A 70,357-nucleotide genomic window follows, 5' to 3' on the forward strand; every position below is an offset into this window, starting at 1 on the left:
TTCCAGGTGTGAGATGGAAGCCGGGGCACTGGCGGTCCAGAATTGCAGGCATGTAGGTGTGTGGGAAGCATATTTAGAAATTACAAACCACAGAGCTTAATTGGAGATTGCCTATGGAGCTGAAAAGGGAGAAATGTCAAGGATGGCTCCTGGCTTTCTAATTTGAGCATCTGGGTGATGACGCATGATTTTTGCAGAAGGATTGGGTCTGAGGTCAAGTGGGAGGTGGTGGGAAGAGATCCGCGTGCGTTCAAATAAATAAATGTTATTCTTCAATATTTTAAGTTAATGAATGCCAGCAAATTGTGAGCCAAAGAGTGAGCCCTGTAAAAGACTTGGGTTTTACTCAACTCTACACTGATAGTGATTCCATAGCCCTGAATAGGTCCCAGCAGGCCACTTGAGTCTCAGTTTCCTCATCTAGAAGATGGAGATGATCATCCCTAGTCTAAACATTACACACCATGGTCATTTTGGTCAAAGAAAAAAAAATAGGAATGAAAAACATCCTGAATTGTAGCAACCCAAGTGCGGGAGAAGTCTCATGAGGATCACTGTCAGTCATGAAAGGACAGCCCACTCAGAACTCCTCGAGGGATGGAGTCAGAGCAAGACGCAAGGTCAACAGACCCAGAGACATCAACCTGGGAAGTAGCTGTGCTGTAAAACTGATTGTTGTCCCATGAAGTCACTTGTAACAAGCACAGGAATATTGGGGGAGGGGCAGGATGACTTATTTTTTGTGTCTGTCACTAATGTCTCTCCATCTTCTCACCCTTAACCAATCAGAGGTTTCAACCAGAGCTACCCTCACCATCAGAATCTGCTCTAAGGAAATTGTTGACTGATTGGCATCAAAAAGAAAAGGGGAAGTGCTTCCCCCACCCCAGGGTAGGTGCCTCTCTGCTTACTCAAAGAAGGTTGGACAGTGAGCAAGCCAGTTACACCAGGGCAAATGCTACCTAGTTCTGCTTAGTCAGAGTCCCTGAGCCAAATGGCAGAATGGTGGTGTCAGGGCTGAGAAAGAAGGGCTGGAGATAGGAGAAACCCTAGGTCTCCTTGGCACAGGCTGAAATTTTCTTCATAGAGACCTAGAAACACAACAAATCAAAGAAAGGTTGGACAAATGGGATTGCATGAAGTTCCAGAGCTTCTGCATGGCAAAGGACATAGCTAGCAAGATCAATAGAAAACCCACGGACTGGGACAAGATCTTCACTAGCCATACAATAAATAGATAAGGATGTCATATCTAAAATATGCTTGGAACTCAAAAAATTAAATCCCCCAACAACAAATCCTCAAAGAAACAACTGCCCAATAAATAAGTGAGCTAAAGACTTAAAGAGAAACTTCTCTGAAGAAGAAATAAGAATGACCAATAGACATATGAAGAAATGCTCAACCACTCTAGCCATAAAAGAAATGCAAATCAAAACAACATTGAGATTCCACCTCACCCCAGTTAGAATGGCTAAAATCAAGAACTCTAATAACAACAGATCCTGGAGGGGATGTGGCCAGAAGGGAACCCTACTGCATTGTTGGTGGGAGTGTAAACTTGTTCAACCACTTTAGAAAGCAGTATGGAGGTTCCTCAAAAGACTCCACATAGAGCTCCCCTATGACCCAGCAATCCCACTTTTGAGCATTTACCCAAATCATTACAAACAAGACCATACTAAAGCTACTAGCTTTAGTATGTTAGTATATCAATAAACATGGAATACCAACTATGTTTATTGCAGCATTATTTACCATAGCTAAGATATGGAACCAACCCAGATGCCCCTCAGTAGATGAATGGATCAAGAAAATGTGGTATATATACTCAATGGAATTCTTTGCCTCCATCAGAAAGAATGACATTGCCCCATTTGTTAGGAAATGGAAAGACTTAGAAAAAATTATATTAAGTGAAGTAAACCAGGCCCAAAGAAACATAGGTCCCATGGTTTCCCTTATTTGCAATAACTAGTATATGTCTAAGACAAGTAGAAAAGGTCAAAAGCTATGTACATATGACCAAATAAGATGAAGTGAAGTGAAGTGAACCCTAAGATAGGGAGACAAGTGGTTTTTTCTTGCTATTGTTTCTAACATATTTAAAATGTACCATGTGATTTTTTTTTTGTTGCTTTGTATGTTCCTCCCCTACGGTATAACCCTGTTTTCACTGTATTTGATGTTGGTATAATTTGGGGAGGGGAAGGGAAAAAACAAGATGTTTAAATAGGGATACAGGTTGACCCATTTTAACAATGAGATATACAAGGCACTATATTCAAAAATGAACTTTATAATTTAGGTGGGTGGGGATGGAGAGGGTGGGGGAGGGGAAGTGTAATTGTGGAGGTGGGAGGGAAGGGATGGTAGGGGAAAAACAAAGGAGGGGGCAACAATGCTTGATAAGAAATGTACTCATTACCTTGCTCACGCAACTGCAACCCCTCTGTACAGTATTTTCACAATAAAAAACTTATTTAAAAAAAAGAAGGGCTGGGGAGTTAGAGGTTAGTGGGTTCAGTTGCAGTTTTGCAAGATGAAGAAAGTTCTGGAAGCGGGTGGCAGTGGTGGTTGTGCAATGACATAAATGTGCTAACTAGTGAACTGTGCCCTTAAAGTGATAATGATAGCCAATTTGATATATACGTCATCAGATTTTTAATAATAATTTTTATGATCAGTATGGAGGAGATGCAGATTCTGGCTGCTTGTCCCGATGCCTGGGAATCACTCCATAGAAACGCCTGTTATACACTCACACACATGCGCACACACAAAAACATACACCAACAAGCTCTGCTACCCAGGCAAGGAGAGCTGAACTCATTCATTTCCAACTGAAGGTTCACCCTGGATCTTTTATGATTCAAAGAAATCTTTGTTCTCCCTCACTCTGAAGCCTTTGTCATTCATTGAGCTCAAACACATAAGCCATCTTTTGGGTCTGATACATGAGAGGAAAAAAAAGTTATCCATTTTATTCATTTTGATTAAACTAAAAATAACTATCCTTTCCATTTCCTGCGGTCAGTAAAGACTGGAAAGGACAGAGGAAAGAAAGCTGTGGAACATGGAACAAAGAGCCCTGATACGGGCATACGGAGCCTGGGTTCAAACACAGCTATGCCCTTCATCTGTTCTGTGGCCTTGGGCAAGTTCCTGTCCCTCTCTGAGCCCCAGACACCTCCTCCACTGAATGAGACAGTTGTGTTGGAATCATCTGTCCTTTGAGGTCCTTGAACTCTGACACCCTATGTTTTTTGGTAAGAAGTAAGACAAGGAGTTGAGACATCTTGTTTTGCTAGCCACCTAGTATATGAATCATTTTTATTATTCAGAAATTTTAAATCATTTCTATTATTCAGAAATTTTACTTAATTATAATGTGGTCTTGCTTGGTCAGAACCAAGTAATGTCACATCCCCTCCTCCCCCATTCCTTGTCTGATGTCTAGAAATAGTCATTAGACTCACAGTTCCCACTTCCTGGACTCCTGCTCACTCCCCTTCCTGCTCAGCTAAGGTCATGGTAACCTCTCATGGCTAGGTCCAATACTCATCTCAGTCCTTCTCTCCCTTGGCCTCTCAGAAATGCTTCAACTTCATGATATCCCCTCCCCAAGGCTATGGGGAAGTCTTACTCTGTCTGAGCTGGGAGTGTTCACCCCTGACACTTGTCATGGCAAGCACCTTCCTTACTCCCAGGATGTTGGTTTCAAAGTCTGTAAGCCCCACACACACCTTGTGAGGATTCATCTTCCTAAGGTGATTGGTTTGCCACCAAAGTCCCTACAGTCAAAAATTTCGTGCCAGGAGCCCATCATTTCCCAGGCACTGCACCAGCCAATGGGAATATAGGAAGGTCGGCATGACCTCTGCCCTCTTTGCATTTACAATTCACTGCAGGGGCACCTATGAAATGGGGGAACAGGGAATCACATGTAATTAGAAATGTGAAGGGCTCTCTGTAGAGGAGCCGGATACTGTGAGAGATGAGATGAGCATGGGACCAGCCCATCCGCTGCAGGGATGCTCAGAGATGCTGAGACTGGAAAGGGGGAAGAGCCAGTACAGGGCTGGAGAGAGAAAAGAAGAATACCTGACAGTGAAGGGAGGGACAGGGGAGAGCATCTTCACACAGGGCCCTGGTCACTTTGCACTACTTTGTGCCTACAGCACTGGTCTACCCAATGCAAAATTCTGGAGGCCCTCACCCCCAGCCCAACCCTCACTGAATCTAGGATGAATGGGGGGAGGGGGTGGCAAAGGGCCAGTCAGGATGCCATGAGCTGGACAGCAAGCAGCTCATTATGGAGGTTCCTTTGCACTGACCCTAATTAGTTTCCACAGCCATACACGTGAACCTATTTTGGCACGTAGGAGGAACTGATTTTCTCAGCATCCTTGTGGAGCATGGGTGTCCCTGTCACTATCATGAAGTCCACGGTGCCTGAAGTGACTTGGTCCCTTATCCTCATGTCCTCAGGAAAGGATATGGTGGCCTACAGGGTCAAGGACCTGCCCAGGAACCCAGAGCCAGAAGTGGCACAAGAAGGGTACCTTGGTCCATGCACCTCCTGAAAGCATGTTCGCTGGCATGCTATTTTACAGATGAGGAAAATAAGGTCTGGAACTGGAGGTGACAGAAGAGAACTTGTCCCCTAAATAAATGATAGGATGGTGCAGCTATGAACAAAACAATGTCGCTACAGCTGCAAAGCCAATGTTCCCAGGCCATGTGAGGAGACTGGCCTTTCCCAGGGGCAGTTGTGGAAATCCTTGGAGCACTTTCCAGGCCGCCCCCTCTCCCAGGAACTTGAACCTCAGAACACAGGAGGATTAGGCAGGAGCCCGTGGGAACTGGCCTGCTCTCTCCTCCAGGGGCTGCCTCAGCTGCTGAGTCTGCACCCAGTGAAAGTCTTGCTGAACATCTGTCTGGTGCAGGAAGCTGGCACTAGGACCCTCCTGCCATCCAGGGCTCCACGCAAGCCCAAGAGTCCTAAGGCTGTCCAACACCTTTGACCTCACAGAGATCCCACCTCTCCAAGGACACCCTTGACCTGGGAAATCTGGATCAAGTTAGGGGGATTTAGACGGATGTTACTCTGTCCAGTTTCCTGAGGAAGTTAAGTGAAACCAGGAGGCATCTCATTCAGGGAAGAAGAAGAGAGAGAGAGACAAGGAAAACAAAGGAAACAAATACTTGACGTGCTTGTCTGCAAAGCCCTGGTTTCTCCTCAGAAGGAAGGCAAGCTGCGGCAGGGCCCTTACAACAAAGCATGTCCTTGACCAGTCCATCCTCCACCCACTCTGCCTCCCCATCCTAGCCCCCACCAGGTGCCCACCGCCCTGAGCCCACACCCCATGTTCTTGTATACCTCTTGGCTTTGGCACAAGCTCTTCCCTCCACTTCAAACATCCTTCCCTGTGTCTTTCTGGAAAAATCTCAACCCATCCCTCATCGACCAACTTAAACAGCAGCCTTCAGACTTCTTTCTCCCCAAACCACATGGTGGATGTTCATTTGGGCTCTCCATCACCCAGTCAATACTTGTAACATGGATTTGGATGTCTATCTGTCTGTCTGTCTGACACAGCAGATACTGTGCCTGAATTATCTCAGTAGCCACACCACCACACAAGAGGACCTGGTATAGATGACAAAGCCAATATTTAAAGAATGGATGGAAGGAGAGGGAATACATGGAAGAAGGGAAATAAGAAGAAAAGCAGGGGTGGGGTGGAATGTTAGTTTCTTCAGGTATACTTGCGAATCTTGATACTCTTTCTTATCGATTTAAGCTCAAGTCTGTCTTTATGAATGACACTCATCAAGGAAATTAATGGATTAGACTGCCAGGAGGCTGAGCTGAGTGATATAGAAATGTGATTTAAATACCTAGAAGTCATACTAACCATGGGGGGAGGTGGGAGGACTACTCTTTGAAGTCATCAGAGGCCTGGGACCCTACTGGCTTGTTGCTGTGATACCTAAGGATGCTCCACTGATCCAGGTGAAAGGGGGGCCTCTACATTACAGCCATTGAAAGATACAGGGAAAGGGGACACCTTGCTCCCTGCAAAGGCAGAGCAGGAACTGGGGTACAGATGGTCCTGACTTACAATGAAGGGTTCAGCTTTACAATGGTGTGAAAGCATGCCCACATGATCACTCTGTTGCATACGTTCAGTATTCAACAAAGGACACAGAGAGCCAGCACTTGGATACACAATACACTTGTATAACATGATTTTGTCTAACTGTAGGCTAACAGATAGGTTCCAGTGAATTGAAGACAGTTAGCCAAGGGCATGATATTTGGTATATTACTGTGTTAGATGCATTCTGCTTTGGTTTGCTTTTTATTTTTGAGACAAGGTCTTGTTATATAGCCCAGGCTGCTTCCAACTCTCAACACTTCTGTCTCATCTCTCCTAGTTCTGGGATTACAGACATGCACCACCACACCCAAAACGTATTTTGAACTAATGGTTTGCTCAGCTAGCAACCAGTTTATGGAGAAGCCGCCCCACTTCAAATCAAGGGGCATGCATGCATTGCTTCTCCTCACATCCCAAGACCATGTCTGGAGCAAGGCAGGCTGGGAACTAAGATCTTACCTGAGTACCTGTTACCAAAGCGAACATGCTATATCCACCTAGAAGGTGGAAAATGGATTTTAGAAACATCCAGAAATCAACTCCACAATGACAGTATACCTGACTATCCAATAAATCTGTAGGGAAACTGAGGCTCAAGGTGGTAACACCTTCACATAGGCACCATAAGCATCCAAGGAGCATGACAGAAATCCAAATGTTGGGTCTAACCAGGGATTTTAGTGTGAAACCCCATGAACACTAGAAAAGAGGAAAGGATAACCAGGCAGCTGTTTTATCAGAAGAAGAGGTAGGAGTCTGAGGAAAATTCAGCGCAGTGAATGTGCTATGTTACACAACCATCTCCAGTGGTACACTGGAGGAGGCTGGCATTTGGAATAAATGGGGTGAGTGATCTTCTTTCCCCAGACTGGCCAGAGTACACCCGGAATGCTGTGTTCTGGGTTTCCCCTGTTAGGAACAGGAAGAACAGAGCACATGTTGGAGTAAGATAGCAAGTGCCCTGCATGTTGTTTGTGCTGTTTTCACCTTACACAGTTAGAGGCCCTCCTGCTCTTCTGATGGCAGGTAGAGGGACTCGTACACTGGCCCAAGGGGGCAATACAGGGGCGAAGAGGGAGGCCAAACATGGAAAACAGACGTTGGAGTCCAGGTTACAGCCACCACTGGGAAACAATTGGTTAATTGCTAACTGGAAATGACAGCATGTAGGCCCTGATTCTCCAGGATGCCTGCTTCCTCTATCACAGACCATTGGTCTGTCACCTCTTAACACAGGTGGGAAGACTGAGGCCAAGTCTTGCTGCATGATTTTAGAAGTGTAGGATAGAGTGAAAATCAGAGGACCTTCATTTGAAAGTATTAAGATGGTCAGGGTAGAGCATTAAGGTCATCCCAGGGCCCTTGTCAGAGCCCTGTACACAGGTTCCATAGCCCTGAAGCTACTCCAGTTGGAAATGACCCAGGAGAGGGAAGGGATGGTAGGGGAAAAACAAAGGAGGGGATAACAATGCTTGATAGGAAATGTACTCATTACCTTACTCATGTAATTGTAACCCTTCTGTACAGTATCTTTACAATAAAATATATATATATGTATATGTATATATATATATATATATATAAACTTTAAAAAGAAAAAGAAATGGCCCAGCAGTGGGTTACAATCTGTTTAGCCTAAGTCTTTAGGTGGCCTGTTAGAAATGGCAAGCGATGTTGGGATGTCAAGTAGGAATGAGACTGCAACTCAAAAGGACAGTAAGACAAAGCTTACTTCTGCAGGAGGGTGCACCATCAGCTAAAAATCAGGCAGGCAAGCAAGCACAGAGAGCAGGCAGGCTGCTCCCTTTTTAACCCTAACACAGCAGACCCTGCCCCTCTACACAGATTGGCTGAGCTCAGATTCACTCAGGATTTGCTAGTTTGAAGAGGGGAGGAGATTCACAGGACACAAGTAATCTCAAAACATACCCACACCCTCTGCAGTACTTCTTAATTCCTCTTCCAGTTTGGAACAACCAAGGTTGAGATATAATCTTACATTTTGAAAATTCTTCCTTATCCCAAAGCATTTCTTCCTACCCTTTCTTTTTTTTTGGGGGGGGGGATCCGGTCGTGGGGCCTGAACTCTGGGCCTGCACGCTGTCCCTCAGCTCTTCAGCTCAAGGCTAGCGCTCTACCACTTGAGCTACAGCGCCACTTTGGCTTTTTTTCTTTTTGCTTATGTGGCGCTGAGGAATCGAACCCAGGGCCTCAGGCATGCAAAGCAAGCGCTCTACCACTGAGCCACCTTCCCAGCCCCCTCTTCCTTCCCTTTCTTTACTTGCTGATAATTGTCTTCGCAGAACAATCAAGAACCAAGCCACCAGAGTCAAAGCAGGAACTTTTAAACAACCCAGTTTGATAGAAAAGACTGCATTTTGCACAGCCTCCCTGGGACTCTTATTTCATCTACCACCTGGATCTTGCCCCAGACCTTCCCGCCTGAGATATTTAGCTGTGATCAAATAGATGTTAGGGTAGGGAGTGAATTTGGGACCTCACGGGTTCCTTCCACCCACGGTCTCTGAGTCTGACCTCTCAGCTGCTCTCCCAGCCCTGCACCCATCTGTGGTCTGGCCCATCTCAGCAGATGGCACTTTCTGGAGATGGCACCACATAGGAAGCACTACCAAAGGAGGAGGAAAGGGCTCCAAAGACAAGCTCTGGGAATCTGCTCTGCCGGAACCACTGGGGACTGCTAAGAGTTCATGCTGCCTCTTTCCTGCACTATTGAGCTACTCTACTGCAGCTGGGCCAGGCAGCGCTAACCCCACCCCAGCTCCAGGAATGGATGTGTCCTTCAGATCCCCACAAGGGAGGCCCTGGACACAAGAGGATCTAGTAACACTCGATCTCCAGACTTTTGCTGAAAATGCTGAGATTGCTAGCTGCAGGGAGGAGCTTCCTGGAGTTGCTTGATGGAGGAAGGGGACTGCATCAGTATGAAGCCAGGAAGGGGAAGAAAAAGAGACCAATAATTCCTTTTACTGGCATCCTGGATCCAGCTGGGCCTGAAGCCCTTTGACTTCTATTTTCTATAGGCCAATCACTTCCATTTTTACCTAGTCTAGTTTCAGTAGAGTTTTTAAGTCAGAAGGCCTCAGCTTGGAATGTGTGCTCAGAGGTGCCAATCTCATCTTCTCATACAAGTACTACTCCACAGGGTCTGTGGATTTCCACAGACTCTGGATCTAGGAAATCCATTCCACAGCATGCTTTATGAACATCGGAAGGTCTGGGGACATGAGTCACTGACAGATATTCAGACTTCCCTCCCCAGTGTACATCTAAGCGGAAAGGTCTTGTCATATGCTCACCATCTTCCCACTGATTCATATAACAACCCTCAGCGCACATAGCTCAGGCTTTAGTCCCAAGTGGCAGACTGAAAAACCAAGACTCTGAGAAGAAAACAGCACGCTCAAAGTCACCAGTCAGTAAATGGCAGAGCTGGAATTAATACAAGTGACTCTCAGCCCAGAGCCCTACCCCCATGTCTCCCCCATTCCCCCTCCCCCCCCAGCCTCCCAAAGTAGCCCATATCCTACGGCTATAAAGAAATATCCTTGTGACAGGAATGGTGGTTATGCCTATAATCCTAGCACGCAGAAGGCTGAAGCAATAGGATCACAAATTCAAGACAAACCTAGACAATGTAGTTCTAAAGCAGCCTTATATAGGGAGACTCGATTCAGAAGAGACAAGGGAGAGGAGGGGAGGGGAGAGGTGAGAATGGAAAAGGAAAGAGGAAAGAGTCCTCCATGGCTTTTGCCTTGATTGGGAATTCAAACATACTTTTTGGTGGCTCTTTCCCCTTCCCCATTCACTTCTCTCCAAGCCACTAGTCCCTTTTACCTCTATCTGCTCCCACCAGCAACAACACTTCCTCTTCTAATATATGTCAACCAACCAGTCTGTCAGTGAGTCAATCAACTGTCCACAAAGGTGAGATGGTTACTTCTAGGCCAGACCTTTTGACGGATGTGAGGGTGTAGCAGTGATCAGACACAGGACACCCACTTTCCAGAGCCTGTATCTGCCACGCCAGAGCCAATGCTGAGGCAACGATGAGAATCAGGCATGAGGCTGAGGAGAGAAGGAAGGTACACTCAGGAGACCAGAGCAGCACACTGGAGTGGTGTGTTCAGGAAGAGAGGTGGGCAGACCACATTTCTCTATGGAGATGCCAGGCAGTCCTGTGTCTCTGGAAGATGTGGAGGAGCTGAAGTGCAGGCACCACGGGGCAGGAGCTTGAGGAGTGTTGGAGTACTGGCAATGGTCAGATCTGCTACAGACCACACTGCAGGGTGGGAGAAGGCTTGGGGTAGCACATCTGAAGGGGCCAGTTAGGGACTTCGGGTTTGGGGCCAGGAAAGAAGTCAGAACCTTGGCAATGGAACTAAGGAGGACAGGGAGGGGGCACCTGGGAGGAGTGAGGAGTGGTCAGAAGTGAGTCCAGGTTTCTGGTTTAATGGCTGAATAAATGGTACTGCCATTCAAGGAGACACACATTGCTGAACATTTACTGAGACTGAAAACCTAACCAAAGTGACCTTTTAAAAAGGAAAAGGGCTGGGCACCTGTGGCTTATGACTATAATCCTAGCTACTCCAGAAGGTTGAGATCTGAAGCTAGCCTGGGCAGGAAAGTCCCTGAGACTCTTACCTTCAATAAGAGCTGGAAATTAAAAAAGCTTCAGGGACAGTGTCCAGGGCCTGAGCTCTAGACCAGGAGGGGCACATGTGCACACAAGCACACATGCACACACACAAGAAAAAGGGAAGTGGGCTCATTTATATAAACTGAATAGAGTGAGGGCAGACTTGCTTCAGGCCCAGCTGGATCCAGAGGTTCAAACCACATCATTAATATGTTTTTTCTCCTCCATCTCTTGGTTCAATTCTTCCAACCAGTCTTTCCACTTGGTCTCACAATGGTTGTACAATGGCTGCCAGAACCAATTTGAATTTTGTCCTGTCAGATTTAAATTCATCAAAACCAAATTTAAGTGTTCCTTGAGATTCACTCCCATTGGGCCAGATTAGGTCACACACTCACCCTTGAGGCAGTCACTATGGTTATGCTAATTGACTTAGGCCTGAGGATGCCTGAGCCCCATCCATTGAGCTTTAGTAGAATCTTGGAGCCCTCAGAGCAAATTAAGAGGGGTGAGTCCCATAGAAACAGCAGGAGCTCTTGCCACCAGAGTCAGACCACATCTCTCATTTGTAGGGAATGATAAATAGCAGTTTTGTGAGGAGGAACAGAAGGCTCAGGAAAGACAGGACGAGGAGTTCAAGTAAGAAAGGGTCCATGTTGACAGGATCTATGGAGAAGTGGAGGGTGCAGGCAGCCAAGCAGGGAGATATCAGCTGGAGAAGAATCTGGAACAATGCATAGGTGATAAGGGACAGGTGTAAGAAGGCTAGGGACAGTATTTACTTGGGGACCTATTCTGGATGCTCTGTCTCAGGAACGACTTGGTCGGGCCAAGCTCCTTTCTCCTACCTCTTGTTCTTTGGAACAATATGGTGGACAAGATGTTCCTGTGAGCTCAAATGAGCAGCACCCCAGCTTCCTTCTTACAAGAGCTTTATCTCTGACCCGAGATTGTTTCCTTAGTTGGCAGCAGAACCTGAATTCTATATAGTGATTTGATCATTGAGCCACTGAAAGAGATCCAAGTCAGGACCTGGAATGAGGACATGTACCAGAGTCTTGGTCCTTCTAGTGTATGCTAAAGATCACACCAGCCAACACCTCTGCAGGAGACAGAAAAGACAGACAACTCTGAAAGGGATTGCCCCTCCCTCTCCCCTGGTGACCTTTTCCATGTCCATCTTCCACATTGGAAGATATGTGAGATGTTTTCATGGGAGGAGGGGTCTCAGCAGCCCAAGTAAGTTTTGACTATGTCTGTAAGATGGCATCACCTGCCTCAGCATCCTGGTGACTTCACAAGGATGGAAAAACATGTCCAATGTCACTGTAAGACAGGGTAACAGGGTATGTGTATGTGCATGTGTGTGTGCGTGTGTGCAGGTGCACATGAATGCCCTACTGGCGCTTGAACTCAAGCCTTGGTGCTGTCTCTTAGCTTTTTGGCTCAAGGCTGGTGCTCTACCACATGAGCCACAGCTCCACTTCTGGTATTTTGATGGTTAACTAGAGCTAAGAGTCTCACAGTCTTTCCTGCTCTGTCTAGCTTTGAACTCAGCTCTTCAGAACTCAGCCTCCTGAGCAGCTAGGATTACGGGTGTGAGGTACCTTCAATATCTTTTACCTGAAAACTCTTGGTTTGTAACTATTGAAAAAACTGCCAGTGTACGACTCAAGGTCTACAGTCTTCTTCCCACCAGCACTTTGAGTTTGTTTGAGTGGAGAAGTACCAGTTAGAAACACCATGCTTCTCAGCCTTCTTGGCAGCAAAGGGGCCACATGACACTGGGCTGAGATCATGCTAATGTGGGTTACTACCCTACAAATCAGCATTCTTGCCTCTCCCACTATGAATGGATCATCAACTTTCCCATTGATGGTGGACATGAACTTTTTACCTACGAGAAAGCAAACCTCCCATCTGATCAGTTCACTCCTTCCCAGATTTGTGATACTTGCTGCTGAAGACATTCCTACCTGATGGACACAGGGAAGTTCTGGTCCCAAAACCACACCCACCTCATGGCCACCCAGCAAGAATGGGAAGGTCCCATGGGGCTCCCACAGGATCCTGAGAAATGGGGCTCAGGGGAAACCCACAGAAGGGAGGGGGGTAGAATGGCTTGGGGATGGGGCTTGGGGATTTACACATGTGGTAGCCATGAGAGGAGCTATTTCCACAGGAACAGAGATAGACCCAGCCAAATACAATAGGGAGGGAGGTATGGGAACATGAGGAAGAAACTTTTCAAGGGATTTAGCAAATAAGAGATCCTTAACCCTGGCAGGGAGATTCAAACAAGGATTAGGGAAAAAAGCCCAACGACACAGTGCAATAGAATTCCAGCTTTCTGCAGCTGGCCCATGGGGCGTAAATGCTTGAGGAAGAGTGGTGTGAGGGAGGCAGTAACCCATGGCCTACTGCAGCCTTGTTGTGTCTACAAGACCATTTGTCCTCCTGGCCTCCAGATGAAATCTCAGCTCCTCCAACCAACGTGGGAGCCTAGCCAGGATGCACTCACCTCTCTAGCCCCTCCCTATGCATAGTTTAGGGCACACTGCCTGCTAGGCCTGGCCCTGTTGCCCACCCTTGAATAGCTTCCCCACCCTCCACGGATCCATCAAGGTAGTACATGTCATCCCTCTTACAACAATCACTTCCTTTCCTAGGCTTCTCATTATGTCCACCTGGAATCAAGAAAGTCTTTTTCCCCAGGTAGAGACAGGGTCTATGTTTTCTATGTTTTCTGGTTCCATAGGGCATAGTGCATTGCTCTGGCACACTGAAGGAGCCCAGAGCCTTTGGTGAGTTGTCATAGGCTGGTGACATTCTGCCCATGCCAGGGAGATGATAGGGGAATCTGAGGGCCATGCCTGTCCCCTGGCAAGCTCAGAGCTGGCTTCAGATTGCTCAGGAAGGAAGCAGAAGCCAGCTGAGCGGCATGAGGGCTTCTTTCTTCCCCATTGCTTGCCAGAAGCTTCTGGGAGGGCAGTTGCTTCCTCTCTCTCTCTCTCTCTCTTTTTAGAATCAGAAGACATGATGATGACCAAATTTAGAAAACAACCAAAGATGAAAATACAACCCATATTTTAAAATCCATTTTGACAGCCCCACCCCTCTGAAGGGAAGGTCTGCTCTGGGCCATGTGTGGGTGAGGAATGGACCATGGGGGAAGCCATGCCACAAATTTGGGGACAGGGGACCAGGAGGCAGAGTCTACTCCTCAAAGTCAGACAAACCTACCCCATCAGCAAAACGGTGGGACCATGAAGATCTGGGGCAGAACAGAGCCAGGATGAGGACAACTGGGCCCAAATTCAAAGATGCATCTTCTAGGCTTCTTGCTTCTGCCAGAACTGGAGGCTTCTGGAAAGCTCCCAGAGACCAACACAGTGGACACACCCTCAGCATGTGATGCTATTTTTAGCACATTGTTCTACTGTATTTGGTGAGGAATACTGGAAAAAAATGGAGAGGCGAAGAGTATCGCCAGCCTTATATAACAATCACCACCAGCTACTGGGTGTGTTATATGGTTATACAAGGAGGCTTTTAAAATATTATTTCTAGCTGAGTGCTGGTGACTCACACCTGTAATCCCAGATACTCAGGAGGCTGAGATCTGAGGATTATATTTTGAACACAACCCAGGTAGAAAAGTTTGTGAGACTCTTATCTCCAATCGGAAAATCTGAGCCCTGAGCAATATAAAGCTAAGGCATAGCATGTAGGCCCTGAGTTCAAAGCTCAGTACACACACACACACACACACACACACACACACACACACAACTATTGTTTCCAGGAATTCTATACAAGTCACGATAAGTTATATTTTCCTGAGGGGGGAAATAGGCCCTTGCAAGCCATAATAAGCAAGATGATATATCTGTCGGTACAAGCGTAATGGCAGGTGTGGTATCTGAGAAGCCACTATGTCTCTGACTGCTTTAATGAAAATCAAGGGCCCAAAGCAAGAGAAGCCACATCTCCCCAAACTCAGTTCCCATCACTCAGAGGGGACCCACTCTGTCTGTTTCTCCCCTAAAATTTGGAGCTGGAGAATTACTTCCTTGGGATGGTCAAAGTAGACTATTCATATCTTTGAAAACAGAACCCAATGAAATTGGGGAAGAGTGAGTAAAGGGGTGAAGGAAGGGAGAGAAGGAGAAGGGACAGTGATAGAAAAGGTGAGACTGACTGGAATGGATGGATCTGGAACCCATCATATTAAGCAAATTAAGCCAGTCTCAGAAAGACAAAGGTTACGTGTATAAACAGATATGTAAACACATATTGGATCCTACGTAGATATGTACATGCATATATGTATGCATGTATAATATATATAATATCCATACAATCAATCCGAATAAAGTACAAGTTTGTGTGTGTGAAGCCCTTTGAACTACTATTACCATGCACTTTAACAAAAGAGAACATTAGGAAGTTGGATTGTGCCCTGTCTGGGGTAGAGGTATTGGAGAAGAAGGGGGATGAATATAAGGAGTAAGTGGAAGAAAATGAGGGAGGGAGTAATAGTGTTTAAAAAGAAATGAACTCATCTCCTTACTTATATAACTGTAACCCTCTTGTTCATTACCTTCACAATAACTTTTTTAACTTGCAAAAAAATACGTTATGTATATAGGTGAAAACAGAACAAGGAAACTTGGTAAGATTGTTTGGGAAGGGGGATGGGAGAGGAGGGACAATGATGGAGGGGTAACTCTGTTGAGGATGTATCGTACACACAAATAACATGTTAAAAGGAACCTCCCTAGTACAACCAATTGATGGTTGTCTTCTTTTTTATTTGTTCATTTATTTTAAAGGTGGCCTATCTGGGCACTAGTGGCTCATGCCTATAGTCCTAGCTACTCAGGAGGCTGACATCTGAAGATTGTGATTTGAAGCTGGCTGGGGAAGGAAAGTCCACGAGACTCTTATTTCCAATTAACTACCAGAAAACCGGAAGTGGCACTGTGACTCAAAGTGGTAGAATGTTAGCCTTGAGCAAAAGAACTCAGGGACAGCTCACAACTGACAAAAATGGAAAGGAAAAAAAGGTGACCAATATTCAATATTCAATAAAAAGCCTGGATCTAAGTTCTAAAGGGCATCCCCTTGGCGTCAAAGGCTGGGCAGGATGATTGCAGACATGCACCTAACCACAGAAGGTGAGACTCCCTGGTTATGTGTAAGGATGGAGCCTGCCTTCTCTAGTACTCTGGATTCCCCATTGGAGGTCCCTGGAATTGGACAGAGTGAGTTCTAAGCAGCTTTTGAGCTGAGAGTATCAGCCTGATGCTATAGGCCCTGATTGTCCTTCCTCCCTGGTCTGCAAGTCTCCAGGGCCCCATCGACCTAGGAAGCCTTTGGACCCCATTGTTCCACTCCTGCTTTTAATGAGGCCACATCTGGAGTGTATCTCCTCTGATCCCAGTTTTGTGCAGTTCCTCACAGCTGGGTCTCCATAAATCAATTTGTTCTGCAGACAAGTTCCCAGAATTGTCCAGAATCTGACCCAGAAAAGTCACTCTTGTTTCCCTTCGGTTTCTGCTTCCAAAAGCTGTACGCTGAGCACAATCCACTTTGGAGCTCATTTGTGCTCCAGTGTTCAGTCACAAAGGAGGAGCTGCCCCTTCCAATCCCTTCTGGGGAAGAATGGGGGAAGGACAGTGTTCCCAACTGTTCAGGGAGAAGGGTGGACTAAAATGACCCCCATGCTCTCTTGGATTCACATTTTTCCCAGGGAGAGGCACTGCAGTAGAGAAGGAAGGAGGCTTGGCCAGCATCAAGGACTATTACTCCTTCATTCTGCCCATGGCTGGCAGCACACACTTCATGAAGAGCAGCAGTCTCCATGTCCCCTCTGCCACATCTCTGGCTCCAGAGTTCTCATTCTCTCAAATGATCTACTTGTAGCTTTTTCTACTCATCCTCCATTTCTGTCCTTCTGTGAGGTTCCTGATCCTCCAATCTTTGGGGTGCTATATGCTCCCACTGTTATACCTTGGGTCATGCTCACAACCCCTCAGGGCCCAGCCTGTCCTCTCTTTGACAGAGGAAGAAATCTTTTGACAGAGGGTTAAGTGACTTGCCCCAAAATCTAAACAGCCAAACCAAATCCCCATGCAAGTCTGACCTGCTATGAATCCTGACTCTTTTCAATCTATCACACTATCCAAACCTAAACATTAGTTCTTGTTTCCCAGCCCGGCACTGCTGGCTCATGCCTGTAATCCTAACTACAAAAGAGGCTGAGATCTGAGTATTGCAGTTCAAAGCCAGCCTGAGCAGGAAAGTCCATAAGACTCTTATCTCCAATTAACCACCAGAAAATGACGTGGTACTGTGGCTCAAAGTGACAGAGTGTTAGCCTTGAGCAAAAAGAGCTCAGGGACAGGATCCAGGCCCGGAGTTCAAGCCCCATGACTGACACACATACAAACATACAACATACATACATACATACATACATACATACATAACCAGCCAGGCTCTACTTGGAGGAATTTTTAGCTTTACTTTTCATAAAAGGAATATAAGAAGTTAGGTTAAAAGCCTGAATAACTGTCAAAGTCTATACTAAAAGCAGCACTTCCCTCCGGTGTTACCTCCCTCCTCATCCTCAGATTGGACTCACCACAAGCCACCCCTTCCCCTAAATCTTTTAGCAATTTCTCCCTGGACCTGTTGACACATGTCAGATCTCATATGGTCTAGCATTCTCATGAATTCTCAACCTAAAGCCATTACTGACTTCAGATTATGAGAAAGCTTCCATCTCTTAAGCCCAGCAACTCTTTGGATCTCATAGCTTATAGCTAAACACATCATGCCCTTCCCCTCCCACCGCCTCCCAGTGTCATTTCACACTATCCAGGGGCAGCCGGAGAGTGCCTAGACCTCATGGGTGCTGGAGTCCTGCCTGCTGATTCATGCAAGTATCTCCCTCCCAGAACCACCACAGCCCAGAAGAATAGTGGAAGGAAGCTAGGACTGGCCAGCCCAGAGCAGAGGAGACTTAGGGACACATCCTCTCTGAGGAACCATCTTAGGGCAGAGAGCAAACAAGCTGGGTGGTCTCTGAGGGGACCCAAGCAATAAGGGAAACCACAACAAGAGCCATCACAGCGTCATCAGGAAGCCACCCCAGAGCAGATGGGGGAGGGTGTCAAGTGAGGGTTTCCTCTCGCTGGCCGTGGACAAGCTCGGGTCAGCTGACACGTGCTGCAGACAGGGAGGAAGGATAGATTCCTGCACCCGAAGGGAGATGAGCTTGCGACTTCTTGAAGTCCCTGCATGGTCAATGACCCAGTTTTTGCTTTCCCTTCTAATAGTCAGCTGTGTGAAGCCAGTGGGGTTTTGCCATCCTGCTTGAGTGAATAACCAGAGCTGTCTGGTGGGCACACCCATCTGGCCACTTCTCTACAGGATGCTGAAATAATGCTAAACATTTGTAAGTGCAATCTGTCTCACTGACCCCTGCCTTGCAAAAGAAAGTTCCAGATGACTCACAGAGTATTCATGACACAGCAGTTGGGACAGAACCCTCTGTCCCACGGGTACTGAACACTCGAAGCTGGCTAAGGGCTGGATGGAGCAATCACATTCATTTGGATCCAGATGTTGGGCCTCTGGCAGTGGTGCAGCAAGAATCTCAAAAGAATCTCCAAACTGAAGGATTCTCTCCTCACCCTCTGCCAATGTTTAAAGAGAAGGTGAGAGAGTAGGTGTGGCTCTACCTGGATAGTGGCCTGCCTTCACATTCAGAAGAGCAGGCCTGTCTCCAAGCAAGAATAGGCATGGTGCCTGGTCCTTGGTTCTCCTCCCTGACTTGACACTTTCCAAAGGAGTATGCTCAGCCAGAGACATAAATCAGCCCTCAACCCCTACACTCTCCAAGCCAGACTCATGAATTGTCACAATGTTGTGCAATTAGAGCCAAAGTGAGAGAGATGGCCCTCAGGAAAGAAGAGCCACAGGAAGTGAATCACCTCTCCTCCCTGAGAGGCAAGCTAGAGCAGTGACCTCAGGTGCTGTATGACCCTGTATCAGTTTCTGCCTGCTCTGAGCTCTAGCATCGTCCTCCCTCTAGGACTGGGGACTGGGGTTTGTGGGGATCAGTACCTATTACATGAGGTTTAAGTGGGTTCATCTGCAGGAAGTGCTTAGAATGGTGCCCAGTTTATAGCTATTATTATCATTATTAGTAACCACAGACAAAAGACAATAATCCTCACCTATATGGTCTCCCAAGATCAGACAAAACAAATGTACAACAAAACCTGTACAAAGAAAGTCTCAGAAGTCGTGTATAAAAGAAGAGACATTTGGGGGTGTAGCACATGAAATCTCACCAACACTAGGATACAGTCAGAGGCCAATATTTCAAACCATACTTAACAAGTACAGGAACTCCCGATATGCCAAACTATATGGCAAAGTTTTCAGAACTTCTGATCAAGGTTGGTAACTGATTGGATTTTCATCACAATACAGCAAAGCCAATTTGTAGTTAATTATTTGTTTTGGGTGGTACTGTGGTTTGAAGTCAAGGTCTTTTTTTTTTTATTATTTTTGCCTGTCCTAGGGCTTGAACTCAGGACATAGGCACTGTCCTCTCTGTGCACAGGCTCTACCACTTGAGCTACAGCACCGCTTCCAGCTTTTTCTGTTTATGTGGTACTGAAGAATCCAACCCAGGGCTTCATGCATGCTAGGTAAGCACTCTACCACTAAGCCATATTCCCAGCCCCTGAAGTCAAGGTCTTAAACCAAGTACTTTGCCACTTGAGCCATACTTTCCAGACCAAATTTTTTCTATTAGGATATTTTTTGAGATAGGGGCTCATATTTTTTTGCCCTGACCAACCTGGACTGCAATTTCCCTTTCTAAGCCTTCCTTACAGCTGGAACCACCGGTGCTTGCCATCAGCCTCTAGCTTTTATGTTGAGATGGCTCTTGTTTTTTTGTCTAGTCTAGCCTCAAATTGCAATTCTCCTTATTTCTGCTTCCTGTGTTTCTGGGGTTACAGGTATGAGCCACCACACCTGATAAACAAAGCCAATTTTTGAAGGAACAGTTTAAAAAGAGAATCCTATTTTAACATTTTAAGAAAAAAATAATAAACAAAAGCAATAAAACAAAAAAGAATAAACCAAGTTCAGGATGCTGATTACTAAAGAGAATGGTGTTAGGTATTAAACCCTAACTTGTGTGAGCTCCAGCAAAATTCCTCTTTCACCAGCCTTAATTTCCCCATTAGCTACATTTGTACCATGTGGCCTTCCAGATCTCCATCTCTGGTTTGGTGGGTGTTCTGTATTTAATTTATTCTGTGTGTGTGTGTGTGTGTGTGTGTGTGTATGCACACGCACGCGTGTGCAGTTCTTGGGGCTTGAACTCAGGGCCTGGGTGCAGTTCCTGAGCTTTTTTGCTTAAGGCTAGTATTCTACCACTTGAGCCACAGCACCATTTCCTGGTTTTTGGTGGTTAATTGGAGATAAGAGTCTCTTGGAGAGGAGGTGAGGCGGGGTGAAAGGCTGGATGCTCATGGTTCACACCTGTGATCTTAGCTACTCTGAGATCTGAAGATCATGGTTCAAGCCAGTCTGGGCAAGAAAGTCCATGAGACTCTTATCTCCAATTGAGCACCAAAAAAGTGAGAAGAGGATCTCTGTCTCAAGTGGTAGAGCATTAGCCTTGAGCAGGACAATGCCCAGGCCTTGAGTTCAAGCCCCAGGACCGACACAAAAAATAAAACAGTAACAAAAAAATAGTCTCATAGACTTTTATCTAAACTGGCTTTGAACCTTCATTCTCAGATCTCAGCTTCTTGAGTAGCTAGGATTATAGGCATGAGCAAATGGTGCCTGGTATGGCTTGGGGGACTTTTTAGATGAACAAATTTGGATAGCACATTTGCATTGTTACATTTTCTGAGTTCATACCACCCTCTACTGTGATGCACAGGAAGTTCCCCATGTGTCGGGCCAGCCAGACAGAGCCTTCTCTTTCTCATTGTCACTTGAAGATCCTACTACTCAAAATAGGGTCCACAACCCAGAAACACAGCATCCCTAAGAGCTAGTGCGACAATTATAATAAAAGGTCCCACTTAGATCTGCTGGACCCAATCTTGCCTTTTAACAAGGTGCCCAGACACCCCCCCAGAGTCCTCACACTCAAAGCTGTTTAAGAAAGACAGGATGAGAAGCTGGTAGAACACATATATTAACTAAAAAGGCACTCAGTCCATACAGAAACCCAGAACTAACCCAAAGAAATCAAAATAATCCTTTCTAAAATGACACAAAAGAAGCTTGTTGTGTGCTCAAGATTTGGGTTTTGTTTTTGAGAATTTTTATGTATTCAAGATAGAATCTTCAGGGGTGGTGTTGGGGGGATGGGAGTTTTGATTCAGGCTTCATGCTTGCTAGGCACGAGCTCTACCACTTGAATCACACTCCAAGCCTTTTTCCTTGATATAGTCAATTTTTTCAGACAGGGTCTCAAGTTTATACCAAGGGCTGGCCTTGGACTGTGATCCTCCTACCTACAGCACCCAAGGAGCTGGGTGACAGATGTGCACCCCCACATCTGGTTTACTGACTGAGAACTGAAGCATAGAGTAGGTAAGAAATGAGTTGTTTGTGAGTAACTGACTCAGAGGAGAATGTGTGAAAAAGCCAGAGACAAGAGATGACTTTTAATCAATCACATTAGCCTTCTTCCTTTCCCCTCTAACTGGTACAGAAATGCAGCTCTGCAGTCTATACTGTCACAGTGACTACATCAAGCTGGATCTCAGAGCTGGCCTGGGACAATCAGACACCCATGACTAAGAGCTGCCACCTCAGCTGCTGCATCAACAAAATCTAACATCGTGTGAATGACAAAATATGATCAATGATTATTCATTGATCTGAAAAAGGACTTCATAGAGAACATCAAACTTTTCCCTGACTCTACCGCATGACAGTAATTTTAAAATGATATAAACAGCAGGGCTCACACCTGTAATCCTAGCTACTAAGGATGCTGAGATCTGAGGATAGCGGTTCAAAGTCAGCCCGGGCAAGAAAGTCCGTGAGACTCTTATCTCCAATAAACTGGAAGTGGCACTGTGGCTCAAGCGGTAGAGTGCTCACCTGAAGCTGAAGAGCGCAGGGACATTGCCCAAGCCCAGAGTTCAAGCCCCATGACCGACAAAAAAAAAGTATATACACATTGTGTGTATGTGTGTGTGTGAGTGTGTGCATGCAGGTGTGCCAGAACTGGGTTTACATTCAGGGCCTGGGCACTGTCCCTTAGCTTTTCCACTAAACAATGACACTCTACCACTTGAGGCATAGCTCCACTTTTGGCTTTTCGCTGGCTAAGTGGAGGTAAGAGTCTCATGGACTTTCTTGCCTAGGCTAGCTTCAATCTCAATCCTCAGATCTCAGCCTTCTCAGTACTAGTGCCTCGCAAAACATTCTTTAAATAATTACTAAAAGCAACCAACAACCCTCCACTAGGCATTGCTACTAGTCTACTCTCCAGTTCATGTTATCTGGGTAAATCATATTGTTTCCTTGATATTTCAACTTCGGATAGTTTCCTTCAGCCAACAAGAACATTATAGCATTCTAACTGTAATAGCAATGCACAAGAAAAAAATCCTTTAATAATAAACATGATCTATCTCGATGGCCTACAAAAATGATCACAATGTTGCTAGTGTCCATCTCTCCACATTGAGAAAATGCCAGCCTATCCCAAACCAAGGGTTGATCAAGTTGTGTAATCACAAATATCTTTATACCTGGGAATCCACCAATGTAAAATACTTAGCGCTTTTTTTTGCTAGTGATAATAAAAGGCACATCAGTAGAATCTGTCTTCTGATAGAAAAATAATATAAGGCTTTAATTTTCCCAGTACCAAGAGTTAACATCTAATGGTTACTCCTGGAAAATGGGGTTTGAGCCAAACATTTTAAAAAGTTTTCAAAATCAGTACAAAGCTTATTCACATTTTACTAAATCCAACAACATCCTCACAAATGGAAAAATGATTTCCTTGGAAAAGGACAGCAGTCTGTGTGTGGTAGGCTCTGGCCCCAGCATGGCTAAGTATTGGCTGGTCACAGGGTCCGGGCCTTCGATGGGCATCTTCCTTGGCACAGGGCTGCTCTATGACATGTTTTCCTTGAAGAACCACTTCTGATGATCAGAGTTGGTGCATTCTCGTAAGAGTGGCACAAAACTGTTGCTGGAATCCTTATTCACAGCCTGGACACATTTCTTGGACTGTTCATGAACTAAGGAACCATCCTACAAATGATAACAGACAATGGATGTTCAAGACAATTACACATGGCTCCTCAGGAAAAAATCTCTTTTCAAATAGGTTCTGAAGAGCTTACGTTGTGGTTTTTATCATTTAAAAAAATCTGTTGCTAGCTAAGTATTTTCCATGCAAAATGTCAACTCAAGACAGTCACTGTGCGTGCGTGCGTGTGTGTGTGTGTGTGTGTGTGTGTGTGTGTTTGCGCGCACGCACACACACACGCACATGCACCAGGAGAACCAGGCATGTACAGCCCACTAGTGTGGGGCTAAGGGTGCCACCTGCTGGCTCCTCTGGGCACCTGTCAGAACTTCTAGCTCATTCCTACAGTATTACTGAAGAAATCAGAGCAAAGAACCTTTCTTTAACTTCTCTGAGGTCAACCAATCTCTTATGTATTTAAAGAAAGCCACGAAACTTGGCCAAAGTCCCAATTCAGCCACAAGCTGGTTGGGTGAGAGAGGGCAAGTCTGGCCACTGGCCTGACCTGGATACTGGGATGGGTAAGGAGCAGAGGGCTGGCTCTATGATGGCCAGTTCCCACACAGAGGATGATGGCCTTCTGTAACGGCTTCCTCTGCTGTTGTAGCTCCTCACTCTGGCGAAGCTAGCTTGATAAGCTTCTCCCCAGCCCTGGTATTTCCCTTGTCTCTCCATGACTAACTTAATCAAGAATCTGCAGCAAAAAAAGCAGAAGGAATAGGCTTGCCTGTTCCAAGGGAAGAGAAGCCTCCAAAACCAAAGTAGATACAAAACAATTTAATATCAGGAATCTGAAAAAAAGCCTTCCCAGCACTCCTAAAAGGCCATCAGAGAACTTAAAAATAGATAAAGTAACCATTTGCCCATCCTTCTAAACAAATACACTTCTCCTTAAAAGGTCACTGAAATTCATGGAAAAAGTATTAATCTGGTTTGATCAAACCAACTTTATTGCTTCTAGCTTATATTACTTCTCCTCGAGAGCACACCACAGGGAGAAAGAGCTGAAGAAAGAGAACCACAAATTTGTAAGGTATATGTAGTCTTTTTCCTTCTAATTTTCTTATACCAAATAGCCCTACGGTGGTGGGCTCTTCTGGGCAGGCAGCAAATTCCATTGCTAATTAGAAAATTTTCTTACAAGAAACATATTCCAACTCCGATGTACTTAGGACTCACCCATTTAACAGAAGATTTTAATGTTTTGTCAAATTATGTTCTTTGGATTTATTTCTTCAAGTACTTTTTAAAGTTCTGTCACAGGCTTGCTAGAAACCTAGTAACAACAGTGGCCTTCCAGGTCTACTCCAAATCCAGGTACTTGGAAAGCCAGCTCTGCCCCAGAGATATATTCCTGGCTATAACACCATATATAAGTAACAGCAAGTCTCTGAGGAGGCTGGCAACTTCCAAAGACAAATATGCTTCTGATCAAGTTTCAAAGATCACTTCATATCACATTCTCACTAGAGTGAGAAAAGCTGCTATAATCATGTCTATTTTAGATCTAGGTGGAATGAAGCTCAGAGAAGCGCAGTGACTTCATAACCTGCTTTTGAACTTGTATCCTGACCCCTTGGCTGTTTGTGTCACTTCATTCCAACCCCATTTCATCTGCACCCATGTGTAAGGGTTCTGCAGCTCATGGTCAAAAGCATTAATGTCACCTGGTGTAGAATACCTTGACACTATGCACCCCATGCCTGCAATCCACTGGAACACACTTCACACTCCTCAACAGCCCAGGCTAATGGCTGTTAGGTTGGCACTTACTGACCTCAAGGATAAACTTCTGGTTCTCGGGGACAGTCTCTTTACAGAGCTGCATGATGAGGACATCGGTTCCTACTTCCACAGCGATGCACCCCTCTGGCTGGCGAGTGTTATAGCGTATCTCTTTCTGGGAAGTATACTCGAAAAACTAAAATCAGGGTGGAAAATACATGTCAGTTATTCCCTGATGTGGTATACCTAGAACTTACCTACAGCACTTGGGCAAATTCTGGTTTCTGCCCCTAACCACTTCCACAGAGGGTGTCAGGGTTTCTTCTATCTGAGATGATGAAGCCTAGGAAGCTGGAATTTGGGGATTTGTTGAGGGAAGGGCTGGTACTGGGGACTTGAACTTTGGGCCTAGGAGCTATCTCTTAGCTCTTTTGTACAAACCTGGCACTTTTATGAGTTAAGCTATGTCGCTCAACTTCTGGCTTCTTGATAGTAAATTGGAGATAAGAGCTTCACAAACTTTCCTGCCAGGACTGGAGTCTGATCTTGATCCTCAGCTCTCAACCTCCTCAGTAAGCTAGGATACAGGCATGAGCCACTGGCACCTGGCAATTTTTTGTATGTTTTGACAAGGCACCTGTCCGCCCTCCTCCAACACAGGTCCCTATAGAGTACTATCAGGGTAGGTAAGGCTAAGAAGACCAGCTTGAAGGAACACTGCTGTAAAAAGGGCCAACAAGCCTGACTGACTTAAGGTGTTTGCAGAGGTCTAAATTATGGAAGCTTATTGAAGACCATGAGATGGCTATGGTGAACTTGGGCTGGGCACTGAGTAGAAGAAAACTCTCCAGCCCTGTCTGCAGGTGTCTTGACACTCCTCAGCAGAAAAGCTTTTACACTTCCACAACCACCTTTTCCCTTCCCTGACTCTTCCAAGAGCCTCACCCTGGTAGGTCTACCTGCTTTCCTGGCCCAGGCTGCTGTCCTGGTTCCCAAACAACCCTAGCTGAGCCTGCCCTACCCTACTCTGCCCAGCTTGACTTGTACCACTCCATCTAGAAAGTTCCACCTGGAGCCCACCTCAGGCAACTTCCATCAACACTGTTCTGCAGTGTGGTGCTAGGTATCAAAGCCTGGAATTTCATTTCAGAACCGATTCCAAGGGAATCATGGAAAAATGCAGAGCTGCTGTTGCTTTTCTTCCTTCTTTCTGACCAAAGATGTTAGTGTCAGAGTTATTTTCAATGGCAAAAATAGGGAGGCAAACAACCAGTTAATTCAACAGAAATATAGACACACAAAATAGCAATAGTATGTACGTGTTATGTGCAGGCTCTGGGTGGATCCCCAGCACTTAAGAAAAAATAAGAAACTATCAGGAGTGATATTCTCAAAAGTCATGGACCAATATAAGTATGATCAAGTTAATGGCATTATAAAGCATACAGATATCAAAAGTTTAACCTAAAACCTGGGTAGAAATACATCTTCATTTTAATAGTGGTCTCTCTGGCTTCTTTATTTTATATTTCCCCCATGTTCTATGATGAGTGCATATTACTTCTAAAGCAAAAAAAAACTAATTAAAAATATTTTTCAGTGCTGGGGACTGAATCTGGAGTCTCCCATCTGGAAGGCAAGTGTTCTGCCACTGAGCTAGCCATCAAGCTCAGAAAAAAGTCAAGTATTAATTAAAAAAAAAAAAAAGCACAAACCCAGAGCTTTGCCCTCCTCTCTCCCTTCCAAGGTCCACACACCTACCTGGTTCTGGCCTGTCCCATGACAAGGGTACAGAATAACCTGGTACCCTTCAATCTGGTTTTCATCAGGAGGGTTGTAGTCTAAGCAGTGTCGTTTTAGTCCTTTGTTCTGGAGCTAAACAAAACACAAAGGTGAAATTCCCATCTAGATTTCTACTGGATTAATAGATTCCCACCCCAAGGCTCCGTGAGAAGGGAGGGAGGGAACAGCAGAGAGCAGAATGGGGCTGGGGCAGGGGACCCTCCTTCTTGCCCAGCACATTGCCTAGTCTCCCCATGTTCTCCTATTCTGCACAATGCAGGAATCTTTACTCCACCAGCAGATGCTGAACCTGGGCATCTGAGACCTGACCATTTTCAAGACAAAAAAAAAAAAAAAACCTCACATCTCACTAGGTGCAGATGGCTTAAGTCTGTAATACTAGCTACTTAGGAGGCTGACATCTGAGGATTGAGATTCTTGTCCCCCAGCTGGGGCAAGACAGTCTGGGATATTCTTATCTCCAATAAACTACCAAAAAAGCTGGAAGTAGATCTGTGGCTCAGGGGTAGAGTTCCACCCTTGAGTGAAAAAGCTAAGGGAAAGAGCCAAGGTTCTTTCAAGCCCCAGTACCTGCAAAGAAAGGGAAAAACAGAGTGGGGGAGAGGGGAACAGAGAGAGAGGGAGGGGGGAGGGAGGGAGAGAGAGGGGGAGGGAGAGAGAGGGAGAGAGGAAAAGAGAGAGGGAGGGAGGGAGAGCAGGGAGGGGAGAAGCTTGTATCTCTAGTTGTCAGCAGCAGCCTTAGTGCTGCACTGGTCCAAGTACGTTGAGGTTATGGCCTTGAACCAAGAATAAAGACTAATTAAACCAAGCTGGTGACTTATCGATACAAAGAAAAAAGATTTTTAAAATGACTTCAGAAGAAATAACTGTATTGCAAAGTTCAAAGAATTCATAAATGTTATAGGCCATAATAGACAATTTGCCCCATGAAAGTTAGAATGTGTTTGTGACTTTAACTACGCATCATTATCCCACAATACTGTGAAATTTGGGAAATTATGTAATCACTTAATCACAATAAAGAATTTGAAAAAAAATGACTTCAGAGCAAAGAATGCTTGCTAGTAAAATATATTTAACAATCAGAGCAAAGAAATCTTAATTCTCATTCAGTGTACAGTGTATTGTAATACTATACTGGAGTTTGAACCCAGAGCTTTGAGTATGCAGGACAAGCACTCTACCCCTAGCCTCCTCACCCCTTTTTTTTTCTTTTTGCCAGTCCCGGGGCTTGAACTCTGGGCTTGGGTGCTATCCCTGTGCTCTTCAACTCCAGGCAAGTGCTCTAAGGCTTAAGCAACAGCGCCTCTTCTGGTTTTCTGGTGATTTATTGGAGATCAGAGTCTCACGGAGTTTCCTGCCTGGGCTGGCTTTGAACAGTGATCCTCAGATCTCAGCCCCTTGAGTAGCTAGGATTACAGTCTATGATACCATACCTGGATTAGACTGTTGTCTTGAAACTATTTTAAATACATTTTAGAATAAAGCAGTAGTTGTGATTGTATTATTAGAAACCAACCAGGTGTCAGTGGTTCACATCTGTAATTCTAGCTACTCAGGAGGCTGAGATTCCAGGCTAGCCCAGGCAAATAGTTTGTAAGACCCCATCTCAGGCCAGGTGCTGATGGCTGATGCCTGTAATCCTAGCTACTCAGGAGGCTGAGATCTGAGGATGGAAGACAACCTGAGTAGGAAAATCCATGACATTCTTATCTCCAAATAACCAGCACAAAGCCAGAAGTGGAGCTGTGGCTCAAGTAGTAGAGTGCCAATCTTGAGTGAAAGCTCAGGGACAGGGCCCAGGACCCATCACAATCAATATCTAGATGAAATAGTGTGTGTCTGTCATTCCAACTGTAGCAAAAAGCATAAAACAGGAAAGTGTGGTCCAGACACAAGTCTGAGCAAAAAGGCACGTTCCTATCTCAAAATAATCAGTAAACAAACAAGCTGGTGGTATAGCTCAGCTGTACACCACTTGTCTAACAAGCATGAGGGCCCTGAGTTCAAACCTCAGTATCATTTTAAAAAAGGAAAAAAAATAGGAAATAAGGTGCCACAGTCCAACACCACACATGGTTTTTGCTTGGATCTCCACTGGAATCTGACTACCACTTAAAGAGAAAATTTGAAAATTCATGGGCATATTAATTGGAACCAGATAGAAAGAAATTGGTGTTTATTTGATTGCATATGATAACAGTCTGCACATTTGTACATAATATGTAAAATTTACAAAGATGTGTAATGAAGTGCATAGGGGTAAAATTATAAAGAGGAAACAGCATGGAGGAATGGGGAAGAAGTAAGGCAAGAAAACCCCAATCTTGACTATTCTAGAAGTACAGAGATGGAACTCAAACCACTCTCTCTGCATCTCTTATGTTTGAACATTCTGTTGTATTTACTGGAGACTTCCAGAATGGAACTGCAGCGCTTCTGAGCAAAACAGCAGAGAGGAGGCCCCTCTAAGACTGTGTGATTTACAGCAACACCCAAATACACTAGGCGTGCTTAGCTGAGCTCATTAGAGAAACATTTGTTTTTTTGGATGTGACTCTCCTACCCCCACCCCTGCCTTTGTGCACTCCAAAGCTGGGGATTCCTAACTGCTCATAAGGTGGCAGCAAAAACTAATATGTGGGATCATGGAGGAAGCCTCAGCCTCCTCCTCATCTAGAACATGAGAGGCTCACATTTACACTGGAATTGTCCAGACAACTTCCAGATCTGACATTTTGGATCCTAAGCCCAGATACTCATGGAGAGCAGAAGCACAGGGGATGACAAAGTGAAAGGACATGGGAATGGGGGAGGCCACAGTCCCCAAGAAGGAGTTTTTCTTTCCCAGCACCCATCACTCAGATGTGAGAATGTCAAGCCACCACGGCTGCACAGCTCACCATCCCGAAGAAGCCAGGCCTGTCCTCAGGCACGCGCAGCTCTGGGTACACGGTGTCCAGGAACCACTTGAAGTCTTTACACTGGAGCTTGGCTCGGAGCTGCCTCCTCTCCGACACATCCCCAAAGGGCTCCTGAGAATCCACAGCACAGTGAGTCCCTGCAGGTTCCAGGGCTTCCTAGCAAAGCCGGACTTCACTGATGCTCACTCACTACCAAACAGCACCCTGATTTTCCTGAGCATCTACAGTGTGCTGGGCCACGGGGGTCCAGGGTCTGTATGGTGGGGTCTGTGGGGAGCAAAGCGACAGAGCTGAAATCTTAGCACCCACAGAGACACCTCTGCCATGCAGCAGAGAAGAGGTGGACTGGCACACTGTCAGGATGCCCCGTGCCCCATCTTCTATAGCATCATACATGTCAAGGAAAGGTGTCAGTGTGGCCCAGCCATGCTCTAGGTCTCTGTCTGGGAATGGAATGGGGAGAAGAAGCCACTGGAGCTCTTGGACAGTTCATCAGAAATAGGAAGATGACTCTGAGGGGAGACCAAAGACTTTCAATGAAAAGACAAGGACACTGAGCCATAACTTTCACCTACAGAACTGGTCCTTAGCTCCCACCCACAGCTTGTGGATGCAGTCATGCTGGTTACAAAGAGGAATGTCACAATATGTATAACCCTACCTGGCACGCAACCTGACAGAAGCCAGACTGGCTATGATGTAATAGTCGAGCCCCCATCTTTACTGGTGCTATCTATACAAATTCATCTACCTGCTAAAACTTATTTATAACCCCCAAATAAATACCCATTGACATTCACAGGAAAAAAAACAAAAAACAAAATTTGTTCCATGTTCACGATCCTAAGCAGGATAAAAGACAACAGTCTGCCTCTTGTTTCAGCACACTGTAAATACAGGTCATTTTCATCGTCTACTGGGGGCCATGCATTTCACCCTTTTTGGAGTAAGCATCTCACAGATTTTCCTGCCTGGATTGGCTTTGAAACTTGATCCTCAGATCTCAGTCTCCTGAGTAGCTAGGAATACAGCTGGGACTTTACTTTTAAAACCACTCCCCAGCCATAATGCTGAAGTGTTGTCTTGTATTTATTCCTAAGGACAAGAAGATTGTGATATGCTTTATAGAGAAAACACAGGTGTTAGGTGGGCACAGTAGGCATGAGTTACTGTGCTCTTGATCATGGTTCAATGGGAAGGAGTCAGTGATGTATATTAAATAATACACAACTCTTTAAACATTGTGTGTGTGTGTGTGTTTGATGATTCTGGGGTGTGTGTGTGTGTGTGTGTGTGTGTGTGTGTTTGATGATTCTGGGGCTTAAACTAAGAACCTGGGCACTGTCCCTGAGCTTTTATGCTCAAGGCTAGCACTCTACCATTTGAGCCATGGCTCCACTTCTGGCTTTTTGCTGGTTAATTGGAGATACGAGTCTCACAGACTTTCCTGAGCCTCCTAAGTAGCTAGGATTACAGGCGTGAGCCACCAGTGCCCAGCTTTAAACATCTTTAAACATGCATAAAACTGTATTTATTGGTTGACAAAACCATCATGAGTAAGTCCAGCAGAAACCTAACCCTGCCCTTCCCCTTGGAGTAATGGCACGAACTCCATGTTGGCTACTGGAAGTAGTATGAATTGACTGTATGTGATTATTGCAAATGCAGGAATGAAGTTTTCTCATGCTCATATCCTAAGACCTAGTGTGTCCCCCTATTTCAGAAAGTGAATCAACTATGTTGGGGAGACCAGAATCGGCTGCAACGTTGATGAGGCCACAGGGTATGTGATGGCTGGAACTCACCATGCGAGCATGGGGGTTTCGATGGTAGTAGATCTCCTTATATTCATCCATCCACACTTCAGCTGCACGGACGCTGTTGGCCAGAGCCTTGCTGCGGGAGTAGGGGGCTTGTTTGGGGAAAACGTGGCCAACGTGGGAGCAGGGGTGTATTTCCAGGGTCCCACCACACTGCCAGATCTGTGCACAGAGTGGAAGAGAAGTCTGTCCACAGAAGTCACATTCAGTCTCCGTGGGAACAAAGGCGACTTTCCCAGCATGCTCTCATGACACAGGAGACAAGCAAAGTACAAGAAAGCAGCACCAAAGACAAACAAAAGCCATCAGAGCCAAGACCCCGAAGTCCATTACCAGTGCTCTAACACTCATGCACTTGATTTGTGGAGGTCCACAGACATCTTGCTGGCAACCCAGTTACTCCGCACATAAAAGGAGGCTTGATTACCTGATCGCCTAGCCACAGAAGATAGGAAAGCAGCAAGGAAGGGGAGAGTTGGAAGGGACAAAGGAAGAGCTTCTAGAAGCAGGTAGAGCAGCCTGACACCTGAGAAAGAGGTAGAAAGACCATTAGAGGGACAACCAAAAGTCAATGACATAGTCGCCGAAGGGACACGAACACCTCATTTTTGCAAGGACAACACAAATCAATGTCACATTTGGAGGATTTTGTTGTTGTTGTTTTGTTTAGGGGACTTAAACTTAGGTCCATGATGCTCTTGCTTGGACTTTTTGCTCATGGCTGATGCTCTACCACTAAACTACATCTGGATTCTTTGTTTTTTTTTATTGGACAACTGGAGATAAGAGTCCCATAGATTTGTCTGCCCGAGGGCTGATTTCAAACTGCACTTCTCAGATCTCAGCCTCCAGTGGTACCCCAGCTGTATTTGCTGTTTATAATTCACAGTTTTGAGTTCTCTATGAAGATCTCATCAAAAAATAAAATATTATTAAAGACCAAAGAGTTTTATTTTTGTGGCAGTGGTTGTAGGGATGGAGCTCAGGGCCTGCACTTGGTAGGCAAGTGGTCCACAACCTGAGTCAAATCCCTGGCCCTCTTGCTTCTAGATTATTTTTCAAATCATGGCTTCAAAGGGGCTAGCCTTGAACCATCCTCCTATTACCTCTGCCTCTGGATTATCTGGGATTATGATTGTACACCACCACATCAAGCCCAAGATCTAAGTGACATAAAAATGTAAAATTCCTGGGACTCTGGACTCTTTAACACATTTTCTAACAGTTCTCATATGTGTCCAAGTTTGGAAAGCACTGTGCTAAGGAAGAGGTCACTTCAAGACACTCTAGTAAAGACTCCAGCAGACAAGAAGAGGAGGGAACTACATAGGGGCCTGTGCTGCTAACTGTGTGACCTTGACCAAGTCAGAATCCTTTCCCCAGTCTTGCTTCCTTCTGTTGACCTGGAGAGGAAAAGTATACAACATGCAGGACCCTTTACACCCCATGGCTTCAAAAGCATGTTTTGTAAACAGATAAAAGAAAATTAGCAAGCTTTTATAAGAGATGTGTCACACATCACTATCATAGGCAGGCTCTCTGGGCGAACTGACCATGTAGAAAAAGTCTACCAGTGGATCTTATAGTGGATCTTACAGTGGATCCTGTCATTCAGAAAGAGACAGAGACAGAGAGAACAGATTAATAAGGAATCCAAAGAAATGACTGGAATACTTACCCTAAAGGAGAATTCAAGGTTCTCTCCTCCCCAAACTTCCATTCCTGTATCGTAAGACCCCAGATATTCAAAATAGTTCTTATTCACAGCAAACAGTCCCCCAGCCATTGTTGGAGACCTAGAAGAGCATAGATCTGTAATTCAGTATAAGCAACAGGAAACCATCATAGGTATCTGGCTAAGCCATTTTCCCACCTCTAACCCTCTGGTCCATTCATCCATCTCTCTCTCTCTACCAGTTTTGCCCTGCCCTGCACTGAGATGGACCCAGAGGCACAGATGTACCCACAGGCCCTTCCCTGGGAGGCTCATAGACAGACACCATACCAGATAAATCCTATCATGGCCCATGCCTTCATGGGCACTCAGAAGACTGCAAAGGGCAGGGAGGGAGAGGCTAGGGTTCCTGGAGGAAATGAGTTCTGTAGGAAGAAGAGGAGCTGGCCAATTGGAGAAGGGAATAGCACTCCAAAATGGATAAGGGCTCAAGGGTAGGAGAAACCCATGTACTTTCATTTGTTCACTTTGTTTTGTTGTGTTGTCAGTCATGGAGCTTGAACTCAGGTCCTGGGTGGTGTTCCTGAACTCTTTTTTGCTCAAGGCTAGCATTCTACCTCTTTGAGCCATGGCTCCACTTCTGTTTTTTTTGTGGTTAACTGGATATGAGTCTCACAGACTTTCTTGCTCCTGTTGGCTTCAAACTGCTATCTTCAGATCTCAGCCTCCTGAGTAGCTAGGATTATAGGTGTAAGCTACCATCGCCCATCTGTTTACTCATTTTTGTTATGTGGATCTGAAACTCAAAACCAGAGCCTCACACATGCTCAGCAAGTACTATATCACTGAGATGCTTTGAGATAACAGGAAACAGGAATAGGAAACAGGTATATATGCCTAGCATCTGTGAAGCACTGGTTCAATCCCAGCTCCACAGAAAAAGAAACAAGAAAAGTCAAACCCCTATTTAAAAATTAAATAAATTAGTCAGGCAGGTGTAATCCTAGATACTCAGGAGGGTGAGATATTAGGATCATGGTTCAAAGCTGGCCTGGGCAGGAAAGTTCATGAGATTCTTATCTCTTATCTCCAATTAAGTACAAAAAAAAAGCCTAAATACAGGGACAGTGTTCAGGCCCTGAGTTCAAAAGCCCTAGCACCAGCGCACACACACACACACACACACACACACCAACCACAACAGAGCTATAGCCCTGCAAATGTGGCTTAGTAGTAGAGTGCCTGCCTAGCATACATGAAGCCCTGGGTTCGATTCCTCAGTACCACATAAACAGAAATAGTGCTATGGCTCACATGGTAGAGTGCTAGCCTTAGGCAACAGAAGTTCAGAAACAGTGCCAGACCCTGAGTTCAAGCCCCAGAACTGACCAAAAACAAAAAAGTAGTAGTAGTAGTAGTAGTAGAGCTATGGCTCAAAGTAGTAAAGTTCTAGCCTTGAGCACAAAATCTTAAACTCAAAGACAGCGTCCAGGTCCTGAATTCAAAAACTCCAGGATTGGCATGAAAAAAGTTAAAATTAAAAAAATATATTTAAAATATAGTGATATAAAATCTACTTTCATAGCAAAAGTATTTGGTAAAAATAAGCATATACCCTGGGAGGTGTCTGTGGGGAAAGTCGGAGGGCGGGAGGGAAGGGAGAAGATGACCACTGACTATCCCTCTGAAGCCTCACTTCTGTCATCAGATGTGATAAGGATCAAAGACATGAGTCCCTGGAAGCAGCCTGACCTGATGACGTCGATGGGGGAACGCATCTGTATGCGCTCCCGATCAGGAACCACGTGCCACGTGAACACCAGCCGCCAGTCGAAGCCACCAATCTGGGGCTCCCCAGAGTTGCCCAAGTACTCGAAGGTATTCCAGTCAATCACATCGATCACAGGGCACACCACCGCCGACTCCTTCTCGTAGATCCTGCCAACACCCAACACAGACCGTCTTTCCTCCTGGACGGCTGGCAGGACAGCCAGGAGATGAGAAGATTCCATGCCTGTGTCAGAGAGCTGCTGCCCTTATCCAGGGGTCTGCAGCCACGTCAGGCTCCGGCAGGGGCCTCCTTGGGGAACACTGGGGAAGTCCCGTGGCTTCCATCTTCTCTCTCTACAGACATTCTGGCTAAATTTGAATCTTTCTGGAGGAATCAAAAGTAACTTCGAAAACAAGCCAACTTTCAATTTCTCAGGTTTCATCACAGTTACCATCCTAAGGTCAAGAAAAGGTTATCTCACACCAGGTGCGGGTGGCTCATGCCTGTAATCCTAGCTACTTGGAAAGCTGAGAGCTGAGGATTGTGGTTCAAAGCCAGACTGGGCAGACAAATTTGAGAGATTCTTATCTCCCATTAACCACTAAAAAGTCAGAAGTGGAGTTCTGTCTGAAGTGGTTAGAGTAGTGGCAGCTATGAGTGAAAAAGGCAAGTGAGAGCAAAAGCCCTTGATTTCAAGACCCAATATGAGTACAAAAAAAGAAAAAAAAAAGAGAAGGAAAGAAAAAAGAAAAGAAATGGTTATTTAAATACCCCAATCAAAAGGTCAGCTTTGCAGTTAGAAATTCTAATCCTTAAACAACTTGTTTTTCCCCATCTCCTCCACAGATTATACCGACATCAAATATAGTGAAAGCAGGGGTTATACTGTGGGGGAGGGACATACAAAGCTACAAAGAGATAACCTTATAAATGAGTTAGAAACAAATGCATGAAAGAAAAAAACACTTAAATACATATCTAAGGGTTCATTTTCCTAACATCACATTATCTGACCTTTCCTGTGGACCCGATGCAACTATGAGAAGTACAAGTTGTCATGTCAAAAACGAACTCTACAACTTTGGTGGGGGGGGGGGGTTGGGGGGGGGGGGGGCCAGGGAGAGGCTGGGAAGGGATGTGAAGGGTAAACAAAGGAGGAGGCTGCAATGCTTGATAAGAAATGTACTCATTATCTTGCCCATGTAATTGTAACCCCTCTGTACAGTATGTTTACAAAAAATTAAAATTAAAAAAAAAAGAAATTCTAATCCTGTCCTAATTCCTGCCCTTAGTCCATCCCCGCCCCCTCCCCCACCAAGGCCTCAAAGCCTCTGACATCCTGGTCACACTGGATTAACAGCTACACAGGGTTAATGTAAGGATTCCTGAGGGAATGTTGGCAAGGTGACCTGACCCTGGGTCTGCCCCGTAAGGGAAGACCAGACAAAAACCTTTGCACCATCCTCTCCCTCCAGGAGGGTTACTGGTTTGCCAGCCTGGTCCTGCCTTCCCCATGCACAATCAGGAGCCTGTGGAAAAACTGAGACACTGGAGGAAGTGGTGGAAGGCAACAAATAGAAGAGAATCAGGCCCCATGGTGAAGGGAATGGGGTGTAAGGACAGAGCCACATGATGGCTTTCATGGAACCTTCCTCCAGTTAAAAAAATAATGTATTTGGGGCTGGGAAGATGGCTCAGTGGTAGAGTGCTTGCCTTGCATACATGAGGCCCTGGCTTTGATTCCTCAGCACCACATAAGCAAAAACAAAAAAGCCGGAAGTGGCACTGTGGCTCAAGTGATAGAGCGCTAGCCTTGAGCTGAAGAGCTAAGGGACAGCGCCCAGGCCCAGAGTTCAGGTCCCATGACTGGACCCAAAAAAACCCCAAATAACGTATTTGTTATTACTAATATATAAATACATATAAAATCAAGGCTAGATTCATTATTATATACCAGCTGGGTGCTGGTGGCTTATATCTGTAATCTTAGCTACTCAGGAGGCTGAGACAGGGAAAATTATGTTATGAGATCAGCCTGGGGAAAAAAGTTCCTGAGACCCTATCTCAACAGAACAAGGCTGTTTTGTTGACTCTGTCTGTAATAGACCTAATGGACAGTGTCAATAAAGAGGTTTGGGATCCAGGTGTACCTGGGGACAAAACAAAAACAAAAGCAAGACCCTATCTCAAAAATAACCAGAAAGGGCTGGGAAGGTGGCTCAGTGGTAGAGCGCTTGCCTTGCATGCCTGAGGCCCTGGGTTCAATTCCTCAGCACCACATAAGCAAAAAGAAAAAAGGGAAGTGCTGCTGTGGCTCAAGTGATAGAGCGCTAGCCTTGAGCTGAAGAGCTGAGGGACAGCGCCCAGGACCAGAGTTCAGGCCCCACGACCGGACCCCAAAAAATAATAATAATAATAATTAATAATGAAAAACAACAGAGAAGCCAGGCACTAGTGGCTCATGTCTATAATTCTAGACTCAAGAGGCTGAAATCTGAGAACCATGGTTCAAAGCCAACCCAAGCAGGAAAGTCTGTGAGACTCATCTCCATTAATCCCCCAAAACAACAACAACAAAAAAAAATCGCTGTGGCTCAAGCAAAAAAGCTCAGAGATAGCACCTAAACTCTGAGTTCAAGCCCAACACACACACACACACACACACACACACACACACACACACACACACACACACACCACAAAGCACAAAGGGCTAGAGGCATAAATCAATTTGTGCATGCACAAAGTCCTGAATTCAAACCCCAGTATAGGCAAAACAAAACAAAACCATTATGATGTCCACTTTTCTCCTTTTGACCTTAAAAACATTTTTGTGGAAGCTTCAGGTAGCTCAGTGGTAGAGTACTTGCCTAGCATGCTCGAAATCCTGGTTTGATCCCTAGTACCACAAATAAGTAGGAAAACACTCAACAAGTAGGAAAACATATTGTGGGTTCCTTCAAATTTCAAGAGTCCAAGGCATTGTGTACACTGGCTGTAATGGTAAACTGACCCCTGCTTGAAAGAAATACATAGAAACAGCTCATCTGTAGGAGCATGATTCTATATGATGGCAACTTTTTTGTGTATATGTGTGTTAATAGCCTAAACTCATGTCCTCATATTCTCCCTTAGCTTTTTCACTCAAGGCTAGTACCCTACCACTTGACCACAGCTCTATTTCCAGCTTTTTGGAAATAAGGGTCTGTCCAACTGGCTTTGAACTGTCGTCCTCAGATCTGAGCCTCCTCCGTAACTAAGATTACAAGCGTGAGCCACAGGCTCCTGGCGATGGCAACTTTTTACATATTTATCCAGGAAATGGAAAAGGAAACAAGAGGATTTTTTCTTTGTTGTTGTTTTTGCTTTCTCTTCTTTTGGTCTTGTTTGTTCATTTATCTCTTTAGGAGGGCAAAGGGGGGTGGGCACAGAAATGGAAGGACAAAGGGTGAACAAATGCAGCAGTGGTACTCACTAGACACTATGTTGAAAATGAACTATACAACTTGTGGGTGGGGAACAGGAGGGGAAAACAAGGAGAGAGCAAGGGAAGGGGTGATTTGGTCCAAAAAGAAATGTCCCCATTACTTGACTTATGCTAACTATAACCTCTCTGTACATAATCTTTATAATAACAATAAAAATTTTAAAATAAGAATCCAGTGATTAATGATGTTCCTCGGGTCCTCTACAATGACTAGACAGGAAGGAGCAGTAAGAGCAACAGAGCCTCCTACAGGTTGCAGTGCTCTGAGCACTTTCACAGGAGTTAACAGGACTTGAGGATATCTGACTCAATGAGCCACAGTCCCTGTGTCCACCCAAGGGGACTTCCCTCCTCATGTGGGTGGCTCACGCACCTCTGCAGCAGCGGCTCCAGCCACCCCTCGTGGCACTCACAGTGACAGTCCAGGAAGGTCAGCACCTCGCCCCGGGCCATGGAGGCCCCCAGCAGCCGGGCTCGCACCAGGCCCTCCCTCTTGTTGGCACGGATCAGGCGCACCTTGGGCAGGGCCGACAGCTCTTCAGCCAAGCGCTCCTTCAGGTGTTCTGGGAAAATAAACAGAGAGCAGAGGGGATCAGAGCCTCCCGCTGAACTCCCTCACTTCACCCAGAACCAAGGTTGGAAGGTCACTGATAGCTGGAGGAGCCTGTTACTGTGGAGAATTCTAGAACCCTCATCTGTTCCCCAACCAACATCTGCACACTGAATCATGCACCTTAAAGGGTGAATGGCATAGTGCCTGAATATATCTGAATTAAGCGGCTACCAAAATGTTGCTTTGGGAAGGTGGCTCAGTGGTAGAGCGCTTGCCTTGCGTGCATGAGGTCCTGGGTTCGATTCCTCAGCACCACATAAGCAAAAAAGCCAGAAGGGGCGCTGTGGCTCAAATGGTAGAGCACTAGCCTTGAGCTGAAGAACTGAGGGATAGCGCCCAAGCCCAGAGTTCAGGCCCCACGATGGCAAAAAACAAAACAAAAAAACAAAATGTTGCTTTATAGCCTGACTTGGGAACATTAAAACATCAACAACCATGAACTATCCAATCACAATACTACATATAAAGACAGCATGCATCCCCTCAGGGGGTATTATTGTGATTGCTGCAATTAAAGCTCCATCCTTAGGGTAGTGCTGCTGAGGAGCTTTGGAAGGTGGGGGCCTAATGGGAGATGCTTAGGTCACTGTGGAGTGTCTTCAGAGGAGATTGTGGGATCTTGGTCTCTGCTCCTGGTTCCAGACATAATTACACATACACATACACATACACACACACACACACACACACACACACACGAACGCAAGCACACACGCGCGCACGCGCGCGTGCTCTTGCCATGATGTGATGAAGCCAAGAACCAAGTGGTTTACAGGTGCCATGCCCTGAACCTCCAAAACTGAGAGCTGAAGAAACCCCTTCTTCTTCATAAGTAACTTGTGTCAGCTATTTTATTAGAGTGATGACAGGCTGGCTAATATACCAGTGATTATGTTAGATGTCATTATGTTAGAAGAAACTGTGTCAGGAGGACCTTACAGCTTAGTATGAGTAGCCACAGCAATAGCACATAACAGAAAAAAGGTCTCACTAGGCCATGTGCATCTAAGAGATTTATGGATAACCCACTCAATCCCCCTAAGAATCCCTTGAGATAAGCACTAGAATTATCTTGTTCCACAGATGAGAATATTGGGGCCAGAGTGGCTAAGTAATTTGCCTAACTGTCACAGAGCAAGTAAGCTGAGGAGCCATTATTTGACCCTAGGAAATCTGGTTGAGACTGGACAGGCTTAAATCTACCTCCCAGGACTTGTCCATGCAATTTCACTTTCATATTAAACTAATCAATAACTTATCAAGAGCCTGATGCAACTTTATGGCTATAATCCCAGCTACTCAGGATGCTGAGGAAGGAAGGTCTTGAGCTCAAAGCCAACAAGGCTGGTGGTATAGCTCAAGTAGGTGTTTGCCTAGTATATTCAAGGCCTTGTATTCAATCCCCAGATCTACAAACAAAAACAAACTTAGGAGGATACATTCATGCCAGCTTGCAAAAGAGGAGGATGAGTAGAAAAAAGCCACCCAGTACTGGCCTCCAATTCTCCCGCCTTAGAGACCGAGGCTGAGTAACATCCCCAGGGGTCAGGTGAAAGCAGGTGTAACTGCACTCAGGCAGAAAGAAAATGAGAGAACATTTTCTCATATCAACATGGGCTTCGGCTCAAGTCCTCATCCATCAGTGACGGGGACAACTGTACAAAATATTTTAGGTTGCTTCAATGTTGATGAAAACATTTCTCTAAGGATCCTTGACATTTGAAGAAATTCATCGGTTGACATTAAATCACAACCATAATTGCAAATAACCTGGTGGTAGGAATAACAGGGTAATCTTCCTTGCATCTCCCAACCAGCTGCAGTGTAAGGCCTCACATTCAGGATGGGGAGGGGGGGTGGTGCCAGGGTTGTTTCATGTTGCCTGGGCCATGTTCTGAGTTAGAGCAGGGATTCAAACCCACGCAGTGACCCAGAACACAGTGGCTCAGGGCTCAGTTGGCTACTTGTCTCCACACCATACCAAACTCCAGCTCAGCCAACAAGGATATTGCCTTGTGTCCCCCGAGTTGCCACTCTCCCCAGGAATTTTAGCTGAGCTCAGTCATCAGGATAACGGCCCATTTCCCAGCATTCTTTGCATCTAGGTATGACCAGACAACCATGTTCTTCTGCCTTGTGGGATGTGGGGGAATTTACAGGCAGTGCCCTTCAGGAGAAAGGCTATGACCCTCTAACCCTTTAAGCCCTCCTGGCTAACCAGATATGAGGGACCAAGCTGGACCAGGAAGATAGGAATAACACCCTGCTCCCTGGAGGAAGTGGAGAAAGCCTGAGGAGGAGTCAGGCCCTGACACCTCCATCAATGCTCACATCAGACATGTGGTACCACAGAGTTCTATTTCCCCTGTGGTATCTAAAAGCACAGCCCTATGCCCACACCAACTAGAACACAAACACAGGGCTCCATGGGCCCACAGACTAACAGCAGTTGCTGACCTCACAGGTAGCCAAGTGATGGTAATCTGGCTTAGAAAAAATGCCCACACAGTTCTACCTGTTGTTAGATCCTTGACATTGCTCCCTCATTAACCTCAGTGGCCCTCGCTTGACCAGCAACTCCAGATCCACTGGCTGATATCATCCCATAGACACACTAGTCATTAATCCCAACCAAGCCAAGGTGGGGCAGGGGGTTGCTACAGACATCCCCCCCCCTACCTCCACAGTTCCCTCCTCATCCCATCCCACCCCACCAATGGCCATTCTCCACAAAGCACACAAGGGAGGTGGGGGGACATATGCTCTCAGGCTGATATGGACCTTCTAGTCCCCTAAAGCATGCTGACAGCTCTCCACTGGGCTCTATGATTTATAGTGGACTCCAAGGTCCTGTCTGATCTGGCCCTGCCTTCCCACCCATCACCTCCCCATTGCCAAGGCCAGGCCCTGCAGAAAGCCAGGGCTTGGGGCTTACCTCTGTTGCTATAGTCATCCACCAGAATAACCTCTTCCAACAGGATGTCTGGGGATGTCTCAAGAACACTATAGACTGTCCGAAGGAGCGTTGACCAGGCTTCATTATAAAATGCTATGACAACAGATGTCCTGGGCAAATTCTCAAAATCGTATTTCTTCTCTTTGCACCTGCAAATACAACACACCTTCAGAAATGGAAAGCCCAGCCCAGGCTGGTGCTGGGGATGAAGTAATGAAGGAGACAGGGGTCATGTCCCCAGGTATCCCCTCAGGGACTGGGAAATCATCTGCTGAAGGATTTCTCAGAGTCTCCTGTGTGCCAGGGCCCCATCAGATCCTAAGAAAGACTGCAACCAGGACACTCAATAACTTTTGTCTATGAGATGCTGCTTTAAAGCTGTAAAGCAATTTGCAGATGTGAGCAACATGCAAATTAGGCAGAAGAAGAAGACAGGGCAACTGTCACCCACCAACCACCTCACAGCGCCCCGTCACTCCATTCCAATCCCACTGCCAGGCCCCTTGGCTCACACTGTCCCTTCTCCACTGGACATATTCCCTGTCTTCTTCATCAACAGTCAGCCCTGTGCTCCTAGGAGCTGAGAAGCTCAGCACCTGGTCCCTCACCTCGACAGAGGCCACCAGCAGTATTTATCACATAGCACTGTGTCCAGCCCTACCTGCCAGGCAGTGACTGTGCCTCATGACAGGTGGAGCCCTCAAAGCATACATTAGACTTATGAGTGAAAAACAAGAATGTTCTGAGACAGGCTCTGCAGAAGGCACTGACCACCTGCCCAGGACCCAACTTCTTTGTGCTCCATTAAATGGCGGCCCATAGGGGCACGGCCGGCTGACAGTTACAGGAGCCAATGAGCTTCCTTTTTGTAGTTGGCTGGCACTTTGCACTGAAGTTCCCTGGGTGACCCAGCTTCTTATCCTCAGTGGGAGATAATAAACACCCAGTATCATGAGAATAAGGTGCAGTGCCTGGAAATCATCAGCCAGAAGTGATTGGTGATCAAATGGGGGATTCAGGGTTGGTGGAGACTGTCTAAGAGATCAGCTAGCTATTTGAGAAGATAAATGCTGAAGAGCAGCCAAAGCAAGGCCTCACTGTTCACACTGGAGTAACAGCTGAAAGGGACAGGAGAGGAGACACAAAGCTAAACATCAAGAGGAGAGGAACTTACTGTCTACCACATGGGTAGCCTACCAGTAATTTCCTGATCACCTACTATATGCCAGATAAGTAAGGCCCCTGCTCCATGGACCTCATGTCAGGAGGAGAATACAAGTAAGCAAAACAAGGCAGGAAGTGCTTCATGCTCTGAACACGGTACAGAATAGAGCAATGACAGAGGGGAGAAGGAAAGGGGAAGAGGAACACTGCAGCATAGGTAACGTGGGAAGGCCCTTTAGAGGTGACATTTTGGATGAGCCCAGCCTCCAAAACCCCAGAGAGAAACTTTTATGTATGCAACTTACTTCTGATCTCATTTCCCCTTCATTTTACTATGAAAAAATTCAAAGTAGAAAGAGAACCTTCTAGATACCCTTTGCCCTGCACCAGTGGTTGTCAAAACACAGCTAATATGTCACCATATACTCCATATCCCAGGACATTTTTAAAGCAGATCCTGCATATCTTAGACTTTGTAATTAAGCCCACTGTGGCTATGTAAAAGCTAGAGTATGGTCAGGAAAGCTGGCTGTAGACATGATCCTGGCACTCAGACCAAGGGACCTGGAACTCTCCAGCAGATCCTGAGAGGGAGGAGATACGTATCTCTAAGATAAGGATTCTTTTTTATAACAATTATAACTCTTTTTTTTTTTTTTGCCAGTCCTGGGGCTTGGACTCAGGGCCTAGGCACTGTCCCTCAGCTTCTTTAGCTCAAGGCTAGCACTCCACTTGAGTCACAGCACCACTTCTGGCTTTTTTTGGTGGTTAATTGGAGGTAAGAGTTTCACAAACTTTCCTGCCAGGGCAAGCTTCAAACCACAAAGATCCTCAGATCTCAGTCTCTTGACAGGTATGAGCTACCAGTGCCCAGCTTAATTTTTACCTTTAAAACCACTTCCTAAAGGCTGGGCAAGTGAGTCCACAGGAGTAGAACAAGGCAAGTGTGAGACCCTGAGTCATCCTAGTAGTCAAGGAAGAATGAGCAAACCACTTCCTATGTTAGAGCTTACTGCTTCCACTTTACAGACGACACTCAGCAAGGTGGGGTAAATTGGTTGGTTCAGAGCACAGGGATTTGTATGGATCCAGCTGAGATGTCTGGATTCAGGGATCCTGTTACAAAGTTCTAGCTTGTTCTCTGTACCATGGGAAACTCAGGAGACCACTTGAACATAAATGAAGACCCCTGGATCACATCTCCCCATCTAGCTCTCCCTCCCGTGGACAAGTTCTTTCCTCCTGACTCCTCCTCCACTCCTCCCCGGCAGGATCTACTAGGGTACCCCAAGACCCGGGGCCTAAAAGCCAGGGCAGCCTCTGCAGCGGGATCCCAGCTCCCTGGCTATGGCCCAGCTGCACAGTCACACTGGGCTTATTGAGCCACAGGTAGGTCTCCTCAGCCACCCTGCTGCTCCCAGAGCCCCTGCTAGGAAAAGCTATCCCAAGCTGCAAGTATGGAAATGCTAACATCCTAAAGCCATGGGGCACACCGGCCAGCACCTCACCAGGGCCCATGTACCCTCATGCACCACGGCTTTTCATACATGCAAGTAGTCACGTGGCACAGAACAGGGGAGGCCTTATGCACACACAAAGAGAGAAGAATTCAGCTCCAGTACTGGGGATTGAACTCAGGACTTCACACTTCTAGGCAGGCATTCTACCAGTTGAGCCAAAGCTTAGGGTCTCAACTCTATATCTAGCTGGCCTGAGCTGCGATATTCCTACTTGTGCTTCCCTGTGTCACTGGAATGACAGGAACACACCACTTTGCCTAGTTGAGATGGAGTCCTGGAAACTTTTTTTTAGTGGAGGCCAGGCTGGCTTCAAACCATAATCCCCCAATCTCTGCCTCCCAAGTAATGGGAATTACAGGCTTGAGCCACTTTGCCCAGCTTAAACTCCATCTTTCAGAGAGAACATTCTAAAATTCATAAATATATTTAAGAACAGCAGACAAGACAGGTGACTTTGAAGACCAGGTGATAAACTAGGTACCAGTGACTCACACATATAATCCTAGCAACTCAGGAGGCTGACATCTGAGGACAGCAGCTCAAAGCCTGCCTAGGCAATACAGTCCATGAGACTCTTATCTCTGATTAACCACCCAAAGCCCAGAGGTGGAGCTGTGGCCCAAGTGGAAGGGGGTAAGCCTTGAGCCAAAAAAGCTATGGGACAGCTCCCAGGCCCAGAGCTGCTCAAGCCCTAGGACAGACACACACACACACACATACACACACAGCTCCCAGGCCCAGAGCTGCTCAAGCCCTAGGACAGATACACACACACACACACACACACACACACACACACACACACACACACACGAACTAGATCTTCCCTCCTTATTTCCTTTCTTACTCCACTTGCCCGTTGCCATCTTGTAAGGATACTCAAGTAGCCCTGCAGAAGAGTCTATTGACAAGGAATTCAACCTTCCTGGGGCCCACCAGCACATTCTGTATGTAGCCTAGAGAGTTGCCATCTTGGAAGCAGTTTCTAGCCCCAGTCATATTAAAGACCCAAGCACCATTTTGTCTGACACTCCTAAGAAACACTGAGCCAGACCGACTCAGCTCAAGTATCCCAAATCCCTGACCCACAGAAGTATTGTGAAATAATAAGTGTTTATTGTCATTTAAGCCATGAAGTTGGGTGGTAACACATAACACTGAAATAATCCCCAAGGAAACTATCAGATCTACCCAAACTAGGAAATGGTTTATTAAACCAAACTCATTTCAAAAGTATCAATGCCATGAAGACCATGGTTGTAACTGTAAGGTTTTAGGAGAGAAAAGGACCATGCAGAGAGGAATAAAAAGATTTGACAGAAAAGTATACTGGAGTACACTCCCCGGTGAACTCCCTGGTCAGGATCAGAGAGTTCACCCTGGGTGTAGTTGCAGCAGAGCTTTTATAGGCGGGGTAAAAGCAGAACTGGTAGTGGGCAGGGACTTGTGGCTCATAGCTTGTTTTGCCAATTTGAGCAATCTTAGGCCAGTGCACTTGAAGAATGATTGACTCACTGACGTGGTTTTTCTCAGTGGCAGCCCGTTTTCCCGGTTGCCTAACTTCCTCCAGCGCCCTGACAGTAACATCAACATTATACGCATTCTCACTGGGAGCAAACACTGCTGTAGAAGTTGGAACCTCTGGGGAAATTCAATACTGTATAACTTTCCTGGCTTTGATATCATAATGTCTATATCATAGCATCACCAGAAGGCATCCTTATTCCTGGAAAATACATACTGGGGAAATGACTCCCAATAAAAGACTGTCAGCTCTGCAACTTACTCTCAAAGGTATGTAATGTTTTCGACGCACAAAGAAAAAGAAAACTTCAGTAATTAGGACAAAACAATAATGAATGGATGGATCTAGGAAGGGATTTATAGAGTTCATTGTGCAATTCCTACAACTTTACTGCAGCTTTGAATTACTCAAAAATTCAAGGTTAAAAAAAAAGAGGGGGGAAGAGTCTTGATGCTACAAAGGATATACCTAAATAGAAGTCAACTCAGATCTACAGACAGGTTCAGTCCCAGTGTCCCAGACAGAAACCAGCCCCCTGGGTAGAGGAACCAAGAGGATAGTGAGGTGGGGGAGAAGAGGAAATTTAGTCACATGCAATGCATAGCCTATGAAGTTAAGAAAACTGAGGCTGGGCACTGGCGGCTTGCACTTGCAATACTAGCTACTCAGGAGGCTGAGATCTGAGGATCGTGATTTGAAGCTAGCCCAGGCAAAAAAAAGTCCATGAGACTTCTTGTTTCCAAGAAACCAGAAGTAGAACTGTGGCTCAAAGTGGTAGAATGCTAGCCTTGAGCAGAAAAGCTCAGGGATATCACCTAGGCCCTGCCCCATAACCAACAAAAAATTGAGGGGAAGGGTAGTTTGGGGGGAAAGGATAGTTTGGGGGGCAGGGTAGTTTGGGAGGGATGGAACAGAATGATAAAAGAGGGGTGACATTCATCAAGATGCATTTTGTATTCATACACTGATTTGATGAATGGTATCTCCTCTGTATATTTACTTAAGTAGATAATAAAAATATAACTTAAAAAATACCCTCAAGGGGCTGGGAAGATGGCTCAGTGGTAGAGTGCTTGCCTTGCATTCATGAGGCCCTGGGTTTGATTCCTCAGCACCACATAAGCAAAAAGAAAAAAAGCCAGAAGTGGTGCTGTGGCTCAAGTGGTACAGCACTAGCCTTGAGCTGAAGAGCTGAGGGACAGCGCCCAGGCCCAGAGTTCAGGCCCCACGACCGCCCCCCCCCAAAAAAAAACCCTCAAGCTAGGTACCTATGTCTCATGCCTATAATCCTACCTACTCAGGAGGCTTGAGATCTGAGGATCATGGATTAAAGCCAGCCCAGACAGGTATGTCTATGAGACTCTTATTTCCAATAAACTAGTCAGAAAAGCCAGAAGTGGTGCTGTAGTTCAAGTGGTAGAGCACTAAGCTTGAGCACAAAGAGGCTCAGGGACAGCACCAGGGCCCTGAAGCTCAAGCCCGAGGACCAGCAAAAAACAGAACAACACCACAAAAAAAGCCCTTCCTTAATCTTTCTTTCCCACTCTACTAAAGCAGCCCCTCCTCTAAATACAGAAAATGAAAGACACATGTGAGAAAAAGAAAAATATCAGTGAGGGTACAGTTTAGTGGCAGAGTCCCAGGACCAGCCCAATAAAAAAAAAAAAAAGAAAGAAAAAGAAAAGAAAAGAAAAAAAGAATTTCTTGCCTAAAAAAATAATGATACCCTTAAGTGGATTTGTAATACCAAAAAGCTGCAAAGAATCTCAACACCCAACAGGAAAGGAATAAAGTATAGCATGGCTGCATGAACAAATGTCATGTGACCATTAAAATAACATTTGGAGAAAAAGAATGGCCATATTATAATATTAAATCAAAAACACTGATTGTAGATCTGTACACAGCCCGTTCCATCAACACAACGCTGAGCACATGCATTCACAGACAAACAATAAACAACATACAGAACTATGCCAAGAATGTTATCAATGGTGATGCTGAGAAGTGGGATTGTCACTGATTCTTATTTAATTCTCAGTGTCTTTCTGCATTCTAAAAGTATTGTATAATGAACACATAGACTTTTTATAACCACAAAGAAAGGTTTTTAGAAGTAATGTGTGGGTCATATTGCTTTAAATGTTACCACTGGACAGTAATTTAATATTCTTCCCTCTCTTTGGTCCTTAGCTGCTATGATTTCTATGTCTGTCTTTAAAACATCCTCTTTAAGCATCCTCCCTTATGAAGTTCAAGATATTACATCAAATGCATTGAAGTTTGCTTCCTGAAAGTGTTCTCCTGATAGAAAGCTATGTCTCTGAATTAGACAAAAGGAAACCCAGAAGCCTGGCACCCAACACATGGCTCCTACCTACAATCTCAGCTGCACAGGAGGCTGAGGATGGGAATTCAAAGCCAGCCTGGACAGACAAATTCTCAAGATCAATTAACCAGCAAAAAGCCAGAATTGATGCATGGCACAAATATAGCCTTGAGCAAAAAAGCTGAGCAAGAGTGCAAGGTCCTGAGTTCAAGACTATAGTACCAAAAAGAAAAAAAAAAGGAAACTCTAGGGGCTTTGTGGAGGTGGGGCTATGTGTGTATCTATTTCAGCACACACATATTAGAACACAGTCACGTTTATGAAATGTTTGACGTGGTGGATGGAGTGCTATTGTGCATTCCTTTAGCCTTCCTTACCACCTCACAAGGCAGATGAATGGATTTGGCAAATGCTTCCTGATACCTTACCCTAATCGTCTTATAGACAAATAACAAACACTTACATCCATGATAGATCAGGCCTAGGAGACTGTAAGGTGCATCTGTGTTTACCTGCTCTGAATCCCTTCCTTGTTCTTTGTGATCCCACACCTTGACTTCTCTTTCAGGAGCCATGCCTTCCTCCACTCTCAGTGGATGTGGATTGTGTAGTGCTGAGCACACACGAACACCCATACATACCTGTACATACACACACACACACACACACACACACACACACACACACACACTATACACACACACCTGCTCTGTGAAGGCTCCATGCCTCCAACCTGATCAGCAAACACTTCTCAACTGTCAGCATCTGTATCACACCACAGAGAACAAAACCTGCTTCTAAACCCAAGACTCTCCTGCTGAGCCTGTAACTTTTCTTTATATGCACACCAGTTTGCACTGAGTTCCCCTAATACAGAAAATAAATTTACTTATTTTGTGCTGGTCCTGGGGCTTAAACTCAAGGACTGGGCTCTGTCTCTGCTTTTTCACTCAAGGCTATCACTCAAGCCACAGCTCCACTTCTGATTTTTTGGTGATTAATTGGAGATAAGAGTCTCACAGACTTTCCTGCTTAGCTTGCTTCAAACCATGATCCTCAGATCTCAACCTCTTGAGTAGCTAGGACAACAGGCATGAGCCACCAGTATCCAGAGAAAATACATATTTTTTCAAAGTGATTATAAGACATCTACTTCCAACAAAATATCAAAAGTAATATAATTGTTAAATTAGTAGAGGGAAACTGGAATTTAAAAAAGGGAAGAACTCCCGTCAACTCAAACAGCAGGAAAAAAAAAAAAAGAAGAAGGGAGAAGACACATTAAGAACAGCATATCACACCTGCAAACCTAGCTACTTGGAGACTGAGAGCTGAGGATCACAGTTCAACATAAAATAAATTTAAGTGAGCTGGGAAGGTGGCTCAGTGGTAGAGTGCTTGCCTTGCATGCATGAGGCCCTGGGTTTAATTCCTCAGCACCACAGAAGCAGAAAAAGCTGCAAGTGATGCTGTGGCTCAAGTGTGGAGCGCTAGCCTTGAGCTGAAGGGCTGAGGGACAGTGCCCAGGCCCAGAGTTCAGGCCCCATGACTGACATAAATAAATAAATAAATTTAAGTATAAAATACATAGAAATGAATATAGCTACTTAAAAGCCAGTATCAGTGTGGATTTTTCTTTGCTCTATGTGTGTTTGTGTGTGTGTGTGTGTGTGAGAGAGAGAGAGAGAGAGAGAGAAACAGAGAGAGGAAGAGAGGTAGGGGTGGGGGAGGAGAGAGAGAGAGAAAGGTGAGGGGAGGAGGATGGGAGGAGAGAGAGAGAGAGAGGGAAGGAGGAGGGGGGAAGGAGAGAGACAGGTTCAGGCTTGTCTTGAACTCAAGATCTTCCTGCCTCAGCTGCCTGAGTACAGGCATTACAGACCTACACCATCACCCCTAGCTGGATTTTTATTTTCAGCACTGGGGTTTGAACTCAGGGCTAATTAGGCAGATGTTCTACCACTTGGAGACACTCCAACAGCTGTTTCTTTTTTAGGGGGTGGGGAGGTAGATTCTTTTTGAGGAAGGATCTTGTTTATGCCCAGGTCAGCCTGAGCTGCGATCCTCCAATTTGTCACTGGGAAGACAGAGGCACGCCACCATGCTCAGCCATTAGTGAGATGAAATCCTGAAAACCTTTTTGGGGGAAGTAGAGAGAGTCTGGGGGTGGTCGTGAACCTCAATGTCCGATCTCCCTATCACAGTTAGCTAAGAATTACAAGCTTAAGCTACTTCCTTCCACCATTAGAAAAAAAAATTTTTTTTTTCGGGCTGGGAAGGTGGCTCAGTGGTAAAGCACTTGCCTTGCATGCTTGAGGCCCTGGGTTCGATTCCTCAGCACCCATAAGCAAAAAAAAGCCAGAAGTGGCGCTGTGGCTCAAGTAGTAGAGCGCTAGCCTTGAGCTGAAGAGCTGAGGAGCAGCGCCCAGGCTCAGAGTTCAGGCCCACGACCGGACCCAAAATAAAGAATTTTTTTTTTCTGTCATGGGGGTTGAATTCTGGGCCTGAGCACTGTCCTTCTGCTCTTCAGCTCAAGGCTAGCACTCTACCACTTGAGCCAAAGCACCACTTCTGGCTTTTTTCTTTTTGTTTTTTTGTCTTTTTCTTTTTTGGTACTGGGGATCGAACCCAGGATGTTGCACTTGCTAGGCAAGCGCTTTGCCACTGAGCTACATCCCAACCCTCTGGCTTTTTTCGGCTTATGTGATACTGAGGAATTGAACCCAGGGCCTCATGCATGAGAGGCAAGCACTAGAATTTTTTTTTAATGATTACACAAAATTGGTAATATGCTATTCGGTGACATGCCTAAAATGTGGGGATACAACATGAGTGAAAGAAAAAGGAGGGGAAAACTATCATGAAAATATTACAAAAACTAAACAAGTTCTAGGAGTTTGAAATACTAACTCTGATGATAAGATATGTCCGATAAGAATTAAAATATCCTGCTGATCACAACCTTATTGGGAAAGTCAAAGAAACACAAGTCTACTACTAGTCCATTCCATGTGTGCTTTCTATGAAGATACCTGTTATGAAAATAGAAGAGCACGCCCTCTGAAAAGACAGAAGTTCTGACTCACTTCTTCCTGCCAAATCCAGCTAGGCTCACTCAGTTTTGCCAACATCTGTGTAGAGCTAGCTACTTTGCCTATCAAATCCAAATTTGATAGACTTTGCCTATCAAATCCTAACCCCTAACTCAGACATACAACTGCAGTTACAACATTTATGAAATTTAAAACAGAAGCTGGGGGCTAGTGGCTAGTAGCTAGTAGCTATTCAGGAGGATGAGATCTGAGGACAATGGTTCAAAGCCAGCTTGGGCAGGAAAGTCCTAGAAGACTCTTATCTCCAATTAACCACCAGAAAACTGGAAGTGATACTGTGGCTCAAAGCGATAGAGCTCTAGCCTTGAGCAAAAGAGCTCAGGGACAGGGCCTGAGTTCAAGCCCACTGACCACCACCAACAACAACCAAAAAAAAAAAAAACAAAATCCTCAAAACCAGGATGAGCAGTCAAGAAGCACAAACACTTCTGTGTGTAATCCATGTTCTCCTTGATAGAGCATATGAAAGGGAGCGGCTGGCATTCTAGGGTATAGCATGCTCATAGACTTGCCTGAGGAAAAGCAGAGCCCCAGGGCACTCTCTGCTCTTGCTAACTAGATCAGAACACAAATGATAATAATAGGGAACAAACCAAATGATTGTCATGCTTCAGTACAACACAACTAGCAACTGTGTCCTTATGGGACATACCTCCCAACTACCCTGGTGCCACCACAAGTTTCAGCTGCACTTGATCTATTATGAATTGCTATTTCCTCCAATGGTGGGATTCCACCACACTCCCAAAGGACCACCCTAACTCTTCTGAGTCAGAAATCTACAGGTACCAGGTCAGCAACCTGCAGATGTAGCTGCACATTAAGACTAAGCCTAGATCTTTCCCCTTCAAAATTCAGATTTCACTGTTTTGAGGAAGGTCCTTGGCATCTACCTTAAAAAAAAAATCTCCAGAGGGCTGCAGTCTCCATTTCTCTGGCTTCCCATTTTGGCTTGCTGTCATCTAGGTGTGAAAAATTCCCCTCCTAACTAGACTCAAATGACAGGGTATGTGTGCAAGTATTTGTTGAAAAACTCTCTATTTACTGTGCTATCATGAAAGGGCTCTGGCTCTTCCTTCTTCCTCAAGTCAGTGCTACAACTACCAGAAAGAAAGGTGTAGGTAAATTATTATTATTATAGAGGACACAAAGGCTCAAGGATGTAGGGCCAATGTCTCAAAATGTCTCTTTATTGGTCTGGTCCTGTGGGAGGATGCAGGCAGTGCTATCTATCCTTGCCAAATCAAGTGGTCCTTTTGTTGTTCCCAACGCCTTACTTCTCATAATAAGTTCATGCATTGTAGAGCAAAGACTGTTAAACATGTGTGGGCTCCAGGTGTGGTAGTATATGCCTACAATCCTAGCACTTAGGAGTCTGAGGCAGGAGGACCAAACGTTCAAGTCCAGCCTAGGCTACATAGGGAGTTCCAGGCCAGAGAAACCTTGTCGTGAAAAAAATGAAAGAAAAAAAACAAGTGGGCCTATGTGCATACTCATGTTTTCTAAAACCTACTTCTATACTTGGGAAAGTCTAGACAGATACACAACAAAATGTTAATAATGGGTTTCCCCAGGTGGTGAGGTGATCCCTTTTTCTTTCTTCTCTGTACATACTAAAATTTCAAAACAAAAAGAAAAAACTTTCATAATTAAAGCAGCCAGGCACTGGTGGCTCATGCCTATAATCTTAGCTACTCGGGAGGCTGAGATCTGAGGATTGTGGTTCAAAGCCGGCCCTGGTAGGAAAGTCCGAGAGACTCTTATCTCCAATTAACACCAGAAAACCAGAAGTGGCATAGTGGCTCAAGTGGTAGAGAGCTCACCTTGAGCTGAAGAGCTGAGGGACAGCACCAGGCCCATTGTTCAAGCCACACAACAGATCAAAATGAAACAAAACATAATTAAAGCAAACAAGTAATTGTCCCCACTCAAAAAAAGAGGAATAGATAAAAAAAAAAGATCTGAATGGTACAGTAGCTCTGTCCCAGATCTACTACGTAATCTGGGATAGGAGGATGGGGGGGTGCCTCTGGTTTGACTGCAAGCCCCCCAGGGCCCTTCCTGTGTTCTCTCACTACCACTCTGCTTATTCACTGGACTCCTAGGGAGCCCCACTCACACACTGTGAACTTATGACCCCCCATCCTAGATTCTCAGGCTGACCACAGCAACTATGAGTAACAACTCAGCCCTGCAGGAACACCAACAGATCTCTCCTGTCTGTGTTTTCACTTTCTATAGTTTCAGTTAACCAGTCAATCATAGTCCAAAAATATTACATGGGAAATTCCAGAAATAAGCAACTTATAACTTGTGTGCTATCCTGAGTAGCACCTAATATGTCATCCCTCTGGGGACATGAACCATTTCTTTGCCCAGTGTATCCACTTTGTATAAACTACCCCCCTGTTAGTCACTTAGCAGTGATTGGTCGTCATGACGTCACAGTGCTCAGTACACAGAAGGCTCAGGAAGATCAGAGGCCTGAGCAATCTACGGAGGATCTGGGAGCGTGTCCTTTACAGTGGGATATAATAATAATAATAAAATAAAATAATAATAAAAGTGAGATTTAGCCAGTGTGCCTCAAAGCATATCCCATCTGACACTCACATAGCTCAAGCTCAGGCTGTGTAAGAATAACATTCAACAAGCCCTGCTACAGGAATTAAGAGGCTGGGGCATTCACATGCCCATCATGCTGGGTTGGGATTAACTTCCCAGGGTCAATGCAATAGCAGGATCTATTCGCAAATCCTGATGGGACACAAGGCAGCTTCATTGCCATGGAGACAGGATACCATAAGCTCCACAGGTCATCCACTGCGTTTCAAAGAGATATTCACAACCTCCAACAATAAAGGAAGTTGGACCCGGAAAAGAAAATCTTTATGACCAATCCCTCCATGATTCTCAAAGAGCAGTCTCCTGAGTCTGTTCTTGGCAACAGGGAAAGGAGAAAATGCTAATGAGTACACAATGTGCTCCCAAGTGTTGCTGTTTTATTCATTTCTACCTTGTAGAAATGAGTGCTCTTAGCTTTTGCGCTCAAGGGTAGCACTCTGCTACTTGAAGCTTCCACTTCCAGCTTTTGGTGGTTAATTGGAGATAAGAGTCTCATAGACTTTCCTGCCCACGCTGGTTTAGTAAGACAATTCTCAGATCTCTGTCTCCTGAGTAGCTAGGATTACAGATGTGAGCCCCCAGTGCTTGGCTTCCTATCTTGTTTTCTTTCAGCCTTTATGTAATGTGTGGAGATTGACTTTTATGATTTCCCTCATTTACAGATAGGAAACTGAGGCTTGGAGGGACTAAGGCAATTGTCTGAGATCACAGAATGATTGAGCAAAAGATCCAGAATTTGATCTTACAGACAGGGGGCTACACTTGACCTGAAAGCTCCCCCAATCCCTGGCTTCAGTGAGCACTTCTGGGGCTTCAGGGATACATTGAGCCATTTGGCAGATGTAAGGAAACTGCTGCCAATCCCAACAAAGTTTTATACACACACACACACACACACACACACACAGCTTAACAGTGGAAAAAGTCTCAAGCAGAAAGCAAGGAATGAAAAGGAGATCTAAAAAGAGGAAGCACGTTCAGACCCACCTAAACGTTACCTGAGATCTCCATGGTCCCATGGGGGAAGGGAGGCACGGCCTCCCCCAAAGCCTGTCCCACCCACCCCTACCACCACCTTCTAGTGAGTCAAGTCACCTGTCCCCTCTGAATCCATTCCCACGCCTGTAAAGCAGGCAAGGCATGAAGGGCAGAAGGTGGCAGGTGCCTGACGCTTACAGTAGGGCTGTCCCTCTGGCAATGGTGGGGCCCCTTTGAGCCCTCTTTTTCAGATGAAAAGGCTGGACCCCAAGAAGCCCCAAGCAAAGGTGGCAGCCACCTGGCATTCCTCAGAAGCCATCACCTAGGCAGGCAGGCAGGCAAGGGCACAACCTGTCTAACCAGCAACTCCAACAGGAACGTAGGCATCGGACCATAGTGGCTCCAGTTCCCTCCCGCACCACCCACGGGAGGGAGCCAGGCAGGAGCCAGGCCAAGGCAGCCCTTGCCACCTCCCTCCACCCAAAGCTGGAAATCCAACAAGGCCTCCGGGCCTCTGCCTTGACCTTTCTGCCACTTTTACCTGCCCTGCTGGCTTCAGCCCCACCTGCTCAATCCGCGGGCCAGGGCGCACCCGGATGAATGAATGGGACCTGCCCATGGGCCGGGCCAGCACAGCGAAGCTGCACTGTGCGCCCCCAGAGGGGCGGGGGTCGGGTCTCACCTTACCCCTTGCTCGGTCTGCTTAACCCCAGGCCACCTTTTTCAGAGTAACAACCCCGAGACCATCAGGTTTAACAGGCTCGTCCGTCTCAGTCTTTTCCCGCCTCCCTGCCCGAGGCGCGGCGTTCTCGCCCCCACCCCCCACCCGCATCCGACCCTACAGGTGGACGCCCGAGGCCCGGCGCGGGAGACTCACAGCGGGTTCCAGCGCTCGGGCAGGCGGCGGTGCAGCGAGATGCGGTCGCTGAGGTAGGTGTTGATCTGGTGCAGCTGAATGCTTTCCTGCTGCAGCCGCAACTCCACGCCCTCCAGCGGCAGCCGCACCGCCTCGCCCCGCGCGCCCAGCGCGTCCTCCGACAGCTCCGGGCGCGGCAGCACCGGCTCGCGGCGGCCGGAGCGCGGGGGACGCGGGGTGCTCGGGGATCCCGGCTGAGCAGTCCCGGCCCCGCGTCGCGTCCGCAGCACCGCCCCCAAGCCGGCCAACGCCAACAGGGCCAGCAGGGCCAGCAGCGCCTCCCGCCCGCGCCGCAGCCCCCGCGGGCAGCGCCGCCGCGCCGCGCGCCCCCACATGCGCCCGCCAGCTGCGCCCGCGGCCGCTGCGCGCCCCGCGGCGGCGAGGGCGGCCGAGGCCCGACCCGGATCCCGGAACCGCGCGCCGCCCGCCAGGCCCCGCCCTCCGGCCCGCCCCGCCCCACCTGCGCGCCGCCCCCTTTCCCGGCCGCGGCGGCGGGCTCGCAGCACGCCCACCTGCAGAGCGCGGATGGGGGGGTGCCCGTGGTCCCCGCCTGCGCCCCAGGCCGCCCTCCCGCCCGGCTGGGAAGGGGGAATAGGGGAGGCAGTGGGGATGGCGGGGCCCGGCCTGCGCGTCGCCAGCGCGCGGTGATGGCCACGGGGTGCGTCCGGCGGGAACAGGCGGACTTTCCGGCCTCAACTCCGGCGCGCTCTTTACGCGGTCCCAGGTCTCATCGATCCATCTAGCTGCGGAGCCTGCGGCGCCCTGGGCCGGCCTCGCTCGCCTCGTGCGGGCCCACCCTCCGCCGCGCAGACCCGCCCCGGGCTCCCGCGGCCGCTCCTGGGCCGCGTGTCTCTCCCTTCACTTTTTTAGGAACACCTCCAAGAATCTGATCACAAGAACAGTCGCAGCCTGTGTCCACGCGTAGGGGACTGCACACGTCCCACGCCATCCAGTGCTGTCCATCACTTCAGGCCTTGAACTAAAGAGATGTCCTTTATCTGGGAGAAGAGAGGCCACCAAAGGCCAGAGAGAGCTGCTCGGGTACTGAACAGGAACAAGACTATCCTGAGAGATGAGGTTCTCTCCTAAGGACAAAACATAAGGTGGCCAGTAATCAAAATGTAAAGTAGAAGCAGGGCCCCGTGGCACAGGGTTGTAATCCTAGCTACTCAGGAGGCTGATGTCTGAGGATTGCAGTTTGAAGCCAGCCCGGGGTTAGCTCCAATTAACCACCAAAAAGCTGAAGCCAGAAGTGAGCAAAAAAGCTAAGGCAAAGCTCTCAGTCCCTGAGTTCAAGCCCCAGTACCAACAGAGAGAGAGAGAATCAGCAATCAAAATATAAGATAAGTGATCATCAAGAAGTACTCAGTAATCAAGATCTCCAGCTAGGGGGAGGCATGGCATCAGCACCCAGGGCCCTTGTACAGGTGAAGCTGTATTCCTTCAGCGACAAATGCTCTTGCCTGCCTGGCAAACCCCTAGTCCTTCTATAGCCTTCTGTTGGCCTTTTAGGAGAATATATTACATCATCCCTTTGTATGTTAGTCAAGATTCAGCTGGAGAAAGAACCAGGAAGATCATATGAAGGCATTTATAGCTGGGACTGTATCCCAAGCGGCTCAGGCAGTGGAGGCAGGATGGTCAGTTTGAGGCCAGTATGGACAAAATCATCAAGACTCTGTCTCAAAAGCAAATGGAGGTGAGGCATTAATGGCTCATGTCTATAATCCCAGCTACATAGGAGACAGAGAATGAGAGGGTCAAGCTTCCAGGCCAGCCGAGGCAGAAAAATTTGTAAGACCCTTCTCAATCCATGGCTGGGTGCTGTTCTGCATGCCCATCATCCCAGTCTACATGGAACACTAAGTTCTGAAGGGTCATGATTCTAGGCCAGCCTTGAAGAAAAGTCTGTGACACTGAGTCTCAAGATCTCAAAGGAACCTGCTGGGTTTGGTGTCCTGCCTGTCATCCCAGGTACTGAGGCAATGTAGATCTGGGAGGAAGTGAGACCTTATCTCAAAAATAAGCAAAAAGTGCCTGAGTTGTGACTTGACTGATAGAGTGCCTGCCAAGCATATTAGAAGGCCAGAGTTCAAATCCTAGTATAAGGAAAGAAAGGAAGGAAGGAAAAAATAGAAAGGGATGGTGGGAAGGAAGAAGGAAGGAAGGAGGGAGGGAAGAAGAGGAAAAGGAAAGAAAAAGAGGCTAAGGGCACAATTCAGGTGGTAGAGCACTTGTTTAACATATGCAAAGCCCTGGATTCAATTTTGTGTGTGTGTGTGTCTGGTCGTGGGGCCTGAACTCTGTGCCTGGGCGCTGTCCCTCAGCTCTTCAGCTCAAGGCTAGCGCTCTACCACTTGAGCCACAGCGCCACTTCCGGCTTTTTTCTTTTTGCTTATGTGGTGCTGAGGAATCGAACCCAGGGCCTCAGGCATGCAAGGCAAGCGCTCTACCACTGAGCCAACTTCCTAGCCCTGGATTCAATTTTTTTAAGACATTTATTACAAGGAATGACTGTGGGAGCCTGAGATCCAGGGGAAGGCCTCCAGGAAAAGCCAGCTAGAACTCCTGGCATCATCTCAAGCTAGAGTCCACAAGCAAAATACCTTCTTCAATGTATCCTTGGTTCTGCCTTTCTGGCCTTTCAACTGATTGAATCAGGTCCATCAGATCCTATCTTTAAAGTGAACTGACTATAATGTCAATCACAGCCACAAAATAGATTGACAGCAATACCAGGGGTTTGTAGTTAATTGGTTGACTATTTTAGCCTAGACAAAATCAACCATTTCTATTAGTTTCTCCCAGGATTATTGTAACAACATATCAACCCCAGACTGGGATCCTTAAGCGAGAAATTGCAGAGCTGGTGGTTCACACCTGTAATCATAGCTACTTGGGAGACTGAGCATGGGGGGATCAAGGTTCAAGACCAGGAAAATTTATGAGACTCCCTTCTCAATCCATAGCTGAGCACAGTGGTATACACCTTCCTCCCAATCTATGTGGGAGGCTGAGATTGGGAGGATTGAAGTGCCAGGCCAACCTGGCAGAGAAATCCTTGAGGCTCTGTCTCCACGGAAGGGAAGTGGGGGGCCGTGGCCTCATCTGTGATCCCAACAATGATGCAAGGCAAGCATGTGCCCCCAGTGGGAACTGACATCCTATCTTAAAACTAACCAGTGAAAAACAGGGTTCAAGGCATGGCTCAGTAATATTGCACTAGCCTAGCAAACATTAGACCCTGAGTTTAAACCCCTAGAATGCAACAAAACAACAACAAAAACTGGCAATAATTTCTCCCTGTTTTAAGGCTAGCATCCCGAGATCAAGGTGTCCACAGAACCATGTTCCCTTGAAGGCTAGTAGGAGTGTTCTGATGTTGCGGGTGCTCTCTGGCATTCTTTGACTAGTAGGTGTCTCACTCCCATCTCTGCCTCCATTGTCATATGGGTCTTTCCCAGGGTTTGTCTGTCTGTCTCCACATTTCTCTTAACTCTTCTAAAAAGGAGTCCTGTTGGATTTGGACCCATTCTAATGACCTTATTTTAACTTGATTAGATTAACCTAATTCAAAAAGAAAAAAGAAAAAGATTACATTCACTAGAATGAAGGAGCCCGACTCCAATAAACATTTTCCAGAAAAGGAGGTGACAGTTCAGTCCTTGCCACCATCAGACATTGCTTTGGCATTCAATTCACTGGACCGTGGTTCATTCATAACCTGCTCTTATAGCAGAAAGAACTGAGGGACTTAGAATATGAACTGTGGCCACTTACAGATCCTAGAGCTTGGTACTGAGTTAACTACATGTGGGTGCTCAGTGAGTGCCTGGTTGGGCATCGCACACTCAACTTCCATGGGTGTCTGCCTGAACTCACTAGGAGAGACTCCAATTTCAAGTGTGGGGAGGAGTCGCTCGCAGTGCAGAACAAACACGAGTTCTTAGGGTCTTGTTGCAGAAAGGCCTCCTTGGCAACCTAATCTGGGAGTTTTCAGAATCAGCTCCCAAGAATCCCTGGGAAAGGTCTCGGAAAGTCAAGAGAGGCTGCCTGGGTGGGGCTCCAGCTCTCTTCCCTGAAACCAGAGAGTTGACATGCCTAGCTCACACCTTACACTTCCTTATTAGACTATAATAACCTCCACCCAGAGTCTGGTAACATGGAGCTAGGTCAAAAGAGTGTGTTGTTCAGAACCACAGCTGCTGGGGGCAGAAGAGGAAGTAGAAAGGAGTGAAAAGATATGACAGTAACTGCTGAATGTCTGCCAATATCCATCCTCCTCTTCGTCCTTAATAGCACAGCTTTTCATTATTTTGGGGCAGGGTCTTCACTGTGTTGCTCAAGCTAGTCTTGAGTTACTGAATTCAAAGGATCCTCTCGTGTCAGCCTTTCCAGTAGCTGGACTACCAGCACACACTACAGCATCATCATGCCTACCTTGGAACTTTTGTTTATATATTTTTTTGTTTCAGTGGACAGAATAAAGATTAGATTTCCAGGCTTCCTTTGCAGCTAGGTATGGTCACATGACTAGGTGTGCCATCTATGGGCTACAAGTGGTGGTGTCAGTAGCTGCCATAATCACAGTTTGCTTTCTTTGTTCACTTACTCATTGTCAAACACAGTCTTTGAATGGAAGGAGCCACTGTTACAGCTCCCGACAGCATGAATGGAGAACAGTGCCCTTCCGTGGTCAAACTCCAGACTGCAGAATCCACAAACATTTTAAGATGGTAGTTGTTTTACACAGTGAAATTTCTCAGGCAAGAAATACATAGTGAACATCTACTATCCCCCAAGCACCATGATAGGGTCTAGACACTTCTTGTAAGAAGTAAGAGGTAAAGGCAAGATAATGATAATAATAGCTTTGCTAGGAGGTATCGATGGCTCATGCCTGAAATCCTAGTTACTCAGGAGGTTGAGATCTGAGGAACATGATTTGAAGCCAGCCTAGGTAGAAAAGTCTATCTGGAAGTGGAGCTGTGGCTCAGAAGGTAGAGTACTAGCCTTGAGTGAAAAGCTAAGGGACAGTGAGTTTGAGCCTTGAGTCTGGCCCTGAGTTTAAGCCCCAGTACTCACCAAATAATCATGTTAATTAATGATGTCGATGACGATGATGATAACAGTAGCAAGAAGCAAAGAGCAGGAAAGTTAGAAGCCAAAGTAGAAAGCACACTTAAATGAATCATGCACTGTGGCAGCAGAGGGGAAGGGGAAGTGTGGACAGAGCATTATAAAAGGGAATGAGGGAGAGCAGGACTCAGAAAAGTCAGGGAGGAAGAATTTGTGGTTGGGAACTCTTTGTTAATATGGCTTGATTCAGTGTTGGCTACCACAGTGCTGTTCCTTGTTCCTCCAGCAGCCTGGGCCTAGGGCCATCCTAGGGATTAGCTTCATGCTTTTAGAAACTATGCTAGTGTTTGGTTAGGTTGTTTACTCTAGGGGTGGAGAGTAGACAAAACCATCAGTGTTAATAGGCCACCGCTGAGACCTAAGCAAGAAGAGGATTCTGTCCAGACATGGCGGCCACACCTGTGAACCCAGCATGATGGAGGCTGAGGCCCAAGGATCAAGAATTTGAGGGCAGGGACTGGGAAGTTGGCTCAGTGGTAGAGCGCTTGCCTTGCATGCCTGAGGCCCTGGGTTTGATTCCTCAGCACCACATAAGCAAAAAGAAAAAAGCTGGAAGTGGCACTATGGCTCAAGTGGTAGAGCGCTAGCCTTGAGCTGAAGAGCTGAGGGACAGCGCCCAGGCCCAGAGTACAGGCCCCATGACCGGACCCAAAAAAAAAAAAAAGAATTTGAGGGCAGTCTACACATCAAAATTCTGTCTCAACTCTTATATCCCTAGTCCAAGAAGAAAGAGGGCTCAAAAAAGCCTGGCTAAAGTTAGGTTCAGAGAGAATCCTTTTTTTTGTCCTGGATTCAGACTCAAACTCAGCACCTGCTGCTTTCTCTCATTGGCTAGCACTGGACCAGCTGAGCCAGGTCTCTAACTCCCAGAGAATCATTTTCACAAGCCATATTTTATACTATGGAGCTATTATATAGATCATGTGAAAGTTTGAGGATATTTTGAAGACAAATTTTACAGTGCTATCTGGATTGTAACTATAGGCTTTGTTGACTTTTGTGGTTTGGGGAAGTACTTCAGGATTCCTGCCCAACAAAATGATTGAAGAGTTGAAATCATGCTGTAGAACTCCCTCTCCTCAGGGAAAAAGATTGTCCCGTGTCTCCTGTGGAAAGACAGCCCAGGCTGTGCTTCTGTTTGTATCAATACAGGAAGCCTCCAGGAGCTTTTTAAAATAAATTATTCTTCAAGGGGAATGACAAGCCACAGTCCTGAGATACAGGGTGGGGAGAAGGGGAGTAATGGCACGAGTGGCAGCTCAGGTGGAGTTGGGATCTAACCAAGAGCTTCTGGTTACTGGCATTCCTAGAGGAAACCTCCCCTAGGCTGCAGGAGAGATACAGGGTCTGGAAGGAACCAAAGCAGAGGCCTAGGATAACCTGCAACCACTATCATCCTTGGGGTGGTAAGCTCCATCATGGCAGTTGGGCCCCTCTTGCTTCCTATAGAAACAAACTGCTGGCTGTTTCAGGAAAGGCAGGTGTAGTATGATGAAGAACTGGGAGCTCTGTCTTCTGGCTTCTGTCCCAATACCCAACACATTTAGGATCTGTGGTCAGATTAGAAATCAGACAAGAATTACAATTCATCATGGCATGGATTGCCTGCCAAATTGGAATGTTTCTTTATAAAATTGAAGTTGACCTAGGAGTTATTAGACAGAGGTTAGTTCTCAGGTAATAATGGAAACTGAGGCTCAGAGGAAAGGGAGAGAGAGGAAAGAGAGGGAGGAGAAGAGGACTAGAAGGAGGAGAGGAAAGAAGAGGAGGGAAAAAAGAAAGGTCCAACAATAAAATGATTTATTCATATAAAATCATTTATTAATTAAAACGAGTTATTATTTTTCACATTTTATAAGGCTCCTAAGATAACACTAAGTCAAAAGATAAACCAGAAAAATATATTTGCAGATAGCATTTGCTCAGTATGTAATTCGACAGGGAAATAAAAAAGAACAAACAGAAATAAAAGTAGCCAAAGGATTTGAATAGGCAGTTCCTTCCAAAAAGGATATAAATGATCTATGAAGTATGAAAATATGCTCAACCTCCTAGTTAAAATGCATGCAAATTAAACTTACTCAGAAATGTTTGCTCACCTATCAGATTGGCAGTGATTAAAAAGGTTATTAACTGCAGCGTTGGCAGGGATATGAATAAACACGCCCTCATGTTCTATGGCAGGAACACAGACTGGTATAGCTTCAAAAGAAAGCAATTAGGCAACATTTATTACAAATGTTAATGTTAATACCCTTTTGATTCTGCGATTCCACATGTAAGAATTTATCCAACAGAAATAAACACACAAGTGCTCAAAAACAATGCATACAAAGAAGCTTACTGCAGTATTGTATGAAAAGCAAATAGTTGGAAATAACCCAAATGTCCATTAGTAAGAGGTTGTAAAATAAAGTATTGTACTTCCATACCAACTCATAAATATACCGCAGTGATGGAAACAAGTAGGAATTACTTCTAAATGTTTACATATAAATGTATTTAAGTTGTGCTAAGTCAAGAAAAGCTGGTTGGAGCTGTATAGATTTCATGATCTTATTTTAGTAAAATATGTTAACATATATCAAGGGTAAAAAAGTCTAAAGGAGAAGTCACCAAACCATTAATTCTTTCTTCCTTCCTACCTTTGTTCCTTCCTTCCTCCTTCATTTCCTCCCTTCTTTCCTCCCTCCCTCTTTCTTTCTTTCCTTTCTCTCCTTTCCCTCCCTCCCTCCCTCCCTCCTTTCTTTCTTTCTTTCTCCCTCTTTCTCTCCCTCTCCCTCCCTCCCTTCCTCCCTCCCTCCCCCCCTCTGTCTATTGTCCAGTCCTAGGGCTCAAATTCAGGGCCTGTGTGCTGTCCATGAGGTTTTCTTTTTTTTGCTCAAGGCTGGTTGTATACCATTTGAACCATAGCTCAACTTCCATTGGTTTTTGTTGGTGGTGGTTATAGTTAACTGGAGATACAAGTCTCCCAGAATTCCTGCCTGGATTGGATTAGAACCATGATCTTCAGATCTCAGGCTCCTGAGGAGTTAGAATTGCAGGCATAAGCCACCAGAGCCTGGTTCTTCCAATCTGTGATCCTTTCACTCTCCTTCAGTTTATTCATTTTCTTCAGCACATTTTTAACGGACCTTACATTTGACAGGCCTTGCAACTAGATTCTGGGAATGTAACAGTATACACATGCAAAGCCATAAACCTTCAAGGAACTTTTGCTTTTGATAATTACAACATCAGAATTCTTCATAAAAGAAATTGTTACCTTATTAGGGAAAAAAATCCAGGCATTTAAGAGTACTCTACCTTGCCACAGTGGTTCCTTGAGAAGCTGTAATTCTAGCTACTCAGGAAATGGAAGTAGGAGGATCAAGGTTTAAGGCTGGTTTAGGCAGAAGTATGAAACCCTAAAATTGAACAAATAACTAATGTGAAAAGTGCTGGAGGGGGGAAAGGGTGTTGTGGCCCTTAAACCCTGAGTTCAAACCCCAGTGCTGCCAAAACATAATAATAACAAGCCAGACACCAGGTTAGGCTCACACCTACACATCCTAACTACTTGGGAGGATCTTAGTTCAGGGCTAGGCCTGGCAGAAAAGCTTCTATGTCCTTGGAAGAAGATGGGAGAGGTGATCACTACAGGAAGCCTAAAATAGATGGATCTCCATCTAGGTGCATACCCAGGCAGAAGCAAGAACCTGTCTCAAACAAACAAAATCCATCAGTGTAAGACATGGCTCAGTGTAAAGGGCACTTGCCTAGCAAGCTGGAGGCCAAGTTCAACCTCCCAGTACTGCCAAATATCTAGTAATGATAATAATCAACAGGTTATTTTTATATCCAAGCCCTCTCAATCTCCTGCCTAATCCACTGCCCCAGTCTCTGGTCTCCCTGACAACCAGTCTGTTCCTTTCACTACAGTTTACCTAGACCCCATCCATTCTTCCTGCCCCAGTTGTAGCTCACCTCTCCTGCAAAGCTTGAATCCTTGTCTCGGAACTAATGAGGAAAGCTTATGGAGGGGCTCGTTAGCCTTGGCTGCAGTCATGGAGGGCTGACTGCAATAAGAGGCTCTGCCCCTATTCTTCAACACACACAATGCCTGACATATGAAAAGCAGTCAGTAAACAATTGGATGGCAATTGTGTTGGCCATGCACACACACTGCATAGCCATCCATTCCAGAGAGCCTGCCTGGAAGCAAGCACAGTCCTGGGAGCTTCCCACTATAGTTGGAAGTCCTGTGACTTCTTTCAGCCAGGGAGCAACAAAAGGAAGAAGCCGAACAAGGCTCTTTCTGCCTTGACTGGAAGCTGTCGATTGGGGATTCCTGGTCAGCCCAGCTAAGATGCTCCAGGACTGGACTGCATCTTGTCTGAAAATTCCTTTTGCTTCTCCTCCATCTTCCTCCTCTATTCCTGGATGATATTTTCTTCCAGAAAACCATCAATCAAACATCTAGGCATCTGATTTTTCAGAGGACCTAAACTAAAAAGTTCTAGAAGGTAGTTCATAAATAAGGTTATAGAGAGCCTCATGTAAGAGAAACCTATGAATTGTACATCCTTGCTCTACAAAGTTTAGGAGCACCTAAATTATGCACAGGGGTTGTGTTGACATGCAGATTCTGGCTCAATGGGACTGAGGTGAGCTGGAGATATGGTAATTCTAATAGGCTCCTAGGGTACCAATGCTGCTGGCTCAGCAGCAAGATATGGGAACCTTCCCTTTTCCCCTTGTGTGCCTTCTTGCTGGCTGCTTGGATAACACTACAGGATCCAGCTCCCAGCTTTGGGATGAATTCCCCCAAGGACTGGCACAGGCGGGAATCCAGAGGGGAAGAGAGTGAGGTCAGAAGTACATATTCCCCCCCAGAAACTTCCTCCATCAAGTTGCTGCAGGTTGGCTGTGTCCTTCTCCCCAGTGCCATGCCCACCAGGTATCTCCCTGCTGTATTCTCTTTGTCAGAATTTCTAAAACCATTCTCTCCTTCCACTCCTCCAGGCCTGGGATGGTAACTGCTTCCTGGCATTACCTGTCCTAGAGTCTCACACCATCCCTATAGCGCTTAGCCCTGCCTGCTCTTTTTTACTGGTCCTTTAATAAACATTCATCTGCCACACATGCCATTGGTCCTCTGCTAGGACCCTGACTGTCATAAACAATGTTCATAACAGCAGAATACTGGAAACAAGCCAATTGTGCACCATTTAAAAAAATGATTAAATAAGGGTGTGTGTGTGTGTGTGTGTGTGTGTGGCCATGCTCAAGCAAAAGAGTGCTTGTCTAGCATGTGTGAAGCCCTGAGTTCAAGCCCAGTACTACCCAAATTAAATAAGTTGTAACCCTCGAAAAGTGTTAGATTTAACTATTGAATGTAGAGTGGATGGCCAATCCATGGAATTTATGACACTAAATGGAAAAAGTAAATGTGAACCCATCCATTAAAAAAAAAACAAAGTAAACCATATATTTGCTAAGGCTGGGGTTACAGGGGATGATGCTCTTGCTAAAAATAAACTTAGCCAGAAAGGAAGGGGGAGCTGGGCATTTTCTGACGTGGCTTTGCTTGCCTCTGTGGTAGCCACACAGACAGGCAGGCAGGCATGCACGTGTGTGTGTGTGTGTGTGTGTGTGTGTGTGTGTGTGTGTAGGAAAGTGGAAGAGTGAACCCTAGTTTGGCTTGCAAGATCCTGACATTCTGACAGCTAACAACCTTGCCAGAGAGGCTGTCCCAATCTCCCAGTCACTTATTGAGAGTCCTGGCTGAAGCCAATCAGAACGGGCAGGACCATGCTAGCCACTGACCCACAGGGACTGAGTAGGGGAGGAAGGTTCTCTTGCCAAGAGAAGGACTGTTCTAGAAGGAATTGTTTATGGTAAATAGTTGCTATTTTTGCTGTCTGTCATCCAGAAGTCCCTTATGTTTAGGGGGCAAGAGATTCCCTTGTCAGAAACTCACCTTCCTAGCCTCCCTTCCGCTCAGGCATAACATGTGACCAGGCTGAGCCAATCCCACATGGGACCTCTGAAAGAATTTTGTGTTAACTCCGCCTGCTTAAATTATCCAGAAGGTTAGTTTCTGTTGCCTGCAAGTGAGATGCTTGGTTAATGCCCACAAGTATAAGCGCATTATGCATGAAATAGTTTGGGAACAATAAACGTGACCATTGGTTATCCATGGAGAACCGGACTGAGAGAGTAAGGAAGAAGGAACAGGACTTTTGCCTTATATGTTTTTGTACTATTGGAATTTCTTTTTTATTGTGTGTGTGTGTGTGTGTGTGTGTGTGTGAGTGTGTGTATGTATGTACATACCTGCCAGTTCTGCAGCTTGAACTTAGGGCCTGGGTACTACCTCAAGCCTCCCTCTCTCTCTTTCTCTCTCTCTCTCTTTCTCTCTGAAGTGTAGCACTCTAACCACTTCTATGTTTTTTGGTAGTTTAGTGAAGATAAGAGTCTCACAGACTTTCCTGCCTGGGTTGGCTTTGAACCATGATCCTCAAATCTTAGCCTCCTGAGTAGCTGTAATTAGGATTGCAGATGTGAGCCACCAGTGCCCAATTTTATATTGCTTTTTAAATGAAACAAATTAGAGAAAGAAAGAAAGGAAGGAAGAAAAAGAAAGAAAGAAAGAAAGAGAAAAAGGAAGGAAGGAAAAGAAGAGAAGTGACACCTAAATAAAGACAATAAGACAAAGGAGCAATCATTTGAGGTTTTCAGAGTTTATGGCTTACTCCATAATTCTAGCATCTCAGGAGGTTGGAAGTTCTGGACTAGCCCAGACAAAAAAGTTCATGAGACTATCTCAAAAGACAAAGCTGGGCATTGCAACAAAATGAGATTCTATCCTTAAAAATAAAGCAGAGCAAAAGTGGCTGAAAGATTGCTTCAAGCAGGAGAGGATCTGCCTAGCAAGCATTAAGCTCTAAGTTCAAACTCTAGCATTGCCAAAGGGGAAAATGTTGTGTTGGATATGGTCCTATCTAGAATTTAGGGAGAATGTACCACCTACACCACTGTGCTAGCGTGCTTACAGTTATCCCTGCAACAGGCTTAAATACTGCCCATGGCTCCCCACTGCTCACAAAACAAACCCCAAAGTCTGCATCCTGGCCCTAAAGCCCTTTGCAGGGTGAGCCTTGGGTATTTTCTTCATTTGTACTCTTTTCCTAGACCTTGTCTCCCAGCCTCAGGGTATTTCTATCTTCTCCAATCTGCCAAAGCTGTGACTCAGCCTTTCCTACATCCTTATCAACTTTTGTTCTGGTATAATTACACCAAAGGAGAGTTGGTTGTTGAATACTCTCCTTTTGAGCACTTACAGTATACATCTGGCTCTTTGTCAGGTTCTGAGACTGCTCCTTTCAATCTAGGAAAAGCAATTGCCCATCCTGTCTGAATGTTTTTCTTGTTTGGTTGTGCTGGTATTGGGGCTTGAATTCAGGGCCTCTTGTTCTCTTGAGATTTTGCTCAAGGGTAGTGCTCTAACACTTAAATCACAGGTCCACTTCTGGCTTTTTTTTTCTGGTTAATTGGAGATGTGTCTCTTGGTTTGTCTGTCCCAGCTGGCTTTGAATCATATTCCTCAGACCTCAGCCCCTTGAGTAGCTAGGATTACAGGGGTGAGCCACCTGCAGCCAGCATCTGAATGTTTATGCAATCACCACATGCAGAAGGCTGGATGTAAGCTGCCTGTGAGCAAGGCTACTCTAGAGTCTGTTTGTTCCTCTGCTTTTGTTCCTCTGTCTTGCTGATGTTATGTGCCCAGTGACACCCCCACCCACCGATTTACAAGAATGTCTGCAGACTGCCACATTTAACTACATTCATGTTCTACTTAATGTGTCAACAGTACCATCCTACACACAAGTCACTATCCTGTCCCTCAAGTCTCTCTAGCATGCAGAACTGTGCCCCTGGGCACTGCAGATTCTCAATAAATACTTATTGAGAAAGTAACATGGACATCTCATCCAATAGACATCAGACCTCAGTTCTTGCAGCTGCTGGCTAGGATAAAACAGCTGTGCAGCCTTTAACTAAAGGGCTCCAAATCTTTGGGCCTCTGTTGCCTCTTCTGTAAATAGGGGGTGGTTACCTGCTCTGTCCATCAAGTAAGCGGTGGGTTCACGGATGCATCCGTGAACCCACCAGAGGTCTGATTAAACTTCAGATCACTAGTCCCAGGCCTTGGGACTAGGAAGCAGCCAGAAAATGTGCATATGTAACATATGTAATATTGCATTGAAAGCTGATGCTGCACACTTGCGTCCCTGCCCGCTGACCTAAGTCACCAGAGGCGTTTGTAGCCTGGCTAGGTAAAGGGCTAGCACTATGACCCCACTCCCGGGACAGATGGGGACACAGACACTGAGTTCCCAAAGTTCCTAGGTAGTTCCCTGCCTAGGGAGAGGCTGTGAAGTGCAGGGTGCTGGGGGGAGAGAGGTGTCAGCAGAGCCTCCTCCTCCAGGTTTTGTGGAAGGGGTGCAATAGTGGACTCAGAACCTAGCCAGGCCCAGAAGTCAGGGGAGGGAGGAGCCAGAGTTGGCCCGGGACTGGAAGGGAGCACGAAGAGGGGGGAGGGGAACAAGAGAGGGAAGAAGGGAGGGAAACAGGAGGGGAGGCAGGAGGGGGAAGAAAAGGTGCAGAAAGGGGGACAGGTGAAGGGTGTATAAAGGGGGATGGGACAGGGAGGAGAGAGCTGGAGGGGCTGGGAGAGGAGCAGGAGGGAGGGAGAAGAGGGGGCAGGAGGAAGGGAAAGGGGAGGACGGAGGAGGAAAAGAAGGCAGTAGAGGAGAAAGTGGGTAGAGGAGGGAAGCTGGAAGGGGAATGGAGGGTGGACAGGAGTGAGGAGAAGAGGGTAGGAGGAGAAAAGGGGGATGGAAGGGGGACGAGGAGGGCAGAAGGGAGAGAAGGGGAGCAGAGGGGGCACAGGAGGGAGGAAGCGGGGCGGAGAAGGGCAGGGGGGAGAGGATGGGGTAGGAGGAACAGGAGAGGTAAAGGGGCAGGAGTGAGGAGGAGAGGGGAACAGGAGGAGCGGGCAAGAGGGGGAGAACAGGGGACGGAGGGGGAGAAAAGAGGGAGGAGAAGGCAGGAGGGGGAAACGGGAGGGGAGCCGGGAG

At 46.1% G+C, this 70,357-nt stretch overlaps 1 protein-coding gene across 1 annotated transcript; it reads right to left on the reverse strand.

The window, feature by feature from the left end:
* Positions 1-22,833: 22,833 nt before the first annotated feature.
* Galnt12 (polypeptide N-acetylgalactosaminyltransferase 12) lies at positions 22,834-56,428 on the reverse strand. The gene is made up of 10 exons (XM_013023351.1): positions 56,055-56,428; positions 41,906-42,075; positions 38,731-38,920; positions 34,852-35,037; positions 33,103-33,220; positions 31,410-31,586; positions 29,584-29,715; positions 26,639-26,752; positions 24,930-25,073; positions 22,834-23,154 (listed from the first exon to the last, which is right to left on the reverse strand). Exons 1-10 carry the CDS (start codon positions 56,426-56,428, stop codon positions 23,014-23,016), a joined length of 1,746 nt encoding a protein of 581 aa, XP_012878805.1. The 3' UTR covers positions 22,834-23,013.
* Positions 56,429-70,357: the final 13,929 nt, after the last annotated feature.

The sequence above is a fragment of the Dipodomys ordii genome, unplaced genomic scaffold, assembly GCF_000151885.1.
Source record: "Dipodomys ordii isolate 6190 unplaced genomic scaffold, Dord_2.0 Scaffold67, whole genome shotgun sequence".
NCBI classification, from domain to species: domain Eukaryota; kingdom Metazoa; phylum Chordata; class Mammalia; order Rodentia; family Heteromyidae; genus Dipodomys; species Dipodomys ordii.

Coding starts and splice junctions, on each gene's coding strand:
- Galnt12 (XM_013023351.1), bottom strand. CDS start 56,428: ATGTGGGGGCGCGCGGCGCGGCGGCGCTGCCCGCGGGGGCTGCGGCGC. Junction 25,074..26,638: donor ATGGGACAGGCCAGAACCAG/GTAGGTGTGTGG, acceptor CCCTGATTTTAG/TTTTTCGAGTATACTTCCCA. Junction 23,155..24,929: donor ACCAGAAGTTTATCCTTGAG/GTCAGTAAGTGC, acceptor TATCATTTGTAG/GATGGTTCCTTAGTTCATGA.